The sequence below is a fragment of the Phyllostomus discolor genome, chromosome 2 (assembly GCF_004126475.2).
Source record: "Phyllostomus discolor isolate MPI-MPIP mPhyDis1 chromosome 2, mPhyDis1.pri.v3, whole genome shotgun sequence".
NCBI lineage: Eukaryota > Metazoa > Chordata > Mammalia > Chiroptera > Phyllostomidae > Phyllostomus > Phyllostomus discolor.
The window spans coordinates 128,585,625-128,657,713 of NC_040904.2; the positions used below are offsets into that span (position 1 = coordinate 128,585,625).

The 72,089-nt window shown below is 39.3% G+C and overlaps 2 protein-coding genes across 3 annotated transcripts; one reads left to right on the forward strand and one right to left on the reverse strand.

Annotated features, from left to right (window-relative positions):
• Positions 1–3,680: 3,680 nt before the first annotated feature.
• Positions 3,681–39,836, forward strand: UBE2N (ubiquitin conjugating enzyme E2 N). The gene is made up of 4 exons (XM_028531815.1): positions 3,681–3,897; positions 36,850–37,096; positions 37,284–37,424; positions 38,110–39,836. Exons 1-4 carry the CDS (start codon positions 3,868–3,870, stop codon positions 38,148–38,150), a joined length of 459 nt encoding a protein of 152 aa, XP_028387616.1. The 5' UTR covers positions 3,681–3,867; the 3' UTR covers positions 38,151–39,836.
• A 6,018-nt stretch (positions 39,837–45,854) lies between these two features.
• Positions 45,855–62,936, reverse strand: NUDT4 (nudix hydrolase 4). 2 transcript variants are annotated; one of them, XM_028532550.2, is made up of 5 exons: positions 62,445–62,936; positions 52,853–52,963; positions 51,606–51,650; positions 48,949–49,036; positions 45,855–48,668 (listed from the first exon to the last, which is right to left on the reverse strand). In XM_028532550.2, the coding sequence occupies exons 1-5, from the start codon at positions 62,541–62,543 to the stop codon at positions 48,466–48,468; spliced, it is 546 nt and encodes a 181-aa protein (XP_028388351.1). In that variant the 5' UTR covers positions 62,544–62,936; the 3' UTR covers positions 45,855–48,465. The 2 variants fall into 2 exon arrangements, with proteins under 2 accessions (XP_028388351.1, XP_028388352.1); XM_028532551.2 differs by having other exon boundaries at positions 48,949–49,033; positions 62,445–62,902.
• Positions 62,937–72,089: the final 9,153 nt, after the last annotated feature.

Consider the following 72,089-nt stretch of genomic DNA (forward strand, 5'->3'; position numbering starts at 1 on the left):
ATGGGGAAGCAACAGAAGGCAGTGAAACAATATTCTATGAGTAAGTAATTTGCATAGCACAAGATTCCTCTAATTCTTCCAGCATAGCATTCTTCCTTTCTCTTTCCCTATATTATAATTAAAAGGCATTAGTAGTTTGAATCTGGGAAGGAACAGAAACCAGAAAAAAAGAAAGCATGGATGAGAGTGAGGCCTGATGAAGAGCTGAAGATTAATTAACTAAGGGTTCTGCATAGTACTGTTCATCTCAGTGAAGCTACAGGTCACTATAACTTACTCAATACCATGGGGCCAGCATCATTTTTCTGTTTTGAGTGTATAATCATTCTTGATCAATGTTGAAAAAACTCTGAATATCTTAGACTGCTGAAATTAGTTAATTGAATTCCTATTTTATATTTTGGACAGGTATCCACACAGTTCAAAATCTAAAAGTCACAAGAGTATAAAGTGAAAAGTCTCTCTTTTACCTCTGTTCTCCTGTGGCCCAATACCTCCCCCCTGAAGAAAATGATTCAATTAGTTTTGTGAATATCCTTGTTTTACCCACATTTTGTGGCTACAGTGAGTAGGATTCTAAAACAGCTCTCTAGATTGAGAATAAACCTCATCTTGGCCCTGTGGCAACCTGTCCTTCTGGAATACACCTTGTTCTACAAAACTTTCATGAATCAGAAGTTCAGATTTTATTTTACTGATGAGTATAGTATGAGCTGTTCTTAAGGAGAAAAAGAGTGGGAAAAACAACTAGAATACACATGAACATATGTCTTTTTTTAAAGTGTTAATACTGTAACAGAATTTCGTGCCATCAAACTAATCTCTGGCAAACAAGGTTATACTGTTGAGTCTTAAAAATCCCTAAGGAATCCCTTGGTTCTATCAAGATTATAAAATCATAGCCTTACTAAGTGCTCTGTGATCTCCCATATATATATATATATATATATATATATATACAATTGAAACTTCACAACAATTACAATAAAGTAAGTACATTTTACCAATGAGGAAAACAAAGAACAGGCAAATTTTCAAAGTTGGGCTGGGGCTCCAAACCCCTCACTCTTAACCTGCATGATACTCACTACCCATTCTGATAAAGAATAGCCAAAAGGAAGCATGTGACAATATTTTTTGTTTGTATAACTCTTGTTTATTCAAAACTTTTTAGTCTCAAACTGTAGGATCCATCAAAATTACCCATGATATTTAAATGCAGACACCCAACCCTCAGCACTGACCTAAAGAATTAGAATCTTAGGGCTTCAGGAGCACTTATTTAAACCAGCACTTAGAATCACAGGCTGATGATTCTTAAGCAGGTGTTTTGTAAGCATACTCTGACAAATGTCATACCCGTGACTGCTTTCCAAAGTTAGCCACAACCATATCTCCCATCACACATACTCTGCTATTTTCTAGAATCTTGCCACTCCACTTTCACAAGGTGGAGTCCATGCCTCCTACCTTTGAAACTGGGTGGGCTTTTGAAACTGTTGACTGGTAGATTTTGGAGGGAGTGATGCTATGTGACTTACAAGGCTAGGCCCAAAAGATGATTCAGCTTCTGTTTCTGGTTTTTCTAACTAGAACACTCACTCTTGGAACTCAGCCACCATGAAGTGAGGAAGCCCAAGCTGCTCCAGGGAGAGGCCCACTTGGAGAGGAACTAACAGCCAGCACCAACTTGCCAGCTATGTGAGCCACGTTGGAAGTGGATCTGCCCCCAGTCAAGCTGCCCAAAATGACACAGCATGGAGCAGAGATGTGCCTTCCCTGCCAAGTCCTGCCCAAATTGCAGATTCAAGAGCTAAATCAATGATTGTTGTCATTTTATGCACTAAGTTTGTTAGGGAATAATATACTTCTTCCTCTTTTTTTTTTACCCTCATCAAAGAACATGCTTATTGATTTGAGAGATGAAGGGATGGAGAAAAAAAGGGAGAGGAACATTAATGTGAGAGAGAAACGATTGGTTGCCTTTCCTAGATGCTCCAATTGTGGACCCAACCACAATCGAGGCATGGGGCCTGACCTAGAATCAAACCCACAACGTTTGGGTTTGCAGAACAATGCCCAACTGAGACACATGGGCCAGGGCACAATAATACACTTCTAACCCAGTAGTCACTCTACCTTTCTTCCTATCAGGGTAAATTCTCCTGGGCCCTCTCTAAATATTCTGAAAATATCCTTGTGCAATGTCATTTACTTTCCCCGATTTCTCTAATCACAGAACCACACAGTTCAGACTTTTGGTTATTTGAAGTTCTCATTGTTACCTTTGAGGTTTGGTTTCTCACCTAAAAAGCACTGATAATGAGAAAGCCTACCTTGAATACTTTATAATTGAGATAATCCATGTAATCATTTAGTATTGTGCCCAGGACAAAATGTTTTCTCCTATTATTCTTACTAGGTTTCTTGCATTCATATTCCTCATTTTTTAAATGTACTTTTTTTTCCCTTATAGCTTAATGCCATCTCACAGACTACTTTCTATGACTCTTACCTCATCCTTTAGGACTCCACTTCTCCGTTGGGAAGCCTTCTCTGACTTCTCAAGCAATTAATGCCTCTCTGTCCTCAAATAGCACCTTGGAAGAACCTCTATTATAGCCCTTAACACACTGGATTGTAATTAATTGTTTACTTATCTCTCTTCTCCTCTGGAGTCTTAAGTTTCCGGAAGGCAGAGTCAGAGTCTTTATATTTTCATCCTCTAACATTGCATCAGACACATCTTCATTCATTCACTGTGTCTGTACTATTGTGCTAGGAAACACTGTGTTAAGGGTCCACGTTTTGGCAGGCCTGCCTGAGGACAAAACAGCTCCACTTTCTGCTGCATAACTTTGGATAATGTTATTGTCTCCAAGTCTCATTTGTGAGGTAAAGACCACGTCTTCTTAATACTGCTGTGAAGACGAAGTAAAATATCTGCAAAAAGCCCATCACATAGCAATCAATCATCTGGATATCAAGGAATGACTCCCCAACAACCCCATATTCGGGCATCGTCACTCTAATCCTTTTAGGGCCCCTGCAAACTATCGGTAATCCCTCGAAGGAATTACTCTGAGCTCTCTAATCCTCTGATTGGTCTTTCCTCTAGCTAGCAACTCTGCGTCTCAACCACTAGGTCCAAGCGTTTAGAAGACATTCTTCTTCCCCGCTTCCAACTCTCTCCAAACCCTTCTGTTTTAGCCTTTTCCAGTCTAAGAGGTGTGTTAAACAGTCCCGATTTAAGCAAACTCTGAACATCAAAACTCTCTGGCTAGGGTTTTCCTGGGTAACTTGCGAGACCCAATTAAAAACTTGGCTACCAAGCTTTGGTCTTCTCCTTCTGGTAAGGAAGGAGCTAGCGTTTCAACTTGACCGGCAGTCTTTCGTTGCCTGAAGCACCAGCCCTTGCAGCTAGCAATGCACGAACGTTGAATGAACGAACGTACAAACCGACGAAAGGGCTACCTCGGCGGCCCGCCATCTGTAACCTCCCCTCTGGCGAGGGTGTGGCAGCAGATTGGAGGCCGGTGGGGCGCTGGCGCCCCACCAGCGCACGCCCGGCTCAGTCACCAGCGCCAAGGCTCCGCCCCGCCTTCCCTAAATTACAGCCCAGTCGCGTTACGTCACTTCCGCCACCCCTGGCCGGAGCTGGGCGGGGACCACTGGGGAGGGGGTGAAGTCTGAGGGAAACCCTCCCGCGTCAGCTCCGGAACAGGGACTACATTTCCCGAGGGGCCTCAGCGGCAGTGGCGGCGGGCGCGGCAACGTTCCCCGGAAGTGGAGCCTGGGACTTCCACTCGTGCGTGAGCTGAGCGGAGCCGGAGACTACACCGGAGGCCGAACTTGGGATCTGACAAGATGGCCGGGCTGCCCCGCAGGATTATCAAGGTAACCGCCCAGGCCGGCCTCCGGCTTCCTTCTCTGCTCTTTCCCGCTTGGCAGATCGGGCGGCCCAGCCTCTCGCTTCCGCCGCCCCGCGCTAGGAGGCCGGAGGCAGCACGGAGAGGGTCTGGCCACGGCGGCTGGGGAAGTCTGGCGCTGGGGAGGGGGCGCGTGGATACTTCCGGCCGCGGTGGGGCAGCCAGGCGGCGGAGACCCTGGGCTTCCAGGGGCCCCCTGAGAGCGGGGAAGGTCTGGTCCCCGCTTTGGTGGAGGGTGGGGTTGCGGGGTTTTGGTCTTGGGCGCGGGCCTCCGCGGCGTTTCAGACCACCCACGGATGGAGACTGCGGGCGCGCGGGAATCACGGCGGGGTTCGGACTCTGAGCGGGGGTTGTGGCCCGACACGGTCTCTCGGTCTCGGATCCCCCTCTCGGTCCGGGTGGGAGTGCAGGGATGCGACAACCCCAGCTTCAGAATGAATGAACCGGGAGGGTTGAGGCCGGGCCAGGCCCTGTGCCCCGGGAGGGCCGCGCGTCCTGCCGCCGTCCGCACATGCTTACCCTTGGTCTCTGGGGTCCGAGGACCGGGGGGCCCTGCGCCGGACTGCTCTAGCTTCCGCGATCTTTTTAAAATCTATTTCCGCCCGTTATCTCCGCGAAGTGATTTTACTCTGGTTTGCAACTCAGAGCTTTCTGTTCAGAGGAAGTAGTTTAATACAGGACTGGGGGGCGCAGGAATGGGGGACCTTGTGAAATCTTTTGGCTTTCGATTTTGCGTGCTTTAATTATTGAACCGTTCTTCGGTTCTTTATTAATACTGTACTTTGAAAAGTACATATGGAACCATGAAAAATTCAGGATCTTGGATTTGTAAATTCTTTATCTTCAGTATCGTCAAGTCTTCGGATGTGAAATGCTGCTTGCAACTCTCAGAAACAAAATCTTAAATTTTTTGGTCAGTTTTAACGAAGAAAATGAGCTGAATTTGTGTGTTAAATACAGGGTGGGGCAAAAGTAGGTTACAGTTGTGACTACGCAAAACAGTTTATTATATTAATTATTAAGTATTGTATTTTCCATACGAACAGCTGTAAATCTACTTTTGCCCACCCTGTTTGTGCGTTAAGGTGATTAAATTGTAGCATCACTTTGCATGATACAACCTCAACGTGTATTTATTGTAGTTTGTTTCAGAGTTTGGGGGAGATGCATACTAAGTGAAAGACCTGTTGAAGGATGATTGTATTCGGTAGTTCTTCGTGTAATTGTAGTTAAATATATCTGAGATTGGGCGGGGGCGGGGGGGGGGCGTATCTCTGACCTAAAGGTGCTTGATTAGAGAAATAGGACAGTTTATGAGGTAGAAATTCTGAGTCTAATCATGTAAACCTTCATAGTGTTAAATTTGTTGTACTGTATTACAGATTGGTCGCTGACTTTGTCCAAGGAAGTATACATGGGCAGGGCTTTGCAGTGTGGTGTTAGTTGTAAATGCAGTCACATGGCTCCAATGGTTGTTTATTGAGGTCCCAGTTGAAAATTAGGGGTAGAGGAGAAAGCTGTACAGTAAATAGACTCAAATAATTATTTATTATTCAGGTTATCAACTAAGTACATAATATGACATTCAAGATATTCTCCAAAATACATTATGAATTAAAGACTTGACTTAAAGTTTTCCATTTTTGCTTGAATCTGGAGATATTCTGCCGCAACATGAAGGCCTTGGATGGAAAAGTAAATTATGTGTAACCTTGTTTAAGGTGATAATGATTTAAGGTAATAGGTTGAAGTGTTCATTTGATTCATTTCATGCACAATAATTTAGTTTAGGCTAGGCATTTACATTTTACTACGTATATCAAGTCAGCGATAATTTGTATAATTTTAATTTTGCAGTATTTTGTTGATAGTATCTTTTTAACGAAGGGTGCTGTGATTTGGGTTTTATTTTGTAAAATGTAAGTGGTTCTACTTTAATGCCATTTATATTGTATCCTAAGAGAGCTGCTTTCTCCAATCCTTAGGAAGGATTAAAAGATTTATTTATTTATTTATTTATTTATTTATTTTTTTGGTGCCCATGCTTGTATTTTGTATTATGTAGACACTGAAAATGAAAATGCCTATTTTTAAGTATCAGGATTAAAAAAAAATAAGTTGCCTATTCTCTGACAACCACAATACAAGTTTCTTTGTGAAATATAATGGTTGTGGTGGTGGGAGTAATAACTCGACTGTCCTGAATGATAGGAACATACTGCCTTTCATTGGACAACTATGATATATTGCTGTCCACCTCAAAATTGCCATTATTTACATTTGCAGAATTCTTCAACCATTTGATACTTGCAGGAATCTTGTGAAGTAGACAATACGTTTTATAGTCTAGAAACCCACTGAAATGACTTTTCTAGGGTCTTAAAACTGGCAAGAGGAAGAATTTGAATCTTGACTCAGCATGATCTTCCTCAGTTTCTTGTTATTGTGAAATGAAATAATATATGTAAAAGTACTTCGAGACCTCTAAGTATACAAATATAAGAGTTAACTATTCACCTAGTTGGATTCCCATGTCCAATCCAGGAGCAAATTCTGTAGGCTTTACTTTCAAAATATATCCTGAATCAGACCAATTTCCCCATCTCTGAAACCATTGTTCAGTTCTATTATTTGTTGCTTTGGCCTACTATATCTAAAAATATGGACATGTCATTCATTCCCCTGCCCAGAACTTTGCAAAGGTTCTCCATCACATTTAGAATAAAGTTTTGACGCCCCCCCCCCCACCCTTTTCCCATCCCCATCTACAAGGTCCTCCATGCAGCTGGGATCTGCCTACCTCTGGGATTATATCGTGCATGTCTCTCCTTGGGTTGCTCCAGTCACAGGGCTTTCCCTCTGGTTATTGCATTGATTTCTCATATTGTTCAGTTTTTGGCTCACACGTCATGTCCTCTGAAAGGTTTGCCATAAGTTTCCTCAAACACAGTTTCCCCCTCCTCCCTCACCCTAGTTTATTTTCATCATTATATTCCCCTCTCTGTGGTCTAGTATTTATTGTTACTCCAAGTTACATTATTTACTTTTTATCTTTACTCCTACTAAAGCCCTATTAAGGCCAGGACTCTTAAATGATTTGGGCATCCCTCTAATACCTAGAACATGTAGTAGGCACTGGTATATTGGTCAAATGAAAGGATATGCTTCAATTTCTTTGCAAGAAAGTTTTAGGAAATTTATTCTATATTATAATTTGACATTGTTACTGCTTAGTAGATTCCATCTGAACTGATCACTGAGCTAAAAGTCAGCCTCTAATTCCACCCATAAATTCATTAATAAACTAGTCAGTCTTTTATTTTGTCGCTTAGGAATACATAGACTACAACATTTGAAAGGTTCTAAAGGTATATAGAGGAAAATGTAACAGTCTCATCTGTCCAGCATTCCAGCTCTCCTCCTGAGACAACCATTACTGTGTATCCTCCAGAAAGACCAGAGAGACTTAGTAGAACCTTGTGGTTAGACCTTAATATAATTAATTGCTTATTGATAATTTTTAGATTGTTCCCAAAATTTTGCCACACAAACAATGCTGAAATGAATAGTCTAATATATAGTGGTATCTTGCACATGTGTGAATTAATACTGAATTTTGGCAGTTCTGTGTTCAGCTGGAAGTTTTAGAATTTTATTTTTTCTCTTTTTCCCTCCAGGGCCAAAGCTCATTTGGTCCCTAAAAGTGACTGAGCAATTAAAGCTTAAAGTTCTGTAGGTTAAAAGTTACCTAAAATAAGAGATCCTCCCTAATCCCTCTGTTACAAAGAAGAACCAGAGTTATTTTGGGAACAAATAAATGAGATCGGTAGTTGTGGCCTTGGTCAAAACCAAATTTATTTCAGCTTTCCATGTTGCGTTGACAGTGACATTGCTTTGTCTTCTCAAAATTAATAATGAAAACAATGAAATATAACCTTATGAAACCATAGTTAGCTTACTGAAGGAGTCGACTTGCTTGATTAAAACCCAGTAAACTGAGATTAGAATTTCATCATTTTTCCTTAAATTTTTCTGTTGTGAGGTTTAGTATCAAATTCTTTAAAATGTGATAGGATCTGATTTTGCTTTGAGACTTGAGTTCTATTTATTTTTTTACTTCAATAATTTTGATTTTAAAAATACAGGTAGTATTCTTTTTTCCATTCACTATTTAAAAGTTATTCATTTAATATGCATTCTAGTACATAAGGTAGCTTTTAGTAAGAAAAGTGATTTAGAAAACTACCTTTTTTAAGCCCTAAAAATCTTTGGCCGATAATGTCCCGCTATCCATTTTAAAAAGGCATGAAAAACTTATCATGATGAAGATGGACTTTTTATAAATTGTGGTTGAAACATCTTTAGGAAACAGGTAAACTCATAGTAAAAATTTTACTGGGAACAGTGTGGTTTTTAGCTCTTTTGGTTGTCCCAATTGAGTTTTGTGACCTTCCTAGGACAATAAACAATATTTTTTGGCATATAACTTCTGGCGATTCAGGTTCTTGACTAGCTTATTTGTGAATTCCCTCTGTCTCCATGGATTCCAGATTAAGAATCCCTAGACTACTTTTGGTAGTGATTAAATTTTCAGGCTGTAAGGATATTGTTTAATATACTACCTAAGGGCTGATTATGAAATGTGGGCATAATTGAAAGTAAGCTAAAAATAGTAGTCAGTTGAGTGTCAGGCACTTTCTTTAGTTCAGATTGATCAACTCGTACAATAGAAACTGAGTTTTGTCATTATCAAGCACTTTCTGAGTATCCACCATGTTAAATGATGATGACATCAGAAATGTTATGTATTTATTTTAATGGAAGTTCTGAATTTTTTTCACACTTGTGACCATTTACAGCCATGACATTTTACCTAGGAAAGAACACCTTCCTTTTTTTTTCTCTGATGCGTCTGTAGGCCAAAGAAGTTGAATCACTGGAGTCCCAGCCTGCAAGTCAGTACCTTTGCTTTTTCCCTTACACCTAGTAGTTTGGTTTATTCCAGAATAAATTGGTTTAAGAAGAAAGTAATTTATGCTATAGTTTCAAGTAGTATGGATTCTGAACATACATTTAAATTGGTTGTTGTGAGTTATGGATGCATATGCCACCAGAAATGAGAAAATGAGGTTAGCATCCAGCTGGGGCTTTGGACATTACAGTTGTAGTCATCACAGTTGTGATGGGTTTTTAAATTTGAAGAGGAGATAGAGTGAAATTTACTTAGAAAGCAGATATATAAAAGCTGGAAGGAGAGAGAGAGAGAGAGAATTAATGAATATGTATGAGAATATATATAAATGCATAGCATATTCCAGAAGTCCTGTGTGTTGTGCATAGTGTATCATTATTAGGGTCTCATCAAGAACTACTACTAACTTAAGAGAGTTGGCATCAAGCACTGTTGGGCATAGTATTGTTTTTTGAATTGTTAAACTAATACTTAGTCTGTAAATCATATTTACCATAGTGTAGTGTGGCATCTCTTCTTGAAGGGAGATTGGTCATACAGTTCTTAATGTGTAAAATAGGCATCTTTTAGTGAATACTTACTGTGTACTAGGCACTGTTCTAAGTACATTACATACACTGATTTATTTAATTTTAACAGCAATCCGATGACACAGGTACGGTTTTAACTCTATATTACAGGTGTAGAAACCTGCATAGAGTGCTTAGTGGTTGGTAGAGCTGTGATATGAACCCAGACAGTCTGATTGTGTAGACTGTGGGTACTGTAGATGGAATGTGCCTGGACATAGCTGCCTGTGTGTAATAACTGGAAATGCGTCTATTTTTATATTTTATTATTTGGACACATGAAGTGAAAACATGTCCATGTGTAGAGTCTAAGTGATTATTTAGCTTTCTTCTTATTTTTGTTTTTAACCAGAAGTCTCCTTATTGTAGTTTGAATTTTGTGTTTTCTACTCAGGGAATGTGTACCTACTTAATTTCCCCACTACCATTTGGAGAGAATAAGGAAGAAGTACTTTTCCAGTATGACTCCCCCTGCACCTGCACATACAATTCTTGCTTTAGTTTTCATTTTACAGTTGGAGGCGTAGTGATTTACAGCTATAAAGCTTGAAGTTTCTTTAGATGTAAAAGAGCTCTTCCTATTTATGTATCTATTTTTTCAGATACAACACTCTGTCCACTCTGTCTTTATTGGTGTGATTCAGATAAGGGTTAAACCAAATGTGCTGGAAGCTCCATTCAGGTTCCATCCACCACTGACTGTGATTAGCGATCAGTGAATACTTGGCCAAACCTTAGGCCTATTTGAATACTACATTACTAGCATATTCTAGGACTTCTGGAATATGCTATGCATTTTTATATATTCTCATGCATATTCATTAATTCTCTCTCTCTCTCCTTCCAGCTTTTATTTATCTGCTTTTATATATCTGCTGTTGTGTGGGATGCTGAGGTATTAAGTGGTAGGAACTAGAAGATGTTTTGTATGAACACTTGTTTTTATTTTTATTTTCAAATTATAAGAGAAAATTTACTTAGAAAGTTACAGGTAAAAGTGAGTTGTAGAAGAAATGGACTCAGGAAACAAGTCACAGAGGCAAAAGAACAGGCCCTTTCTTTAGCTTAGGAAAAAGGTAAAGGTAGTGCACCTGGGGGAGAGAGAAGGGGGATAGGAAAGGTGCAGGAGGGTGCCTGTGAACAGTTTTTTAAAAATAATTTTTATTGATTTTTAGAGAGTGAGAAACATTGGTTTGTATGTGCCCTGACTGGGGATTGAACCTGCAACCTTGTTGCATCGGGAGGACACTCTAAACAACTGACATACTGTCAGTGCTGAACATTTATTTTTGATCTGAGTACTTAGTTCATGGTTATGTGTCAGAATTATCTGGGGCATGTATAAATTAAACAGTTGCTGGGGCTTTTGTTTTAAGATCTCCAGATGATTTTAGTGTGCACTTTGCAGAAATAGTGGCCTCGTGTGTACTTAATTTCGTTGCAAAGATAGGTAGAATGTGGGGGATATACATAAAATCATACAGCCAGTACCTTCTCAATATAGAAAACAAAGGCAACAGTGAAAACACCAAAGATGTGACAGTCTGGGTAGGGGAACCCTTATGATTAGTTCAGGGAAAGAGATTTTTAAAGGGGTGAGATTTGAGCTAAATTTTGAAAGAGAAATAGAAAAGTGGGATGGAGGAATAGTAAGTTATTCCACGTTAACATACCCAACTGTAGGAAGATATTTGAGCAGTACTAAAACTGTAACATGAGTCAGCATGTCTTTGTTTGGACCACACTTTAAATTTGATCTTTTAATTTGAAAAGGTTTTCTTCAGAAGTAGCTTATGACTTAATTGCTAAAAGTCCAATTAATATAAGTTATTTACTAAAAATAATCAAGTAGTATAGAAACGTTCCCTTCACTTTCTTTTGCTATTCCAGTCTTTACTTCATAGATAAATACTAAAATCTTACTGAATATGAAAGGAAAACCAAAATGCCTCATTTATTTTTTGATATATAATTCACTTACCATAAGATTTACCCCTTTAAAATGTACAGTTCATTGGTTTTAACATATTAACAAAATTGTGTAACCATCACCAGAACATTTTCATCACCCTCCTACCTCCAAAAGAAGCCCCATATCCATTAGTGTCACTCTCCACCTTAGTTCCTGGCAACGACTTACGTCCTTTTTGACTCTATGGATTCACCTCTTTTGGATATTTCATATAAATGAAATCATACCATCTTTTTGTGTCTAGCTTCTTTCACTTTGCATGCTTTCAAGGTTCATTCATATTGTAGCATGTATCTGAACTTCATGCCTTTAAAAATTTTTTAGCTGAGGTTTTCTAATACTTGTAAGAAATGACAATGCTATATGAAGCAAAGCAGAAGTTTCAGTAGGTAATATAATCTGTAGCGACTCATAAAACTAGTTACGTTTGAAACCCTCATTGCTTTAGAAATAGTCCTTCAGCCTTGTACGCTTCCCCCTCTTTTTTTTTTTTTTTTTTCTTCCTCCAGGAAAGGACTATGGCTATCATATGGAAGTAGGGATTTTAAAGGCTGATTTAACAGAACGTGGTTCTAAGAAAGCATTTTATATAAGAAAGGTGTTCCATCTAATATGCTGCATTTGCCCCCCCCCCCCCCCCCCCCTTTAAAAATTTGTCAGCGGTAGTATATCTTTATCTTTAGAGATTAGATTTGCTTGCTGGACCCTGAGAAGTTTGAGCAAATTCTGGTGGATAAAATTGACTTTTATTCTTATGTCGAGGATTAAGAAACTTTGCTGCCTTAGCTAAATCACTTTCCCTGGGCCTCAATTATTTCTAATTCCTATTTTAAACTTAGGCAAATGCTGAGTAATAGCAGTATTCTGAAGTAAATGTATAGCTTTCCAGTAGAAGGTCGGTATCCTGTCTGCTGTTACCTTTAAAGCCTTTAAATGTATGTGTTTTCTTGAGATTCAGACCTTGGACCTTTTCTCATTATGTATTCTCCTGAACATATTTTTCACTTACTTGGCTTCAGTATATTGATCATTGATTCTCATATCCAGCACTAAGTTTCAGTTTTCTCCAATTGTTTACTTTTACCACCACGTAGATGTCTTGCAAACATTTAAAACTCAACTTCATAATGCATCAGTACTTCTAGTGTTTATTACTTGGTAATAACAGCAATAATCCTGTTGCCTGAGATTTACACCTCTTCACTCTTCTCCCTTTCCCCTCTCTTCCATATGTAGTTTGTCATGAAGCCTGATTGATTCAACCTTGGGAATGCCTCTGCTTCTCCTAACCCATTTTTGTCTCCTGTTCTCCCAGTTATCTTTATGTGGGCTCTTATCCTCTCCCAGCTTTTTTTTTTTTACAGTAATTTTAGAACTCATCTCCATGTCTTCACTTAACAGTCTCTCCCTCTCTCTCCCCCCTCCCCCTACTTCCTTCCCCTTCTGCTCCCCAATTTTCCACACTGCCACATTATGCCCAAAATATATGTCATCATGTGGCTCTCTACTGTGTATAAGGTTGAGTTCAAACTTACTAACTTGGCATATAAAGTTTTTTCGAAACCTGGTCTTTTCATTGTAATTAGTTTTTTGACAGCTCCTCCTTTGTCTCCCCTCTCATACACAACCTTTGATACTGATACTGTTTACTAGTCAAAACGATGTGTTTGCTAACTCCTGAATTATGCCATGTCTGCAGGGGGAACATTCGTCATGTGAAATGTGACTGCCTAGTACTGTGTTGGTTGGGTTTGTTTCCTTTGCTCTTCTGGGAAAACCTTCATTGTAGTCATCTTGTTTATATGCTTAGTATTAGGTAAATTGTGGTTTAAGAACTAGAAATACTACAGTCTGTTATTTCTACATGTGCCATGAAAGGAAAATCAGGGATAAAATTTAAGTTACTTGCTTTCTTTTCTAGGATCTTAAGACACTCTGGGGAACAAATATTAGTCCTATTGTTGAGTCATTAATTGTAGTGAAAAAAATCTTTAAAAATTTTTTATTTATGACTAATAAAAATTGTACATATTTAAGGTGCACAAGGTGATGTTTTGATCTATGTATACATTGTGAAATAATTACCACAAAACATATCTATCACTTCCCATAATTACGTTTTTGTTGTCAGAACACTTGAGATCTACTCTCCTAGCAAATTTAAAGTATATACTACATTATTATTAACTGTAGTCACCATGCTGTACATTAGATCTCCAGAACTTAATCCTCTTATAACTGAAAGTTTGTATCCTTTGATCAATATCTTCCCTTTTCCCTAACCTCCCAACCATTGGTAACCACCATTTTCTGTTACTAAGAGTTGACTTCTTGTTTTTGCTTTGAAGATTCCACAGATAAGTGAGATTATGCATATTTGTCTTTCTGTGTATAGTTTATTTTGCTTAGCATAATTTCCTACAGGTTTATCCAAGTTGTCTAAATTGGCAGGATTTCCTTTTTTTAAGCTGATGAAAAATAATTTGCTCTTCATAACTATCAGAAAAACAAAATATTTGATACTTTCTGGGTCAAGGTTTTGAGCATCATATATACTTTAAAGAAAAACCCTGTAGACCATTTTGTTTTCAACTGCTTAATTGATAACTATGGATTAGTCATAACGGCATCATACGGGAGGGGGTTCATTGGAGAACTAGTGTCTTTCTCCCTTCATTGTAGGGCTTGCCCTAGCAGGTTTTCCTGTATTAGGATGCAGTAGGGCCCTACCAGCCAAGAACCCATTCCTAGTCTGTGAGCAGGCTTTAGCTTCCTTTTCCCCACAGGTGTGTGTTTATAAAATGTCAATGTTTAGGCTTACTATCAGTTAAAAAAGAAAGCAAAACTAGCATATGTTTCTTCTTATGAGTAATTAGTTACACCAATTTTTAATATTCTGAGAGTGTGCACATACTTCTTCATAATACTTCATTTCTCAAGTTGTATCATCAGGCCAACAGTGATTGTATACTATATATGTAAGTTATGACCAGTATATTTTAATCTTTTAAACATTACAAGTATTAGTAAGGGCATTGAATATTTACTGTGTTTCTCATAGTGATTGTAGACAGTTCCCCCTATGTTTATGGCAGACTGGAAAAAAATACTGAAGTTAATTTTGCTTGGTATAATATCAGCCACTTCATTTTACCATTAGCTGGCATATATAGTCAGAATGATTTAATTCAGGTGTTTGATTTTAGTTATGATGAAAGCAAATGTATGGTTGGAGCAAGAAGGGAGGGATATTGGGGACAGTCAGAAACTAGAGATACAGCCTCAGGTCTGTCTGGATACTCATATGCTGGTCAGAGGTCCTACACAGGGAATTTCCACGAAAGCCGGAGCATTTCATTTGCTGAAAGATTCAGGAAAGTATCTGGAGACTTATTTTCGTGTGTATCGAAGACAGCCATTGTGTCAGAACCATTTATTAAATCAGCAATTCTCTTCCATGGGTTGAAACCCAGCAGTTTTCACTGTTAAGTCTTCATACTCTCCAAGATCCACGTGAGGATTTTCAAATCTGTTCCCGTCTTCTTTCCTACTCCTTATGAATAAAATACTGATTTGATTTAAAATACTAATTTGATTTAAAAAATAGTAGCTGTTTTAAGTTATCCTTCTGTGTATTCTCTCTTTTATGTCATAGAGGTAATCGTAGAACTTATATTGGAAAATACAAATGTCTTGAAAAAATGATTAATTGCAAACAAATGTTGCTCATTTTGTTCAGTATTAAGTGTGATACTGTTATCACATATCAATTGAAAAAGGTTTATAATGGGTGTGAGAATGATTGAGAAGGGATATTTATATCCGTTGGCAGGAAGATCCTAGAGTTTATTTTCTTCCTTACTCTTAATTTTTGCAGCTCACCTTTTTCTTTAGATTCACATGACTCAAATATGTGAAGGTGTTACCTCAAAGCATTAGCTAAGCTGTGTGTATGATTGCTGGGTCCTCAATCTTTTATTGGGGGTACAGGAGAAATGTGATTGGGGAGAAGTTGGTAGTGTGGTGGTTGGGAGTCTCAAAAATCTCTCCAGATTATGAAATTCTGTTTAGGTCACTTGCACTTTTATGGCTTACCTTGACCATATTTTCAGATTCTCTGAAGAGCATCTAGCTAAGGTATGCTGCTTTGAAAGATGAGGAGGGGTGGATCTTAGTATAGGTTTGGTTCTGACTTCTATGAAACTCACATATTTATACCAGTAAACCACCTTTTGAATCCTAAGTTTCATTACAGTCAGGCCTTAGTTCTTGAATGTCTTGGTTCTCAAATAATTCAGTTCTTGACCAGGTTCATGGAAAAAAATCCCAGTTGTCTAAGAAAACTCTTTCATGCTGATAACTGTATGATCAGTCTCTCAGGCAACAAAGATTTGGTTTTGAACAAATCATTTCTCACACAGTTTCTTGGAACAAATTAAGTTTGAGAACTGAGGTTCCACTGTATTTTCTAGTTGTTGCATCGGGGCATTGTGGCTTCTGCTTATATCAAGTGGAAGGGCTCCCAGCCATCTGGGGACCTGAGGTCATTGCATAAGCACTCTCTGGGGTTGGCATTTCTATTCATTTTTTTTTTAATTTTTAAAAATTGTTGTTCAAGTACAGTGGTCTACATTCCTCCCCACCCCCAGCTATCGCACCCTAGATCCTACCCAACTTTGGTTTTGTCCATGTGCCATTTATACGTGTTCCTGAAAACTCTTCCCATTCTTTCCCCCATTATCCCCTCCCCCCTCCCCTCTATTACTGTCAGTTTGTTAATAAGGTCTTGGTGATGATGAACTCCTTTCACTTGACCTTATCTGGGAAGCACTTTATTGCGCTTCTATTCTAAATGATAGCTTTGCTAGATAGAGTCATCTTGGATGTAGGTCCTTGCCTTTCATGACTTGGAATACTTCTTTCCAGCCCCTTCTTGCCTGCAAGGTTTCTTTTGAGAAATCAGCTGATAGCCTTATGGGAACTCCTTTGTAGGTAAGTCTCCTTTACTCTTGCTGCTTTTAAGATTCTCTCCTTATCTTTAATCTTGGGAAATGTAATTCTGATGTGCCTTGGTGTGTGCTTCCTTGGGTCCAACCTCTTTGGGACTCTGAGCTTCTTGGACTTCCTGAAAGTCTTTTTCTTTGCCAGATTGGGGAAGTTTTCCTTCATTATTTGTTGAAAAAAGTTTTCATTTTCTTCTCTTCCTCTTCTCCTTCTGTCACCCCTGTGATTCAGATGTTGGGATGTGTAAAGTTATTCTGGAGGTTCCTAAGCCTCCCATCACTTTTTTTGAATTCTTGTTTCTACATTCTGTTCTGGTTGAATGTTTCTTTCTTCCTTCTGGTCCAAACCGTTGATTTGAGTCCTGGTTTCCTTCCCTTCATTGTTGGTTCCCTGTACATTTTCCGTTATTTCACTTTTCATAGCTTTCATTTTTTCCTCTATTTTACGATCATACTCAACCAGTTCTGTGAACATCCTGATTACCAGTGTTTTGAACTCTGCATCTGAGAGTTTGGCCATCTCTTTGTAGCTTAGTTGTATTTTTTTTGGAACTTTGATCTGTTCCTTTACTTGGGCCATTTTTTTTTTTTTTTAATCTCAGTTCACCTGTTAGTAGTAAGGGATGGAGGCTTAGGTATTTGCCAGTGTGGGACAACCCACTTGGCTTCGTATGTGGCACTGTATGTGGGGGAGGGGGTCCCAGAGGGAACAGTGCCACTTGCTCCACTCTGTGCCAGTTTTCAGTCACTTCCCATGCTACCCACAATCAAATTGGGCCCTTGAGCTAATTCTTTGGTGGGTGGGTTTGTGTATGTTCTAGGACCCTGTGGGTCTCTCCAGTGAACTTTTCTGTGAGGCTGGGGGTTTCTCCTTCTGCCTCAACCCCCGCATATTTTTTCAGCCATTGGTTTTTAGGTTTTATTTCCCTGTGCTGGAACCCTGGGTTGTGTGGTCTGTCTTCTTCCCCATTTGTTCCTCCGGGTTTATCTGCAGTCAAATGTGAGACTGCCCAGTCCGTCAGTTGCCACCTCTCCCAGTCCTCCACCTCACCCAGTCCGCCACCTCACCCAGTCCACCAACTGCCACCTTGCCTACCCCAGTCCTCCGGTTGCTGCCTTGCTGTGAGTCCTCTCCACTCCTCCTACCGGTCTCGATGAATGTTTCTTTAACTCCTTGGTTGTGGGGCTCCCATACAGTTTGATTTTCTCAGTTCTGGTTATTTTTTGTTTTTAAATTTGTTGTACTTTTGGTTGTGCAAGGAGATGCAATGTGTCTACCTATGCCTCTGTCTTGGCTGGAAGTCCTCTGGGGTTGGCATTTCTTTAGCTGGCATAACTGCCCTTCTTGGGTTGGCCAAAAAGTTCGCTTATTTTTTTTCTGTTTGATGGCTCTAGTAGCGCTTAGTTGTCTTCGACTTCATTCGAAACAGTTTTATTAGATTGTATTGTGACAGCTGCCATATCAGTGTGCATTTTAAAGAACACTTAATTCAAAACTAGTGAATTTTTGTGTGGCCATTTTAATATTGAAGATGGAAGAAAATATCCATCTTTTTCGGCATGTTATGCTTTATTAAGGAAGGTAAAAATGCAATTGAAATGCAAAAATAAATATTTGTGCAGCGTATGGAGAAGGTGTTGTGACTGATTGAGTCAAAAATGGTTTGTGAAGTTTTGTGCTGGAGATTTTTTGTACAATGCTCCATGGTGGGGTAGATGAGTTGAAGTTATAGTGATCAAATTGAGACCTTAATTGACACAATTATCATTATACTATTTAGAAGATAGCCAACATACTCAAAATATCCAAATAAAAAAGTTATTGGTGAAAATGAAAAATGTGTCTTTTATTTTATGGGGAAAACTAAATGGACTTTTGGCCAACCCAGTATTTCCAAGCTGTGTTTTGTATCCTTTTGTGAGTGGAAGGCAAGAGGGGTGGGGTAGTACTAATTTGTATGCAGGCCACTGGGCTAATTCTTGCTGTGGCAATTTTGTGAGCATATGGGAACTATCACATCCATAAAGTTGTTACTTAGGTTTCAGAAAGGGAGAAGGGAGAACTTCAAGGTGTTTTAGAGCTAGTAACTGTAGAAAGCATTTGCTATTCTGAAGTCTGAGGGAAAAAAACAAAGAGAAAAGTTGGAAATTTTTAAAATTTAGGAACTTGGGAGAAGTAGCCCCAGCTGGGATCTGAAGAGAGTCTGGTTCTCTAGGGAGTGGGGCAATGATTAAGCTGGTTCTCTCAGTGTGAGAAACTGCAATTTGGATGAATGTGCTATAGGAATGTTGGGTGATACAGGCACCTCTGGCTCAAGAAGCCTGGGAAAGGCAAGTCTCCTCTTGCAGCTTCCTTTTAACACCCCACCACTTCCACTCAACACACACCTGCAGAGTTTAACAGGGAGTCCATAGCAAAGCAGAAATGTGATTTACTGAGGCCCAGCCCCAGAACCACAAAGTATAGAAGGATAAGTGGAGAAAATTACATTAATTTACATCCGGCAGAGGTGCAAATTTCCCAGTGTAGAGTTTCTTAAAAATGTATTTTATTGATTTTGCTACTATTGTTGTCCCAATTTTCCCCCTTTGCCCAGTACCCCCATTCCCTCCAGCAGTCCCCTCCCTTAGTTCATGTCCATGGGTCATGCATGTAAGTTCTTTGTCTACTTCATTTCCTATACTGTTCTTAACAAACCCTTATTCTGTACCTACGAATTTGTACTTCTTATTCCCTGCACTTTTTCTGCCTTTTTCCTCCTACCGCCTCATTGCTGATAACCCTCCAAATGACCTCCATATCCATGATTCCGTTTCTGTTTTTGCTTGTTTGCTAACAAGTTTTTTAGATTCAGTTGTTGATAGTTGTGAATTTATTGGCATTTTAATATTCATAGTTTTGGTCTTTTTCTTACATAGTTCCCTGTAACATTTCATAATATAATGGCTTGGTAATGATGAACTCCTTTAGTTTTATCTTGTCTGGGAAGCACTTTATCTGCCCTTCCATTCTAAATGACAGCTTTGCTGGATAAGAGTAATCTAGGTTGTAAGTCCTGATCTTCATCATTTTGAATACTTCTTGCCAGTCCCTTCTTGCCTACAAGGTATCTTTTGAGAAATCAGCTGATAGTCTTATGGGAACACCTTTGTCTATATATATCTGCTTTTCTCCTGCTGTTTTTAAGATTCTCTCTTTATTTTTAACCTTTTGCCTTTTCATAATGATGTGTCTTCATGTGGTCCTCTTTGGGTCCAACTTGTTTTGTGCTTCCTGGACTCATGTCTATTTCCTTCACCAAATTAGGGGAAGTTTTCTTCCATTATTTTTTCAAATAAGTTTTCAATTTCTTGATTTTCCTTCTCTCCTGGCACCCATATGATTTGGATGTTGGTATGTTCGGATTTGTCCCAGAGGCTCCTTATTCTATCCTTGTTTTTTGAATTCTTTTTTCTTCTTGCCATTATTATTGAAAACTTATTTCTTCCTTATGTTCCAGATCATTGACTTGATTCTTGGCTTCATCCCCTCTGCTGTTGATTCCCTGTATATTTTTCTTTATTTCACTTTAAATACAACCTTCTTTTTGCTTGGGTCTTTTTTATGCTGTTGCAGTACCCAGTGAGTTCTTTGACCATCTTGATAACCAGTGTTTTGAACTCTGCATCGGATAGGCTGCATATCTCCATTTCACTTAGTTCTGTTTCTGAAGTTTTGGTCTGTTCTTTCATTTTCTTTCATTTGGGCCCTACTTTGTTTCCTCAATTTGGCAGCCTCCCTGTGTTTCTGTGTATTCTGTAGAGCTCTGTTGACTTCCTGTCTTAGTAGCCTGGCCTGTTGTAGAAAAGGCACCTGTAAATCATGTGGGGAGGAGCGTTAGATAATCGCCAGGGTGGGGCACCCCATTTCACTGCTTTGTGGCTCTGCAAGGGGACAGTGCTGTTGCCTGGCCTCTGGAGATTGCCTGGTAGGAAACTGTCTCCCAACTCTCATGCTGTTTGCAGTCATTTCATTTTCTCCCCTTCTCCTCATTTGCCACTTGTGCCTTTTTAGCTGTTGCTCTGAATCCCAGAGGGGGTGGGTCTGCATAAGTCCTGATAATTTTGCGAGCCTTTTAAGAGGAGTCTCCTGAGAAACCTGCAGTTTCTTCTGCTGCCCCAACCCCCACTTGTTTTTACAGACAGAAGTTATGGGGACTTAATCTTCCTGGTGTTGGAACCCTGGGCTGGGTGGTCTGGTCTGGGGCTAGGATCACTTGCTCTTGAGGTATCCTTTCCAGTTTTTATCCACCACACGTGAATGTGGGACAACCTATCTCTCCATGCCACTCTGAACCTCAGCTCCTCCCCACCTCTCTGTACTTCCACCCCTCCTACCTGTCTGGGTGAATGTGGCTTCTTTAAATCTTTGGTTGTTCGGACTTCCATGTGGCTTGATTTCCTGATGAATCTGAGTAATACTTGTTTTGTAGTCTCATTGTTATTTTTGCTGTAGTTCTGTGCAGATGTGAAGCTTATTTGCCCATACCTCCATTTTGACTGGAAGTCCCCAGTGTAGAGTTTTTGCCTGACCACTGGCCCAGCCCTTGAGAAGTGGCAGTACTTGGTTTGACCTCAGTCTTGCAGAATTAGAAATTTTATCAGGCGTAAAAAGAGATTTTATTTATGTATGTATGTATTATACAGAGGGGGGAAGGGAGAAAGAAAGAGGGGAGAGAAACATCCATTGATTGCCTCTTGTATGCACCCTGACTTGCAACTGAACCTACAACCCAGGCTTGTGGCCTGACTGAGAATCAAAGTTTTGCTTTGCAGAATGAAGCCCAACCAACTGAACCACACAGGCCAGGCTTTAGAAGACTTTAAAAAATACTCATTTTTTTATTTTGATTAAGTTTAGGGGAAGGACCCCTTCCCCACCTATTATCTGACCTGTTGGTTTTTTAAAATTAGGCATTAGTGTATACTATAAATACCTCTGTTCTAAATCAGTTGAATCTTTCCCCTCCTTTGTTGGGCCAACCCCAACTCTCAAGACAGAGAGTTGCATGCCTTCAAGCTAGGATATTGGAGAAGAAAAGGATTAGAGAGAGAAAAATGCCAAGAGATTCAGGCATGTGGTGTTTCAAGGGTTTACCCTTTCCCCTATCCTTGATGACTCCTGCATCAGCTCTAAGGGTACTTCTTACAATATCAGAACAAATTAAGAAAAATGTTCTATTTTTAGCTCTCATACACCTTTTTTGGTTATAACTGTTGGTCATTCACCCAATGCAGATACATAGGTGTAAAAGCACTGCTAGATGCTGAGGATTCCAAGTTGTAACTGTGAAGTGAGCTCTTGACTCTAAAATGGGCTTCTAGTCTGTGTTGTCACTTAATAAGTTCTGTGCACATTTCTACAGAGTTTTTTCAGAGGTGGTTCTGAGTATTAAACGAAACATGTATGTGAACATTCAAATCAGTTTTAAGGATTAATCCACGTGTCAGTCCTTACACTTCGGAGTTTTAACTAAATGTATCTATCTTTCCAATTGCTTAGCCTAGAAGGCCAGTGCCCTGCCCAGGGTTTGAACATTTATCAAGTAGCTTCAAGTATTGAGACTTCCTTTTGTCTGTGATTCTAGGGTTGTAAATGCTATTCACTCAGATACACAGCTCAGCCCTTTCATCAGTTTCCACAAAAGAATCTACTTTTTGCAAGTATTGTTTTTTTTATGGAAGAGTTAGGATTTAGCAACAAATGGCTGTAAGCCACCTTATTGGTATTTTTTCTTCTCTTTCTTCCCATTTCTTTTGCTCAAATTTCCAAATGCCTGGTCAAACAGTATAGCTCTGGCCCTCAAATCCCAACAAGTGTTCAGCTGAATAAAGAGCCAGCCCTGCCTCCCCAAATTAAGACCCAGTATCTACCCTCAGTAAGCTCAAGGTGTACATTACACATTTTTTTTCCTTTCAGGTCAACTTTATTAAGGTATAATTTACATATAATTAAATGTTCCCATTTTAATTGTACAATTTGAGTTTTGACAAATGTGTACAGCTGTGAACTCATTATCTCAGTAAGATTTAGAAATCTCCATTACCCCAGCACAACACTGATTAAAAAATTATACTGTTTGAAGTGTGCTTTCAGTTTATATAAAAGGAATATTTTTCTGTGGTATTACATATTACATTTACAGCATCTTTTCCCCATAGGCTTTGATGTGATCATTATTTTGGGAGGTGTACTTTTGAGCACATACCCAATTTTTTCAAATACATTCAAAGAGGTGGAACTGTTACAGGATAGGTGAGTTTGTAGTCCCAAGTGGCCATGCTTGTAGAATCAGTTTTCTCCACAACACTAAATAGCATTGCTTTTTATCTTTGTCTATTCTGAGTTTTAGGTATTGTTTTGATGATAATCAACCATTGTTGTTTTCAAAATAGAGTTACTCAAATACTTATATAATTTCCTTAGGTAGTTTTATTTAAAAACACTTTTTGTTGATTTTTTGGGTAAGTAGTTAATAAAATGCAACCAAAAAGTACTCATTAAGAAACTGTCTTGAGTCTCTGTTTACTTGCACAATTTAAATCGGTTGTTTTATGATTTTGTAACTTGTCACTTTTGTTCAGGTACAGTTTTGTATAATATCTTATTAACTCCCATTGCTAGCAAGCCTCCAAGGTCCAGCATTCATATTCTTTTAAGTGTATTGTTGCATGTTTCATAGAGTGGATGAATGTGACCCAATATATTATTGTACACAGATGTTCTTTCATATAATGTCTCCCTCAGTGTGCATATTTGTGTCTCTTTCAGTTGTACAGGCATACCTTGTTTTATTGTGTTTTGCTTTATTGCACTTACAAAACACAGATGTTGTGTTTCATAAATTGAAGGCAAGAAGAGATTACAACTTGCTTTTTTTTAAAGATTTTATTTATTCATTTTTAGAAGAGAGGAAGGGGAGGAGAAAGAGAGAAACAGCAATGTGTGGTTGCCTCTCACATGACCCCCACCGGGGACCTGGCCTGCAACCCAGGCATGTGCCCTGGACTGGGAATCAAACCGGTGGCTACTCGATTCGTAGATTGGCACTTAACCACTGAGCCACACTAGCCAGGGCACAACCTGCTTTTTTATGAGATTCAGTTGATTGCTGCCGTCTGGAACTGAAGCCCAGTATCTGCAAGGTTACCTGTCTTAACACTGAGTTGTCTGGGTCATTTCCTGCTCTGGCTCAGTAGCACAGGACAAAATAATAATCTGAAATTGTAGAAGTATAAAAAATATGCTGAGTTATATACTCCAGCTGGATCTCTTAAGATTATTTAACTTTCAAAACATATCAATATTCTATGAAATATTAAAATTTCTAATCTTGTGTTAATTTGGTTTCTTAAACCATATCATTTCAAATTTCTTCTAAAAACCTTGAAGTAAAGGACTGAATTTTAATGTGCTAACTACTCAGTATTGAGCAAATGATTATTATTAAAATTGAGCAAATGACTGTCATCATCAAAGCTGCTAATGGGCCAAAGAAACCTAAGCCTGCTATCTCAGATACTTAGTTTTTGGTCCATTTAGTGCACAACCTGTAGGGAAGGTATCAAAAGCAAGGCTTTTTAACAAAACTAAGAAATAGTTTGTGAAGATTGGGTTTGGAATATTAAAAAGTCCTATTTCCCTGCATACTGCCATTTATAGCCACCATCTGGCTCCTCAAGGCCTTGGACCTAACCTTTTTGGAAGTTCTTGGAGTTACATCTGTTCATTCAGCTGGTATGACATGTAAGACACTCTGTGGTGCTCAACATTGGGACTGCAAACATTATACGTGGACCTCGACGTATAGGAATTAGTATAGCTGGGGAGATGGTGGGGTAGCAAAGTGTGTAAGAGATCTACAGAAGGTATATCCTTACTTTCCAACAATGTTAATAGCATTTAGCCAGTCGCTTTTACCTAACAGTTGGCTTTCAAAATGGTAGAAATGCTGCTTTTTGGGTAAAATATTATTTTATGGCTTAAATGGCTTAGGTCTTCTAATTCTCAAGAGCAAAAGGATTTGGGGAGCACAGAATCTGGGGCTGGGTTCTCTAGGCTTCTAGCTCAGCCAAACACTACCTTGGACATCCTCACTTGACTTTCTTGCTTCTTTTTATCTGCTTAATATACTAATCTAGCTCTAAGGTGGCTGGGAGGTTTAGGGTGCAGAGAATAGGTTTTATCCTAATACTGAACCATATTTGGTATTTAATTTCACAAAGATGCTGCTTCACCATAATCTTAAAAAGAATTAATGTCTTTCCAGTATGTGAAAACTATTTGTTTATGTGCTATTCCCACAAAATACGTAACATTAAACAACCTTCTGAAGTGCATAGATTCTTAAAGCACAGTGAATGCCCGTTTATCAACTCTGGGTAGGAGAACAGGATGCTTGGGGTAAACATATATCGATTTTTTAAAGAATTATATATAATCAATTTTCCATGAGTTAGACGATAATAAAGTTGATTCTTATAGCTGCTAGACTGGTTTTATTCTGTAATCCAGAGTATTTAGGACTTTGCACTGCGTAGCTTTAGGGGGTGTGATTCATACAGACGGATGTGAATGGTCCTCTCTTGGTTGGAGCTGTCCAGTGTGGCAGACTTGTCAAAGGAAGCCTGTTTTGGAGGAGAGAGAAACCCTGATATCTGATTGCTTCCCAGTTACTCTTAGTATGCAGAATGTGAAAAAACGAATCCTTCCTTCCTGGTGGTTTGGGTTTTTGGACAAAATTATGTAATGGCACAATTAGTTTACAAATCAGGAACAACTGTAACTTGTTTTTATTTGCTTCATTGAAGATTTCAACTTAAGCATAGGCCTTTCCTATTTGTGAAGTCCTCAGGCATTTAGCACTTGACTTTGTTATGATTACCACATTTAAAACCTGAAATTATTAGTGACTAAGGAAAAGGACTGAGGAAGTAATACATGGTAACTGTAAAAGTGTAGCCACTAGCTTGTAGGCCAGGAAAAGTGCCTACTTATACTATATGACTTGCAAAGCATATTGATCCATTTACCTATAAAGCAACCAGGAGAGCAGAGTGCAGTGACAAAATAAGTGAAAAATATATAAACATGTTAAACTTTTTAAGGGCTTTTGTCTTTATCAGAACAAAACATAAACATACTAGAATGTTAACTAGATTTTGATTATTAGTAGTATTGCTCATTTTAAGTAGATTATATACTATAATCAGCAGGTGAGTAAAGAAAAACCTGGGAACAATGCAGGTACCATTAGCAAAAATTTCTTTCTTACTTAGATTGTGCCTTGGCATAGATGTTGGGGGTACAGTCTGTAATATTCTCTCTCTGCTCAAGAAGGAAGGTGAAATATTGAACAGTAATCAAGTTAAAAGAGTATAACAAAAGGGCACCTTCCAGTAGAAATAAACATAGCAGTAAGGTTTAACTCATTTCAGTGATAAAACCTTCAGTCACTTTTAGTGCTAGAGAGGACCTTTGAAATGTTCAAGGTCCTCTAAATTTTAGAGAGCTGGAGAGGTAAATCAATTTGTATTGTTGCATAACAAATTGGTACAACTAGAATAGGGGTTAAATTCAGACGTTCTAGCTCTGACTTTTTTCCCTAGTAGGTACACCCAGTTGAAGTTAGTTCTCTAAGGTAAAATTAGTCCCCTCTTTCAAGGCTTTTACTAGGTAGAAGTTCTTTGATAAAGAGGTTAGCTGGCTTCAGTGTTCTCCTTTGATCCCATTTAATCACGGAAGGATATTTAGCTTCTTAATCTCATCGTACACATACTATTAACTCTGTTTCTTCACTTCCATATCTGGTTTAGACTGTGTTTTTAGCAAGCAATGGAAGCCAACTTTGTGAGTAGAAATAATATTGAGTTTTTAGGTACCTCATACAATCTTGAGCACCAAAGAAAGAGGCAGCCAGGAATAAGGCTCAGAATCACATCATACTGAAGACTTACTGCTGGAATTGTGTGCAATGCACCCTGCAGTGTGATTACTGATGCCGAGTACAGGATGCTCCACTAGAACCTCTTCTGTTGCTGTCTAAGGTAACTACTGCTGTTCTCTCCAGCATGGATTCTTTTGTAGTTAGCTTCTGATGCGCAGGTTTTGCCTGAGCCTAGATCTCACAAACTTAGCTACAAGAGAGTTAGGATAAAAGACGAAAGCTTCTAGTGAGGGAGGTGGGAAACCATAAAGTTTGAAGGGAGGGATGTTACTCCCAAACAAGGGTGTTCTAGCTGTAGGTTGGTCAAAAGAAATGTTCTCTTTAAACTTCATTTTGCCTTATGCTCTCTGTGACCATAGATAAGTTCTTCTGTTTTCTGCAGCAGTTACTTCGAATTCTCACATTCTCTTAAGTTCCCAACTCCAATGTTATATTAAGGAGAGAGAGGGAAGATGATAAATGGGGGAATTTTTACCATTGCTTAACAGTGGACAGATTCATAAGACAGATGACTGAAATTACACATAGGGCCTTAAAATGTGTTATCAACTTTAAATAACCAGTTAAAATTTTTAAGAAAGAAAGAATCCCACAATCTAGATTATTTGTAATTTAAAAGCTGATTTTTTAAAAGTACAAATTCACTGGTTTTTGCAAATGCATCACTTATAATTTTAGTGTACACCACACAAAAAAGGGCATTTGAAAAACAACTCTAATTTTCAATCAGGATGAATACAGAAGACCTTTTTTCTCCCACCTGCTAAGTAACACACTTCCTCCCAGAATCTAACATATGCCAGTTCTTTAAAAATACTTTTTGGTGGGTTGTTAACAGTGCCATAACGCCCTTTACACGGGCAGCACTGTCAAAAGTGTTACTAAGCTAGGCCCCCTCTTCATTCAGAGTTCTAAGACATTCTTCAAATCACTAAAGGCTTATTTTTGGTTTTTTTTGAGCTGATATTAAGGAAAATCCAGGCTATGAAGGGTTATATCATCTATCAAATCAGAAACGAAGAGAAAATGGAGAAGCTTAGCTTCCATGAGTCTACCTGTTACAGCACTGGGTATTCAAAAGACATTCTTTACCAGGAATTTCATGAATGTGTTATGAAGGAGTAGTTGGCACTGTCTTTAACTGTGATTCCAATATTTAGAAATCTTTGAAAAAACAAGAACAAAAGATGGAGATGTAAAGTTCTTAACTTTCAAGAAAACTTTTAAAATATCTTTAGAAATAAAGAACACAATATACCATCAATTTAGTGTTATTCATATAGTGTGTCCTAAAAAAACCCTGTGCATCCCTAACTCATACCCTGTACCTCCTCTAAGACCTTGACATACTCATTCTAAATCATATCTTTCAAAAACTGACTTGTATGTATACTTTATACTCACAGTGAAGTAAGTTCCTGGGGCAGGGGATTCTGTTTCACTCTTCCTTTGACTTACGTAATACTGCAATGCCATATACAAAATAAATAATTAATAGATAATTCCAGGTCACAATGGTATATACCAATATTCAGTCAAAGGAGATTTTAAAAAAAATTTCACTTACCTTAATAAGACTGTACTTCTTCAGTTGCAGTCCCAAAAGAAAAGGGGGTGGGAGGAGTGACATTATGGCTTACATTAATTGACCTCTTTGGTGAAACACTTCATCATGTTTAATGTAGGACTGAAAATAGCTCTTTCTTAACTTCCATGCTGTTTACTGTCCTTCTAGACATTTAACATTTACTGTCTTTTTATTAATTGTCTCTTTATAGCCCATTGAGATTAAGAAAACAAGTTCTGAAGCCAGACTGAATAGAGTCCAATAGCCTGAATTTCAATCTTGGCTCTACAATTTTCGAGCTTTGGTTATACTCTTAAGTGGTTATTCCTACTTCATTTGTAAAATGGGTGTGAGGATTAAATGAGTTAATGATACATGCAGAGCACTTAACTCCGTATTTGGCATTGTTTTTATTGTTACTTGAGCTTCTCTTGATTTTCTGCATACCTGGGAATAGTGCTTTGATAACTGCATAGAGCCCCTGATTTAAAGGAATTTACAAACTAGGGGTGGGAGGGGGAAGGAAAAGACTACATATAATATAACCTGATGTGTTTAGTGGGGCAGAAGAATTGGGGACTGGTAGAAAAGGAAATCAAGGAATCCATCCTAACTTTTCCTTGTTAAAGGCACAGTTTGTTAGGATTTTCAGATTTTTGTCCACTGTCAGTGATTGAAATAATCTAAATGCCATTCCCGGGGTGGAAGTTAACCAACTAATAATACAGCAGGTATAGTGATCTTCACCAGCTCTGTGCAGTACCTAAGCATGCATGCATTTATTCATTAAACAAGCATTTATTTAGCACTCAGCACCACCATATGCTAGCTGGAGTTCTCATCTTTAAATTGTTTAGGGTCTGACAAGTAAACCAACAATTACTGTGCTAGTTATAGTAAGAGGAGTGGTGGTAATGCACAGTGTGGAAGTACAGGGGAGACTCTTCCAGACTAATTCAGATCTGAGAAACAACTTGGTTAGATATTCTTAGCCTTTCAGAAATCCCTCTCTGACTTCTAGGTTTCCATCCTCTTCACTGAATTTCACAGGAGTATTGATCTAGTCTTGGGGTGAGGGGAAGAATTAGAATTTAAGAGATTTCTAGCCCAAGACATTCTACCCCATCTCTCGGAATACAGAGTATTTTCCTGTTACTCATTGACTCGACTGGAAATAAAGCATTTCAACAAACAGATACCTTGATCTAAAATCTTTTAAGATTGAGACTTTGAAACAGGTTCCTCCCTTTTTTTCCCTCTGAACCTGCCTACCACTTAAAAAAAATCAGGTTTGAGTATGTGGGAGGGAGAAAAAAAGAAAAAAGAAAGTTTGCCTTGAGAAATATTATTCTTACCTGATTGTAGGATAAGCAGTTTTTTAAAAGTTAGTGAATTAGGGTAAAATAACATTAGCATCAGCTTTTCATTTACAAAGGAAATGGGGTTGAAATAAGATGATGACTTAACGTCCACTAGGGGGTAGTGTGGACTGTAAAAATTAAAATTATTCCTCAACGATTAAGCCTTATTTTATAATGCAGTTGCCTTATTTGAATTAATTTTTGTCCATACAGTTTTCTTGAATGCTACAAATCATTTTCAAATACAGTCTTATGACTATAATAAACAAAAACACTTACATACATCCATGTTACCGTGATTCAGGTGTTCTGACACGACTTTTTGAGTAGAATTTTTTTGAGGGGAAAAAAATGATACTAAAGTTTCTCTGCCAAATTTTACTCACTGTGTATGAAATAAGTTAAATTACTCTTAATGACCTGTAAGTAATATCATTGTAACAGGATTGTTTTGTGTTTTAACTGTCCTGTATAGTAACTAGCCCTATGTGACTCTTGAGCAGTTGAAATGTGGCTAGGTCCAATTGATAGGCTGTAAGTATAAATTACTGTATTTTGCCTTGTATAGTGTGCTCCTGTGTATAATGTGTACCCATATTTTTGTGCACATTGTACATGGGATTATTATACCCATGGTATGTAATCATTATACGTGGCAAAATATACACACTGAATTTTGAAGATTTAGTATGAAAAGGGATTGTAAAATACATAACTCATAATCTTTATATTGATTACATATTGAAATGATATTATCTTGAATTACCTGTTCTTTTTTACTTTTTAATGGGGCTTGCATTATATTTTGTGTTAGACAGCAGTGCTATAGGCTCTAGAGGAAAACATTTATTTAATTGACCATTTTTATCACAGTGTACCTAGGTGGCCTTACAATTTATAAGTAAGTAGCATATAGTTAGGAAATTGAGCACAACTTTGGCTCTGTTTTTAATCCCAACTAGAGTACATACAGTCAGTTCTATAATGAGGCATAATCTGTTCCTAAAATTAACTGTTAAGCAGAATCGTGTGATAAAAACCACAGGGCTAAAATGTTAGGGGCATGGCACTCAAAAACATTGGTAACATTTTTTAAATGCTCACTCACATACACAGGTTGAACTTTTAGATGCCCTTAAGTAGTTTACAGTTATGTATATAATGAAAAACTGACTTTTGTTTTATTTGTAAATCCTCCAAAGGATCCCCTGTCTGTTAATATTTTAAAATCAGTTAAAAGATGTAGCCACAGCCCTGGCCAGTGTGACTCATTTAGTTGGAGCTTCATCTCATAATCCAAAAGTTTGCAGGTTCAATTCCCAGGCATATGCCTAAGTTGGGGATTCTCTCCCTGGTTGGCCGGTAGGAGAGGTAACTGATCAATGCTTCTCTAACACGGATGTTTCTCACTCTTTGTCTCTTCCTCCCCCCTTTTGAAAATCAATAAGTATGTCCTCTGGTGAGGATAAAAAAAGTGTAGTGACAGAGGTTGGAGTAGACAGAGTGGGCATCATTGAAGCATCTCTCAATTACAGAAGACTTTTGTGATAACAAAATTAATAGTTATTGATTGAGTGTAGTAAATAGCTCTTGGGCGGATGAACTAAAAGATCTATAATTGGTATTATTAATCATACAATGCAGTTTTGTTCCTCAAAATATTCTAAATGGAGAAAAACCTAATTGCTCTACAGATGATGTGTTGGGTATAGATAGTTACAAACTGGACCAGCTTTTCCTATGCACAAATTACCACTCTTTTTCTAAGACTACTGCTTAATTTATTATCTAAAATTTTACTGTACAAATCAGTGGTTCCCCAACCTTTTTGGCACCAGGGACCAGTATTGTGGAAGATAATTTTACCACAGACTGGGGTAGGGGGGCATGGTTTGGGGATGACTCAAGCGCATGACATTCCAGCTCTCCTGTGTGTGCCCGGTTCCTAACAGGCCTGAACTGGTACTGCTCTCCAGCCTGGGAACCCTTGCTCATAATTCAGTTATTACTTTACAGAGTGTATGAGACTTCCAGTTACTTCATAGTTAACACAGATTGTGTGTGTGTGTGTGTGTGTGTGTGTGTTTAAATAAACAAAAAATTTATTTTGTTACAGGTCTGGTGGCTGGAAGTCTGAGATCTTGGTGCTGTCATGGTTGGATGAGGGCCCTCTTCTGGGTCACAGATTTTTCATTGTATCTTCTTGTGGCAGAAAGAGTCACAAATTGTTAATAAACTTAAAAATGGGAAAAGTCTTAGGGATGTACAGTGTTATAGGATATTGTGGTATAATAATTCTGGGATTTGCTGTTTGAGTCACAATAAATCTATTGATAATCATATTACTTTGATTACTTTGATGTTTTATTTCTTTTTAAAGTATTTGCAGCATGAACCGTCGTAACACACCTTTTGCAAGATGAGTTTCCTTGAAACTTAATCTTGTTGCAGCTTAAATCCGTACTCTATGTACTTCTTTTTTACTTCTTAGTGACTGATTTCCTTAACATAGTCTATGGTGCATTTTGTTCTGCATGGCTTACTCTCACTACTACCTGGGATTCGGTCCTAGGATTGCTTTTAAACAAGTAGGATCACAAAATGCACCTAAGGGTTATTCTGTTTTCATTAAAAACAAACACTGTTACTTAATAAATTTTGAGATTTGTTATTGTGCTTGGTTCTTAACCTGCATTCTTTTTTAGTTACTTGTATATGACTAGGGCTTTCTTGTGTGATCCGCTTGTCAAGTCCCTTTACAGTGTTATCTCATTTGCTCTCCGTAGCAACGCTGCGTGGAAAAGCTGAGGCTCAGCAATGTAAATGACTTGCTCAAAAATATAGTTAAGCAAAGCAATGCAATGGGAATTTGAATTCGTTACTTCTAGACTTGAAGAAATCACACTGTACTTCACTGCCTTTCTACCAAAGAGTAGTATAAAACTAGAAGGTGTTTGTTTCATAGTTAACCTCATGTGAATAGTAGCAGGAAGGATTTTATTTCCTATCTGGTTTTTGTCTTTTTACAGGAAAATCTACACCAACTTCTGTGAGTGAGACTTGTCCATTTGGTGTGGATTTTATTCATTTTTCCCCTCTAATAATTTATGCTTTGGGTTTGTTTGGAAAATCAGTGCCATGTAGTCAGATAATATGCACAGAATATTTTTGATACAATATTCATTGTATCAAAATCCATTAGAATTTGGGCCCTGGCTGGCGTAGCTCAGTGGATTGAACGCGGGCTGGGAACCAAAGTGTCCCTGGTTCGATTCCCAGCCAGGGTACATTCCTGGGTTGCAGGCCAGAACCCCCAGCAACTGCACATTGCTATCTCTCTCTCTCTCTCTCTCTCTCTCTCTCTCTCTCTCTCTCTCTCTCCCTCTCTCCCCCCTCCCTCCCTCCCTCCCTTCCCTCTCTCCCTCCCTTCCCTCTCTAAAAATAAATAAATAAAATCTTGAAAAAAAAATCCATTAGAATTTGAGAGCATATCCGACTATTTCAGAAAGTCTTGCACACTTTAAAGCTTATTCTAGAATGTGTTCTGATGAAATCTTATAGTGTGTTGGCCAAAAAGTTCATTTATTTTTTTCTATACCATGGCTCTAGTAGTGGTTAGTTGTCTTTAACTCAGTAGAAACAGTTTTGTTAGTGTGTCACAATTGTATTGTGACAGCTGTCATAATCATCTTGCATTTTAAAAAGTTATCAAAATTGGTGGATTTTTTGGCAGCCATTTTAATACTGAAGGTGGAAGAACCTATGCAACATTTTTGGTGTATTATGCTTTATTATTTCAGGAAAGGTAAAAATGCAGCTGAAACACAAAGATTTGTGCAGTGTATGGAGAAGGTGCTGTGACTGACTGAACGTGTCAAAAGTGGTTTGCAGAGTTTCTCGGTACTGTTGACAATTTGGCCAAATGATTCTTTGCTGTGGGGTTGGTTGTCTTAGGCATTAAAAGATGTTAAGCAGCACCTCTGGCTTCTACCCACTATAAGCCAATAGCAGGAGATAGCCAACATACTCAGAATATCCAAATCAATTAAGTTACTGGTGAAAATGAAAAAAATGTGGTCTTTATCTTATGGAAAAAACCATACAGACTTTTTGGCCAACCCAATAATTTGATCAGGCCACATGATATATTTAATATGTACATTTTTTAAGAGTGCGAACTGAAGATGAGGAAACTAATGCTGTATCTCTCTGACAATATACTGAGTGAGAGTGATTTTGAAACTATTTTGGGATATGATCTTGGAGGCCCTTCTGGCAGCTTTTTATAGCTTTGAGTATTACTGCGACTATTTTGTGTAATCAGGGAGTGGTGTTTTCGGGGCTCTTGGACCTCAGCTTTATCTTTTTTCCAGTTGTCTTCTTTATGGCTTTCTAAAAATATGGTGACCTGGAGCTAAACAAAAGGAGGATTGAGGTGGGGAGACCGCTTCAAAATTCAAGGAATTTTAGCATCCAGTTCTTTTATCATTCTTGTACTCCTGCTGTTCATCCTTAATATCTTTACTTTTTTCCTAAAAAATGAAGACCAGCTTCTTTTTTTCTAGTTATATATTGGAGAACATCCTGAAATGGGAGAGCTTCATTATTACTTTTTGAGATTTTTAATGCTCTAAAAATGTTTTACTTTGAACCTAAAGGACATTTTTGCTGAAAGTAGTTTACAGCGTTTTAGTTTTCATTTGCCCTTGCTTTGCCACAATTAAAATAAAATCTAGTCTTGAATTAAAGTGCTAAAGGCATTACTTTAAGTGGTTATGGATTTAACTCATTTTGAGGAAGGAGTTAGTTTTGTGTCTGTATCTTACGACTATTACAGTGTGTGACTGCTGACAGAATAATATGATGTAAGGTGCATAATTTTTTTAGGGGAAAGCGGTGTGAATACAGTATTCTCATTCATTGTTTTTCAAAGCTTAGTTATAGCAGTGATCAAAATGTTTTTGGAAACATTTACACTTTGCCTATTCAAAATGTTGGAAATGTGTTGCTAATATATACAACACAGATACCATTGTCAGTTTGCATATTAAATATTAACACTTTCAAGTAGAAATAATTAATAAGTAGAAGTTAGATTATTTGGTCCCACACCTGAAATGATTCTTTTGTTTTTTTTTTGCTATGAAGTGCACATCCTACTTTGAATAACACTGCTTTAATATTGAAGGTGAGATTCTGAGTTTATTCCTTTTTCTGTATATCATATATATTTATAATTCAGCAAGTATTATTGAACATCTATGATGCTGGGCACTCTTTCAAATACTGAGGATATAGCAATAAATAAAACAGACACAAATCTCTCCTTTTATGGTACTTCCATCCTGATATAAATGATATATGTAAAATATTCGCGTGCTGTGGAGAGGATAGGAAGGGTATGGGATAGGGTAATACAGGGTTTGCAGTTTTAATTACAGAGACTTCACGAGAAAACAGATTTGAATGAAGATCTTAGGAGCTGAGGAAGTGAGCCATATAGAAATTTTGAGAAGAACAGGTGGGAAAGCCCCTGGAAGAGGAGTGTGCCTAGCAGGTTGAAGGACTACAAAGAAGCTAGTCTGGCTGGAACAAAGCAGGTGGGGTGGGGAAAGCATAGCTGAAGATGGATGAGTAAGAGATGGGTGGAGTGAAAGAATCTTATAAAGCCTCTTTTGAGGGGGCAGTGGAATACAGACCAGAGAGGGAGCCAGGGAGCAAGGTCAGAATCAGGGAACAAGTTAGGAGGCTACAGCAGCATGCCAGGGGAGAGCTGGTGGTAGCTTGGATCAGATGTGTAGCAGTGGAATGGTAAGAAGCAGTCCAATCATGGGTAGATTTCAAAGTTAAACTAACAAAATTTGCTGACGAATTAGATGTGTGGGGTATGAAAGAAGATGTGGATCATTTGGAAGGATGGGTTTAAGGTTGACTGTCATGAGGAAGGCTTTTGGGCTTAGGAGCAGGCTTTGGGTAGACAGTCATGCCAAGTTTGGGATGTTTATTAGACATTCAAGAGGAGCTGTCATCAAGCAGGTGGTTATGGATGGAAGGGGCACAAAATGAGGGTAGGATCTGTGTAGGATATGATTTTGGAGAGACTTCAGCAGGTACAAGAGTGTATTCAGTATTTAAATTCATTGTGCTAGATGAGATCACTATGGAAATGTGTGGACAAAAGCCCCAAAACAGATCCTTGGCACACTTCAATGTTGGACTTAAGCTTTGGGGTATTGGGGAGATTAGGAAGGAACCAGCTAGGAGGTTGCTACCAGACAGAGCCTGGAGAGTGTGGCAACAAGAAAGAGGAGGGCAGACCAGCTGAGTAAGATGTGCATTTAGGTCAAGTAAGATGAAGATTAAACATTGGCCATTTGGTTTAACCATGTGGGAATCATTGGTGACCTGAACAAGCAGGCTAGTGGCTAAGCCTGATTGGAGAATTATATTCAAAATAGGAGAGGAGAGAGATCGGAGAGAAGTGTATATATATACAGATAACTTTCAAAGAGGAGCAAAGCCATGGGGCAGTAGCTGGTGGGGGGGTGGTCAGATCAAGGTCAGATTCTCCTCTTATTGGGAGAAATTACATCAAGTTTGTACAGTTTGGGGAAAGATCTAGTAAAGAGGGGAAAACTGATGATTCAGGAGAAGAAAGAGATGCTGGAGCAATATCCATGAGTAGGTGAGGAGGAGTTAAGATCTAGTGCTCAAGGGGAGAGTTTGGCTTAGCCCAGAGTGACAGCCATTTCATCCATAGTGACAGGAGGAAAGGCAGAGCACAGATGTGGGTAGGTGTACAAATGTTGCAGTGGGAACTTCAGGAAGTTGATTTTTTTGGTTTCTTATGAAATATTGAAAGCAGAATCATCTGCCAAAAGTGAGGAATGAAGGTGGAGATGTTGGGGGTTTGAAGAGAGAGGAGGAAGAATGTTAGGTTTTTAGAAGAGAAGGAGAAAAATGGAAAAGAGAACTAATGTGATAGTTGGGGAACAATAAGGGTCCCTTTATGTTTCATTGTCAGTCTCAGCAACTTTATTGGCATGGTTGTATGTATTTCTGTAGACCTGATTAGGAAGGGCCGTTTTCAATGGCTTTAAAACTAATTTTCCTTTTTTAACAGCTGGGGTTTGAGGTCAAGTTGCCTTAGCTGTGTGTAGTAATCCTAGTGCCCTGCCCTCCCCTCCCCTCTTTTCTTCCTTAGTATAAAATCAGTTTCTTTAGCCTAATTTATCATCAATGTATTTGTGGACGTCTTAGCTGGAATGTGTATGTCACCAGTATATGCTTGCAGTTGCATTAAGCCGACTGTGATCATTTAAATTGACTTTTCTTTGAACTTTGTGTTTCATAAGCTATATTAAACCCCCATCAAGGGATTGGAGAGGTTCAGTTGTGTTCAGTTTTAAAAAATGAACTTTCTAATTTTTATTTAGGTGTTCAGCGAAATGACATTTGTTTTACAGATGTGTTATGTTTTTCTGTTGTAGGAAACCCAACGTTTGCTGGCAGAACCAGTTCCCGGCATTAAAGCAGAACCAGATGAGAGTAACGCCCGTTATTTTCATGTGGTCATTGCTGGCCCCCAGGATTCCCCCTTTGAGGGAGGGACTTTTAAACTTGAACTATTTCTTCCAGAAGAATACCCGATGGCAGCACCTAAAGTACGTTTCATGACCAAAATTTATCATCCTAATGTAGACAAGTTGGGAAGAATATGTTTAGATATTTTGAAAGGTAAGTGTTACCTTTATCATTATGTGCTATTAAGATTTCTTCATTTACTCTTAAGCATTCCATATTGAGAATCTGTACATTGCAATCTTGCCTTATCGAAAGACCATAGAGGTCTGTGGGAGGGAAATGTAGCAGTTCTGCGGCAGTTTTTTCATGTTTGATCATTCTGGGCCTGTTGCCTTCATAGATAAGTGGTCTCCAGCACTGCAGATCCGCACAGTTCTGCTATCCATCCAGGCTTTGTTAAGTGCTCCCAATCCAGACGATCCGTTAGCAAATGATGTAGCGGAGCAGTGGAAGACCAATGAAGCCCAAGCCATAGAAACAGGTATTTAGTATTCATTCTCTCTTACACCACTTCCACTTCTCAAAACAAGTTTCTACTACCTCTTAAGAGACTTCTTTTAGAGTCTTAAACAAGGGAGGAAAAACTGTATTAAAAGGAATAAACAGATCCTAGTTATAATATGTAAATGAATCTCTCTTAAACAAAAGATCTTCACACCCTGTTTTCTGACCTCCTCAGAACCCTCAAATTTAAGTAAACGTATAATTGGTAGATCTTGGACTTCTGTGTAACCACACCCAATGTTACAAATACTGTGTGTCGACCATTCATCTAGCAAATACATAAAGATAATGGAAAACTACCCGATTTTCAGTCCATTCGATTAAATTATACCAGTATATACAGCTGTGTAGAGTTTGAAATTAATAGGCTGCTTCTACAGATTATAACAGAATTAGTGGGGGGGCATTATGTCATTATATCTAGAAATGAAGGTGACAAAAAGAGACAGTTCTTTTCCTTCTGTTGAATGTTGTAGAATTCCTGGTAATTAGACATATAAACAGTCTTTGCCCTGATCCAGATTGTGGAAAATGGCATGAATTTAAGAGATTACAGCATGACATTTTCCTAATTAACTTTATACTGTTCACCTCCTTTTTATAGAGCTTGGAAAGTAATGAACTAAGTAAAATAATAATTGCATGTTTGTTTTTGTCCGCAGCTAGAGCATGGACTAGGCTATATGCCATGAATAATATTTAAATCGATCTGATCATCAAGTGTGCATCACTTCTCCTGTTCTGCCAAGACTTCTTCCTTTTTTGTTTGCATTTAATGGACACAGTCTTAGAAACATTACAGAATAAAAGCCCAACATCTTCAGTCCTTTGGTGATTAAATGCACATTAGCAAATCTATGTCTTGTCCTGATTCACTGTTACAAAGCATGAGCAGAGGCTAGAAGTATCATCTGGATTGTTGCGAAACGTTTAAAAGCAGTGGCCCCTCTGCTTTTATTCATTTCCCCCATCATGATTTAAGTATAAAGCACTGTGAATGAAGGTAGTAGTCAGGGTTAGCTGCAGGGGAATGGGTATTTTTCTTTATTTTATTTTTTTCATGGGGGGGGGTAGTTTTAATTTTATGGGCTCCTTTCCCCCTTTTTATGGTGATTTAATTGCATTGGTTAAAAGCAGCTAACCAGTTCTTTAGAATACGCTCTCTAGCCAAGTCTAACTTTATTTAGACGCTGTAGATGGACAAGCTTGATTGTTTGAACCAAAATGGGAACATTAAATAAATATTGCGGCCCTCACTAATAACATTGTGACTTTGCTGTCAAATGTAGAATTCTCTCTTCAAGAAAAAGCTTGTGACCATTTTGTATGGCTTGTCTGGAAACTTCTGTAAATGCTATGTTTTAGTAAAATATTTTTTTGTTATTCTACTTCGCCTTTGTACAGTTTATTTTACTGTGTTTATTTCATTTTTCCAATGTGACAATCGTATTTAAAAATTAAAACCGATGGGACATTCTGTTTTGGTCTACACCATCTGACAAGTCGAATGGCAAGAGATGGATTGTGCCAGTTTATTTTCACTGATGCAAATTTGTATTAAGATATCACTGAATGGAGTATTTTTAAGCTGGCCCTGAGCGTGCTTAAAGCATCCATATCTAACATTTTATTTTACCTCCTAGAAATTTGAAATAAATGTTTGTGTTGTCTGATTAGCTAGATGATCGTTGGTGTCTTGCCACAATGTTTGAAAATTACTGTACGTGAGAGTCCCAGCAAAGCCACGGTGTGGCTGACTTTGTGCAGGACTGTCACATATTGTGCCACATATGTGACCGGCATTTGAGTTATGACCCTTTTCTTCATTCTTGTCTGAAAACTTCATGTGACCACTGATGCGTGTTATTAGGAAACACCAATCTGATAATCACCTGGGGTTTGCTGAGCCATTTTTGAGTCTTCCTCATAGACCCCATGAACAAATCTCAAACTACAGCTTGTGTAAGTGTCATCAGAAAGGCTTCTTCATTTGAGAGCATCAGATCCTCAATTACTTATTCTCTTTTTCATCCCTCTAGTATTTGCTGTGGGAGCTCCTTTGATTCTTTATTTTGATATTCAGTAACTTTTTTCTGTGTTGACAGTCCCCACCCCCACCCCCAAAACTGTTCTTTCCCCCTCTCCATATCTGATTCCTGATTGTTGTTATTTTTAAGTCATCAATGTAGCCAGTCTTAAGTATGTAAATGTTAACCTATGGGTTGGAACCCTTGTCTCTTGCAGTTTCAAGGTAATGGATATTGTAGCCCATACCTGAATTTCCCCCACTCTTAATCTCGTAACTTTTGGAGTTTCTTCAGAATGTGGTGTATTTTATTGTGCTCCTATGTAAGATGAAGAATTATCTATTAAAATTACATTTTCAACATACAAAAGTTTTTGATGACTGGTAACTGGTATCCTACCAAATCAATACATTGCTTGGAAACAAATATAAGTTTAATTCAGAATAAAATTGTTCATAACTGTAATATTGTAAATTAAAAAACTACTAACAGCAGTTGTCATTTATAACTATTCCTAAGCTTTTTAGAGGGTGTCCTACAACTAAGGAAACAATCTGATTCTGGGGTCAAATGGATCACCTTTGTTTATTGTAGGTGACACTGCTCATGAACAGGTTCACAGCGATTTATAGTTACAGTATTACACATTTAAATCTATTGCACTATAAAAGCTGTCTAAAATAGGACTGATATCTACTAAGTTTGAGATAGACGTACTGAAATGGAATAATTCAGTTTTCATTTCAAATCCATGAATTCTTAACTTCATGGCATCATGTTTTTTTTTTCTTTGTAATATTGGTGAGTCCACATTGTTTGGTAAAACCTGCTTTCGGTAGCAGTGGGTTGAAACAGGAGTCAGAGTACTCACTGAGCTTTCGTAGGGCGTAAGTGGCTCTGGGAGAGGCCAAGGCAGAGCTCAAAGCTGTGTCTGGCTTTGGGGCCTATTTTTATTGGCCCATACAGTGTGGTTGGTTAAATATTTTGAATTCAGTGCCAACATTTTTAAAAATTAGATTTACATGAAAATCCAGAATTTTGATAATATCTGAATATCTGGCAACATAGGGCACGTGACTTGCCTTGGTGCATGGCGTCTCCTGGGAGGGGCTGAGTGGTAGTCCTCCATCCTTTTCTTATCCAGTGACTTTCTGCCCTTTCCCCCAGCCCACCTGCTCCTTTATGTAGTTCTGTTCCCTTGTAAGCCTTTGAGTTTGTAATTCCTAAGCTTGAGGAAACTTAATTTATTTGACAAATAAAAGTATTTCATATGTGCTCAAGATCATACTGCTTGTTGGGGATGCTTAGGTGAATGAGACTGGCATAAGGCTTTCTTTCCCTCATGGACTTCCTAATCTAATGAAAGAGGGGGCATGGACCAAGACAGCAGTAGTGACTCTGTCTTGGAGAAGGGGAGAAAGTACTTGGGAGGGGCTGGTCTTCTGGATTCCAGCCAGATGAATACCTCCGGGCAGGGAGAATAGCAAGAGCAAAACTCTGTGAGCCAGGAAAAGAATCTGCATATATTAATAAGTGGCTTCTTGAGAATCAACTCTGCCCATTCATGACTTTTTCTGAGATCCTGAGGTGTTGACAGGGACTTTGTGTTACTTGATTTTTAAATTTTGTTGTAGTCTACTTTGGTGATTTGCTTCCACAGTAGTTCTCTCGGAGGCAGCACAGCAAGGTCTTGATCTGAAGGATGTAGAACTTCAGTCTTGCTCTAGATCAACAGCATACTTGAGTACAAAAATTTAGACGGATTTAAAAATAAGATCAAATACAAATCAGTACAGAAACCACAGGTGCTGGTTTAGCACTGTTTAAAAGCTGGAACCTTGTAGTCTACAAGATACGGTAAACACAGTTTTAGTTAAATGAAACTAAGTGGTGTCATGGAAACTATAGGGATTAGCTTAATTTTTCTATTTGATGGTCCAGGAATCTTTTGGCTACTCTAGCCACATTTGTTGGGGTAGCAAAGTTTAAAAAGGCAGCCTTATGTAAAGAAGCTGCTCCCCCAGCCCCTGCCCAAAAGAATGCCATGATTTATAGAGCAGCTAATTCATTGGTATATTTAGGAAAAATGTAATACTTCATTGAAATGATGTATTTTGGGGTCTGGGGCAACACTTCATTTAGCTATTTAGCATGCTGCTTAGTATAAGGAATTATTTTTTCAATGACTTGATTACAAAAGCAAAACATGTTGAATGTAATGATTTGAACTACAAAGAATAAATAATCTACCACCAAGACTGGTGATACTTTGTTTTTTTATCTATACCCGTGCACTAATTTCCATTTCATCATTGAGATTGTAATTTGGGGGGATTGGTTCCAAGAGTTGGCTTTGCTGTTGCTGTTAAACATTGGGCAAGTTCCCATTGGCTGCAAAACTGGGAGTTGGACTCAAGTTTTTCCTGTTGAGTGTAGAACTCAACATGTTTGGGTCCTCCCTCTGGCCCCCAGTTTTACATCGCCGCTCTTCAACTGATCTCATTTCATATGTGCCTGTGGCACTTCGAAGTGTGTGAATGTAGACTTACTGCCCATCAGAGTCTCTATTGACTTGATGTAATTTTTCAGTTACTGGTTATAGAAGCATATAGTAATTGCCTGAATATTTAGACCTTGCTCATTGTCTCCAGTTGGAGCAACAACTGAAATACCATTATCTCTTTTTTTAAGGTTTTACTTATTTTTTAGAGGGGGGTGGAGAGGGAGAGATATCAGTACATCTGTGTGAGAGAGAAACCACTGGGGACCTGGCTGGAAGCCCAGGCACATGCCCTGACTGAGAATCGAACCGGAGACCCATGGGTTTGCAGGCTGGCACTCAGCCTGCTGAGCCACGCCAGCCAGAGCTGAAGTCCCATTATCTTGTAAAAGTACCTTTTATGGTGTTTATTAGGAGCTTTTAAATTTTTTTCTGTTAATCACATCCATGGGGCAAAATATTTTAGAAATTGTAAGATTGCTAACCTCATGTTCCTACCATGTAGAATAAGTAGTGTATTTACTTTTACACACTATTGATCCATTCTCACCCAACACACGACTCCTTTTGAAATTGTTCCATTATCTAGATTAGTAAATCCCAATAATTTAAATTTCATTATAACCCAACCTAGCAAGTTCACAAAGTATTCTGGTTTATGTTCAACAGTAGACTACTTAAGACCAGTCCAAAGTGGCTTAGACAAGTTAGGTTGATGGCAATAGATCTGAACTTGGTGCTGTTTTCCTTCAGTTTACAAGAAAATCAGGATTGGGTAACCAAGGGCAGTTGAATGTAAGCTGATTACATTCTTGCAATACGTTTTTTCCATCTAAAACGAAGTATTTTGGTCTTTGCAGGCCATGGATCTGTCTCCAGTAAGTTTCTCAAGTCTGCCACTGTAATGAGAAAGCATCCAGACAATTTTAAATGAATAAGACTTCTGTGCTCTGAGACTTGAATTTTCACATGTGACTTGAAACTTATTTAATCACTGAATGTGAAAAAAAAAAAACCCATTCTAAGCTTTTGGGCTGTATGGGCTAGGTTTGGTCTGTAGGTCCAGCTTCCTTTCTGCTTGGCAGTGATTGATGGATAACTCACTGCTGTTGTGTTACAAGCAAATGTGTATTTCCCCTTTTAAAAAGCTATTCCAGTAACAATTAGTGGAAACATTTGTATGGGTTTCTTTTCCCTTTGATGTTGATATATATTTTGATAAAAGTTATGAACAAATGGAGCTTATGTACAGATTGAGCATTCATGGAGCCCCTTGTGTTCGTGTAAGGTTACTTGCACGTTCCCACATTGTGAGTTTCTCAGAAGGTTTCATTTTAAAATCAGATTTTAAAGGAAAACCTGATTTCCTTTAAAAGGAGACATATAGGCTCCTTTTTGAAATGTGAGCTTTAATAGGTAACACGAAGTAGTTCTGTTTTAAGTCGCTATTAAAGGACCTCCACCTGTGGCAGCACAATTCTTGGTAGTGATATCTATTGACAAAATGACCGTAGTTTAATCCGTTCATTGTAGTTCAGATTGATGTTTTATAAATCCTGCAGTACACACCTTTGACCATACTTTGTGCAACTCGAAGTGTCTCCCAGAAATGGAGTTGTTTAGTGACAGGGTTGTATTTTATGTCTATGATAGTCCATTATGTGAACCTGTTACTAGTTAACCATTATCCCTTTAGTCCAGGGCATTTTATTTCACACCTTACCATTTTAGTTGCCTTATCTCAGTACATAAATCTTTGTTCACATTCCTGGTTCAATTTCTTCATCAAAAGATATGTTTAAGTTTGATTCATATTGATAGCCAAATATTTTTATTTCACTTATTTAAGGAGTGAATTTGAATAAAAGTTGAGAAAATCAGTAAGATTTACAATACTTTTATACATACTTCTGGCTCTGGCATTTAATGAGAATTAGGAAGTGTGATGTCCAGAGGGTAATTTTCCACATATTGGGAAGAGTAACTTTGGGATCGTAATTGGTGGAAATCACATCAAACGGAGGAATTTGATTAGTTTCTGCCAAGGAGACAGAGCCTTTGAGTAAATTTGGGCCTTTGCTATAATACAGTCCTAAGATAGGCATTAGGGCCTTCTCATTTTACTCCTAGAATTTAGCAACTGGCCACTAGTCAGGAAGGTAATGAAAATAAATTTAGCACCAGGATGAGATCAGTTTTTAAGCTGGTATTTGGTCTACAGCTCCATATAAAATGATAAAATGTTAAGTATTTGGTGGTGGATCATATTTTTAAATAAAATTTTGCTTCAGATGGTGAGTGTTAAGTGTAAAAACTTGAAAGACATTACCTTGTGGGTGGGATTTAAAAGTGTCAAATATCACACACCCATATGAAATGTGTTACAACCAAATGGCTTAATAGTTACAGCTTAACGTTAGTCATGTACAAACACGCAGCTAGTCATGACCTTGAACTTGTGTGCCCCGTACATGTAACAGTATTTAAGTTTGTTCTCTCTCAGATCAGCTGCCTTCTCCACAGGGTTCAGTACCTTCTGATGTGTAAACAAACACCTAGCTAAATCTCACTCCACTAACTTTCCTTGAGGGTGGAAACTTGTGCTGTGCTATAAGCATCAATGCAACACAGGCATGAAGCAGATGTTAAGAATTGGACACACTGTTGGTTGGAAACAAAATCAGCTACACAGAAATATTCCAGGTATAACCAATTTATTAAGAGCATTGTGCTAAGTGAAATAAGCTAGGTGGTGAAAGATAAATACCATATGATCTCACCTATAAGTGGAAACTAATCAACAAAACAAGCGAGCAAAATAGAACCAGAGACATGGGAATAAAGAACACACTGACAGTAACCAGAGGGAAGGGGAGATGGGAAACAGGAAGGGGAAGGGTAGTCAAGGAACAGGTGTAACCCACTCATGGATAAAGACAAACCTGGGAGAGGGGCAGATTGAATGTGGGAGGTGGGGGTAGGTGGGGTTGGGGAGAGTAATGGGAGGAAAATGGGGACCACTGTAATTGAACAATGAAAGGGAAACATATTTTAAGCCCTGGCTGGGTGGCTCAGTTGGCTGGAACGTTTTCCTCTGCATTGAAAGGTTGTAGGTTCAATTCCTGGTCAGGGAACACATCTAGGCTGTGGTTTGATAGCCAGATGGGGCACATAACAGGAGTCCACCAGTGTTTCTCTTCCCATTCTCTCTGAAAATTCCTGTATTCTTGGGTGAGGATTTTTTTTTTAATTTTATTTTAAACTCAACAAGTCACTTTGTCCACAAAAATTCTGCTTAAAGAGACCTGTAGAGAATTCTTGTTTTGTCATGTGAAAGCAATACTGGAAAATGTCAAGCTGTCTCTCTTCCTACAATTTAAATGAGATGTGAATAGAACTTTCACATAAGGATCATCAAGTTGGTCTTTGGTAAACAATGTTTTAGGTAAATATAATGGCAGACAGGGTACCTGTAGCCAGTTACCCTTTCAAATGAACAATTAAAGCATTGGTAGTGTAGAAAGCATATATAACACCTCACAGCAAAATACAGAATAAGTTGAGAGCTCTGGAAAATTACTGAATTTAATTTAAACAAAACTCCATCTGGGAGGGGGAACAGTGCTACATAAGACAACCACAGCGGTACACCATCAGACTACTGTCTAATACAGAAAGTAGCCACTGGGAGAGTAATGGCAACATATTATTGGTGACCCAGTTAATTCCACTAGCAATGACCATAAGTGGGAAAGTGTATAAATGTGCAATTACTGCGATAACATATGTGGCCATCAATGGGAGAATAATGATACTGTGGAATGCTAGGCAAGTTTTTACTTGGGAATGGTCTTATGTTTAAGAAAAAGAAAGAAAAAGATCATTTATTTCCATTTTTATTTGATGTTTCCAAATATAAAAAAAGTCAAGATTCTTACACCAATAATCTCGTATGAGACCATGCAAAGCAACTTAAGTGTATACAACAATCACCAGCCCCTTCAGTTTTGCTGCTTTATACAACTGTCGAATCAACACCGAAAAACTCAATGACATGTCTGGTTGGAAAATGTGTTTACAAAAAACAAAAACCCCAACAACATACAGAACAGCTGCTACTTGGTGTCTACAAGTCAATTTACAAACTTGTTATTTTACTTAGGAGGCACATGGGACTGCAATTTTATCTGTCCAACTTTACCCAACTACCCCACAGAGAGCACAAATGACGGTCCCAACACTAATCTTCCGGAGGGCTGAGATAGACACTTTTTGTTATCTGTAGTAGATTCAACTGTTCAGCCTGAACATGTAGGCTTATTCTCTGAACAGAAATCAATCCTTACAGCCCTTCCTCTAATTTTGCTAGAATGGGTTTCAGAAGAATAGTGAAGAACACCCTGTTTGAAATTTAAAATGTAACTGTAAATATCCTGTTGCATTACACAAATTTCTGCTAGTTGCATAGACTGAGGACAGTTGGTTTGCTAACTGGCACTGAAGAAATCCTGACTTGAGTGGCACTACTTCATCCAAATGTTTCTGACCAAAGAAAATTATACAACAATATTTATAGGCTCACTTTTAAGAGATGGCTGACATTAATACTGTACATATTTTACAGGTCAAATACATAGTCTAAGAGTTTATAAAACAGGTTCATGCATTGTTAACTCTAAGAATATCATGTACAAGATACCCCCTCCCCCCAAGTACTTGTGACAGCATTTCAGGTGGACACAGTCCTATATACAGAAACAATCCAGTTTCTCTGCTTTGTTAAGTATGTAATTTAAAGAAAATTCAGAGATCACTGAGACCAAAAACTTTAGTCCATTGAAGATTGATAGAAAGTGTCAATCTGTGGGATTTAAAATGTTTTTTAAAAAAACACCCTGAATACATAACCTCTGTACAAAGAAAAATATAAAAATCCTGGATGATCATGTTTGATCACACCACATAATTTAGAACGAAATGTCACTGGTTAAATTACTCATTCCTTTGACAGCATTAATTTGTGAACTAACGTTTATATCTAGTTCAGCTGCACTTATGACACAAGATCTTTTTTGAAAGTGGCACCAAATTTCCTTAAGTGTAACAGCACTCTATTTTTAGCAGCAATTATATTAAGGTTAACAATTTATAGAACGAATGTATAACTATGCTTACTTTCTACTTTATGTTCACCAGTCACAATATTTACAAAAGGTTAATGTCTACATACAGAATGATCTTGCCCTTCTCCCTGACCCCACACCTTACTCAAAGGTTTTTCTGCTTATCTCATTTCTGGTCTGTCTGGGCGAGGACGGGAGTTTCAGACAAGGTACCTATGTATTTTAGATAGGATTCTTGATTTTAATATGTATAAAGACAAGAAAAAATAATTCTTAGTTCAGGTATATTCCAGTGCCCAAGTTACTTATATGATAAATAGTACCCACCGACAACCTGTAAGAGATGACACATTTTAAAGGTGCCCTAACAATCTAAGTCTGTACCAGCTGAACAGCAGGAAGGCCATTTTAATTGTGATGCAGTCCTCACTGACTGGCATTCTGAGGTCACAGGCTCCAAACCTAGGTGTGGTCATTGGTAACCAACAAGGTTAACTGATGAGGTGTCTGTCACTAAATTCAAAAATTGAAAATATATTTCCAAAAAGCAATTTACATTTGAGGAAAATTTGGTTCTCAGGTATTCCGTGTAGAGAGAAATTATGGATGAAGGGAATTGGTAACAGGGTGTGCTAATGGAAATTCCATGAGACCAGATTTCATGAGATGCTGTATTTGCTACGTGCATTTTACTTATAATACCTCCCTAAAAATTGCCAACTCGACAGTTAAAATTTTGTGTCAAAGAGCTACTGAGCAACAGGGGAGTTATGCTAGTGAAATAACATCAGTTGTGAAAACTGAGACAAATGAGGAACAAATTCTTGAAAATAGCAAATTAGGCCCTTTGTCAAAAGAGTTACTGGACAATACAGAAATAGTCCAGATACACAGTTTGTGAAATAAAATTGTGATCCTATGAAACAAGTTCAGATGGACAGATTTCTTTAATACTGAGAATGATTTTTGTAAATCCGCACAACAGAAAGATTTGTTGACTACATTAATGCTGGGAATGAGAAAAGAATTTGGTGGTAGGCAAAAAAGTACGGTGACCTCACAGAAACCACAGACCGACACCAAATGGATGAAAAATTGAAAAAAATGACGAACAAAATAATGGGAAGGTGAGGTGGGGTCAGGGGCACAGTTAAGGCATCTAAAAAAAATTCTGCATGGCTTTGGCTTATTAAAATATTTTACACTATTAAAAAAAGATTGAACGCATCTGAAAAACATGCAAATTGTTTGAAAACCTTGCATGGCAAATTCAGACAGTTTGCAAGCGTCATTCAGATGTTTGCCAAGAAAATAAAGAAGCCTCTCCCCGTTACACTGCACTTGGTGGGAGAGGACCTTTCCTTCTCTCTATCTGACACTAGATGGCAAGCCAGAGGTCTGTGCAGCAGTTACAAACAGGGTGTTGTTATCTGGAAGAGAGGGGACTGCAGAATTTCCATTGGACGGAGAACAGCCCAGCTTCAGTTTCTCCAGATACTCGGCATGCACAGGCTTATGACACTGGAGAACTTTGATGGCATCTTCTACTTTGAACCATTCTCTCTTCCTTCCTAGAAAATAGGAATGACATTGGTCACTATACAATAAAATCAAGAATAAAAAGTAAGCCATACCCTCACACTCCTCTCTCACAAATAATGACCATTCTTTTGGAATGGCTTAGACAACAATAATGTTGAAGAATTTTAAAATAATTCAAATGTGGAGATATATCTTGACCTTCCCTTCTCTAAAAGGAGGGTAAACAAAAATAATTTAAGACGAAAATTGGTTACAAGTATGCACTGCATGAATTAAGAGATTCAGACAGCAAAAGAAAAGGAAACTTACCTATATTAACAGAATCTTCCCAATCTTCTAATATTTCAGTGACAGTAAGAACATAAACATATGTTCTGTGCTTTCGGTCTTGGTTCTGCTTGAATACAAAAAAGAAAGCATTTTAATCTACAGGAGCTAGTTGTGCACACGTTTTTGAGGGAAAACTCAGTTGTGACATGCCGCTAGCTAGCATGGTCTATTTGCCAACACAGGCAATATACTCAGTTGTATAATCCAGCAGAAAAATGAGTTTATATAAGACAAAATATTTAAAATGGTAAAAGCTCCCAACACTAAACTTTTAGCACTCGAATTTTTGTCCATAAGTAACTGTCATAAAGAAAGTCTTAAGATTGGAATGGAATCTATATTAAAAGAAGGGCATTCCTGTCACTTCCGAAGTCCTGTTCCCTGGGGCTAATCCTGACAGCCTTTCAACACTACGGAAAACTGCTCTGCTTTCCTCAGGACCTGCAGGGCAGCTCCCAGTTACTTCAGAACACTCCCCTCACGGGTGCACAGACGCACACAGCAGAGCCTCTTCTCCACCTTGGCCATCCACTGTATCACCCAGGGCGAATGGTCTTTTGAGACACCAGTTCAGTTATTGTCTAACTATCTGAAAGCTTTCAGATGAATTACATACAGCCAAAGTTGAGAGTACCTGGGTTAATCCAATCATGGAACATTATTTTTAAGTCTTGTAGTCAAACTTGACTTTACCCATATTGAAACTGCAACCTAGTCTTGCCCCCAGGTTCAAAATTATACACAAATTGGTCTTAAGACAAACGGGCTCACCTCCATCTTAACTAGAGTTAGCCTTCTGTGCTGTGTCTGTGGCCTAAGACTGTAGACAACTCCCCTAATGTTTTCCACCACAAATGACCCGAGTAATCCACTCATTTCAGCAGTGTATTATGTCTTTGGGAAGGAGTAAGACAAGCAATGCAGTAGAGGTGTCTCTCACATTATTGTTCCTTATTTTTAAGAATTTGTTATCTCTATGCTTGGCCAAGCAATATCTTTATTATGCTATGTTCACAAATGCACTAAAATCAGCAGGGTGAACAAGTAGGACAATTCTAATTTTCCCTTACAGGGTCAAAGAATAAAGTTACACTGATTACCATTTTCTCTTCAAATTCTATTGTTAAATAAAATTTCCTCTATAAATATTAAACGGTAAAAGATTTAATACTAGTACCTTCTCATGTTATATAACCTTTACTTATAATGTGTGAAGTTTTCTTCAAAAACCTCGTCAGCATACTGATAAACATGCTAGTTGTACCACTGGCTACTCAGAATTACAGAACACTCTCTGTTGCGGGCCGCCCTGCCTGGTCTCAGGAAGCTGTAACCCCCCGTGACTTAGGCTGAGTAAGAGGCCTCCGAACCAGAAGCCACTAAGGAGACAAAACATTTCCCTGGCATGAACGCTGACTGTTCTGTGCCTAGCCTCCTAGGCTTGATCAGTTAGCCAATGACAGGTAAGATTTCCCACAGAGGGAATCGCCTAAGGCAGGCATGATCACAAGGAGGCCTCAGGTAAGAGACTTGGGGCTGTGGAAATGAAGGAGTGATTGACATCGACCCCTGCCCCCTTGGCTTTGCCAAAGCCTGAGTCCTTGTTCTTAGATGTGAGAAACCCAAGTCTCCTGGCTGCCTTTGTCTCCTCTGTCGACTCAGGCCTGTGGAAATAGCAGGGGTGGTGCAGTCCAGACCAGAGTCAGTGGACCCCCGGGATAATCGGGCCCGGGACATAGAATATGCAAGATCCTGTGAGATCTGCCTGTTGGAGGATGCCCTGTAATTAGAATATGAAGGCACGGGCAGGAAACGAGACTAGCCTTTTAGCTCCTGTAGTCTTTTTAAGTGATAAAACACAAACTTTCAGCACCTTTGAAAATTACCTACTTGTTTGATCTTCCTTGCCAGATTGGAATCCACAAACTGTGTCTGCATTCTCAATAAAAGCCTATTCAGGCGGGGGCTCGAGGCACTCTCCACTAGAGAGAGTGGCCGTTTCGTCCCTATTTCCCCACAGGACTCGCTTGTCCCTGTGTATGTTTTTCTCATGTTTTGATGAGCATACGCAGCAGGGATGGATACTGCTGGCCAGTATCCTCCACACTCTCAATGTTTTTTAGCTTAACCAGGAGATGGTGCTATTTACCTAGGTAAAGCAAGTGCTGAATTTTGGGAAAGTATGAACAGTATCTTAAGAATTTTACTAAAAAAAAAAAAACAAAAAAGAAACTTTTAACAATTATTGTATTCTGAGAATCAATTCTACCAAATAGTATACAATCAGAACTACTTTTAAATCCCTGTAAAAATGCTTAAAAATAAAAAAATTGCCTCCCCACAAATTCTATTCTGCATTCAGTAATAAGGGACTTTACAGTCAAGAATTCTATGCTTTTAGTATCTATTCTATGTATCTGAGCTTAGTGTCCTCACACAACCCTATGAAAACTGGTGGCCTTTTGCTTTGAAGGACAATACTCAACCAGGACTCTCCCCCTCCTGATTCTTAAGACTTGCCTATGAATAGTTTTACAGGAATGTCTAGTTTAAGGATGCTGCCAAATCATCTGGCTGGTTAGGAAGGAATAATTAATTTTCTTATCAGCAAACCAAGGATTACTTTTGTAACTCACCTCAAATATGCCCAGGAGTCTGCCTAATTTTCCTTTGACTCCAGCCTATTGAAAAAAGATAAAATGCAAACATTTTACCTTTCTATAACAAAACTAATATGAAAATTACTTTCCAACTACTTTCAACTTTTGAATCTAAAGGCAATAGGCCCTCCCATCCTAAGCCTGCCTTCTGAGACTTTTGGGCAGGGTGAGGGCTGTGCTAAGATTCACCACACCTGTGGCTTGCTACAAACTATGAATTCATTCGCTCTGCATACAATTTCTTGTTGATCAGATTTACTGTCATTTATTTTATAAGAAATGGCGAGAATTGACCAAAAATTAAATTTCTACATATTAGGGACAAATTTCATGAATGAAAACAGACTTTTCTAATGATAAAGTCTGCTATATTTTCCTTTACCCACACGCCTCAGGAGGTACAATGCTTTCTACATGGTACCGTTCTACTGCAGTCCTCATTATGATTACCTAGTAAAAGAATTATCAGAACTTCAGGGTGCCCCCCATTCAAATCCACAATGTGAACTAAACAGACTGGTACATGCTTGTTTTCTCTATTTAAATGTGTTCTGCCCTCATGAAGCTACTCATCTTTCAAGATCCATCTCTATAAAACCTCCCTGACCACACATCAAGACCCCATAACAGCTTTAACATTCATTTCCCATTCACACCTAATTGCTGTTCAGGAGCTGTTTAGGGTACTTAAACTATTCAGTTTTGCCTGTGAGCACAAGCAAGTTGTGCATCATCACGTGTAAGGAGATAAGCAGCCCATGTGTGCTTCTGTGCACCTGTGTGCACACCACACTTTATTGAAATTTCTGAAAAAACAAAATAAAAGCGATGTTGCTTATCCACTTGAAAAAGAACAGCAGCACATGATTAATGTCTCTATGTTCTTGCTCAGTATGGTATTAACCATGTGTTGGGCAAGGCAATTATTTTACGGATTGATCGATCACTGATCAGACTTATTGTCTCTTATGCGATTCCAATTCTGGGGAACTTCCACCTTGATTTTAGCTCTATTTTACCAGGTAGAAAAAAAATCTGCTTAGCTAAATGCTAGTTATAGTCATGTGCTTAAAATGGTAAATTAGGCAACAAAAGTCACCCATGTGACTTGCTTTCTTGCCTTCTCCTCAGTGTATGTAACAAATGCCTTGTTTGTGCGTCCTGTAAAATGCCAAAATACAGTCTGTGTGAAAAGAGAAAATACAAACTACTGTTCACCTCACCTCTTCATACACCTCCCTCACAGCAGCACCGCCAGGCTCCTCCTCAGGCTCCATTCCTCCTCCTGGGACAATCCACTGGTCTGGGTACCGACTGCTGCTCACCAACAGCACCTGCAAGACCCACTGTGTAAACATGCACTGCCGGCTTCAGATGCACCATCCATGTGAACGACATTCTCAATCCTTCACAAGATGGCAAATCTCTTCTACATTAACCCACCTTTAAATTTCATTATTATTGGGGGTACACATTATACCACAAAAAAGGGCAGCTGACAGCCTTTGTTAACATTGTCTCTGTGAATTAAGAATTCAACAACAGCATCTCATCACTAAATAATTTTCACCTAATTAAATCCCTTGAACTACCAGATTCAATTAGTAAAACTCTCTAATTCTTAGATATTAACAAAGAATAAACGCAGAGACTTGGCTTATTAGCCCCAAAGCTGTATGCACTAATGTTTTTGCTCAGATCCATTGCTCCTTAGTTATAGGATCATATCATTCTTCCAAATTTAAGGATATGTAACCATAGGCAGGTCACCCTGTTCTTCCATCTATAAAATGTAAGAACACTTAGAAGATAGATGCTGTGAGAAAGGAATAGGAAAATTCATGTAAAGCCAATGCTGTGTGCATAGAGAAATCCTGTTATCTTCACACTTAAGATTAGACAGAAAAAGGCACCCTTCATTTCCCAAACCTATGTAAATTAGCAAAAGTTGCTCCATATTGATACCAGGCAACTTTAATTTATGATCTTGCAAAAGGTTGCCAAGCTATGGCTTACTGCCTGTTTTTGTAGTCTGTGAGTTCTAAATGGTTCTTATTATTTTAAAATTGTATGAAATTAAAATTTCAGTGTTCATAAATAAAATTTTATGTGAGTCTAGTCACATTCATTTTTTACAATTGTCTGGGAATGTTTTTGTGCTACAACTAGAGCCGAATTGTAGTGACAGAGACTGTATGGCCCACAAAGCCTAAAATATTATCTGGCTATTTATAGGAAAAGTCTGAAGACACCAATCAAGAAACACATTAAGCTCAAAATGTGCAAACACTTAAAAAAAAAAAAAGGCCAACCTGTTATCACAGAGAATCCTAGAGGCTCACCATTTTAACAGTAATTAAGACAATTTATTACATATCCATCTTATATATAAAAATATGTGGAAGCCCTGGCTGGTGTAGCTCAGTGGATTGAGCACAGGCTGTGAACCAAAGTGTCGCAGGTTCGATCCCCAGTCAGGCCACATACCTGGGTTGCAGGCCACAGCCCCCAGCAACCGCACACTGATGTTTCTCTCTCTCTCTCCCTTACTTCCCTCTCTAAAAATAAATAAATAAAATCTTTTAAAAAAATTTAGAGCTTTCCTTTCAAAAAAAAATGTGGGCTAGGTTTGGTTGAAATTCACCCAAGTTTAAAAAAAAGTCTATAATAACCAAATGACATTTATGAAGATAACAGGTGTCTTAACCAACATGAACAAAAATGTTTGTAAAATTACCTTAGTATATTGCCTTCAACTAAATGTAAAGAGTTTGCACCAGAGAAACCCATCAATTTAAAGCAAAGTCTAATGCCCAGAGTGGGTCCTGACTTTCTGACATGCAGGCTAGCAGGTCCTTCTGCCCAGCTCCCTGCCTACTGCCAGAGGGACTGCTAGCCTGAGGAGCTCACAGACAGCACAGGATCCACCTTCTACCTGAGTAAGCTGCCACGAACCCAACCTTCCCCTCTTGGAAAGTTCCAGGCTGATAGTAGCTCGGCAATTCCCAGCTTTTCCCAAAACCTCTCAAGTGTTGAAGTGTAAGATATGTTAGTACCTACTCAGGCACATAACATCAACTTGAAAAAAAAGCAGACACCTTTGCCTATGGACACACCAGAGCACAGCAGAGCAATGCTCAAGGTATTTCATTATTTCTTGAACATTATTTTTCTCATTCTTGATCTGGACAGGACTCTATTGCTCCCACCAGCATCATTCCCCTTCAATAACTGGTAGAACAGTGGTAAATCCAGAAGAAAGAACCATAAATTAACACAATGGTAACAAAGCCTTAGCTAAAGTACTAGTGGCTAATGTTGAGGATACTGCCAAGTCCAAATACAGCAATTTTGGTGAAATAGAATGTAAGGTCCTAAACTTAAGCTTTAAGTATTTGCAAACAGGGCTTATATATTAAAATTGGAAACTAAAGAGCCAGAATAAGCAAATCTAGCCAAGAATCTATGGCATTCAAAGGCTTCAGTCCTACATCAAGGCTGGCAAATACATGAAAGTTTTTTAAGTTAAAGATGTTTAAGATACATGAGCAACAAGAGAAAAGTTAAGTGGTAACTACTGGTTCTGACTGCCGAGTTGGAGGCCTCTTTTCCTGGTCACTAGGTGTGGGTTAGGGATAACCTGGTTTCTACTGCCTGGATGAAATGCCTGCTACACACTTCTGTGCTCTGTAAGCAACTTTCTTGATTGCCTTCACAATGGCTAGCCACTGGAAAGTACATCTTCACTTACTAAATAGGCAGTTTCAAAACCACAGATATTCCTAATGTTTGAATACTGAAAAAAATAAAACTCATGTATCTAGGTTGATGACTGTCATATTCTCATCTGTCCAAGGTAAGAGCTAAATTACGTAAGATTAACAATGTTAAAAAACCAACATTAATAATGTTGAGGTGCATGTATAGTCTGCACCTACTTTTCTAAACACTGTAGCTTCCAATTTAATAACAAATCTTTATCTAGGACTTCATTAACCTCTTCCAAAGTCAGAGACATGGAACCCCCACATGGTTCAACATCTCCCTTCATAAATTATTATTTAGAAAGCCCAAGAAAACAGATCTTTATAAGTTATGGACAAATGATTTAGCTGAAACCAAGAACTTACTGTGCAGTGACATTCCAAAATGATTAAATTGGATCAAACCATTAACTTGAAATGCATCTTTCAAAAAAAAAATGATCAATTTAAATGAGTAATTAATACCTGTGTACAGAAATGACCAATATCTGAACTACCAGCTTAAGAGATATGATATGGTACCAATTTGAAAACCAGAATGCTTCATTAAGTACTTGTCTACTCATCTTCAGTACTTAATTTGGAGTTCAAATGAGGTCATGGCTCCATTTGTGTGTGAGGTGGAGGGCAAGGGTAGGGTGGTACTGAAAGAGGAAGACCCAAGGGATATACTTCATAGATTAGACAGAACTATGGCATGAGTCTGCCAGGGCAGAAGAAATGAATATGAGTAGCATAAGCAGAGAAAAGAACAATTAAAACCCCTCCAACACACTGGAAGAACCTAAAGCTACAGAATCACATTCCAAAGCATTATTATTCAATAGTCCCTCCCGTAAAACCATCTAAACATTTCTAGGACATCCCAAATCTACTAGGATCTATAATATAGCTTTAGCATGCTAACCAATGCTTTGAAATGGCATTACCGAAGGAACAAAGGCTATAGAAGTTTATTCAATAAAGATACACCAACTGCTAACAGAAACTACACATGGTCTTTCATAAGCTTTAAATTCCTTTTCAACTACCTTTCCGAATATATTAGATTTTGTACAAGGTCTGTCCAGAAGTATCCAGCCACGTAATAGGAAAAAATAAAGATATTTGTTGAAGAAGATACAAGAAACATTGTACATAGGACATTAACGCCTCAGTCCCCTTCAAAGTGAGTGCCTTGGGACCTCACACAGTTCTCCTAATTGCCATCATCTGCCCCGTCGTAGTTTTCCTGAATCTTATTGCCGATCTGAAGTCTCTTCCCTTTCTAAGGGGATTTTAGTTTGGCAAAAGTCAGAAGTCACAGGGCACAAAATCTGGGCTATAGGGGGGCTGAGTCACCTGGGTGATTTGATGTTTTGCCAAAAAAACTCTTCACGAGACACGACGCAGGAGCGGGTGCATTGTCATGATGAAACTGCCAATAGCTTTACCAGGTGCCCAGAGCTGCAGACTTCTGAATCATCTAAATCATTTCAGCGGAGCAATGTTCAAGCTTAACACAGAATTTAATGCAGATTCATTGCTCTACTTGTTCAAGTCATTTTGTATGTGATGGCCACACAGTACACATGCTCACTCAATGATATCTACCTCCCACAATGACTAGTGAAGTCATTACTGTTCAAGCATGTGCATTCCCATCTGTTCTCCTTGGCTGCCAGGTTACATCGATGTCGCACAGACTATTCTTGTTATATTAACAATGTCCAGACTTTTTCCAGACAGACCTCCTACATCCAAGATGATAGTCTGTCACCTTAGTGACAAGACGACAGAGATGGAATTAGGCATTCAATGTTCCGGATAAGCCAGAGCTGAGACCAAAGAAAAGATTTGTATAAAGGAGGCTAGTAACCAACCAGACTGCAGAATTAGACTTGAACCGCACTGAAAACCCAAAGCCAATGCTGTTGAGAGTGGTGAAAAGTGAAGACACTTCTCTGATCCAACCTGACCACCTTCATATAAGCAGTCCTCTTATTATACTATCAGACCTTACCTCTCTTCACATGTAGTGAATGATTACCAGAATAAAACATCATTTACCTGGCATTGTTGAAAAGTCATTTCTCACATTTGTCTTTTTCTTAGACACTAATGTGTTAAAGATTTGGAACAGAAGTATTTCTCATTTTAAATAGTGATAGTGGTCAACCTGGAAATAGAGCCTTGAGTCTGTGAATTGAAATGATCTATATATTAGAGATTCTATCTATACTCTACATGGCCCAAGAAATCCTTCTCACTGGGGAGATATAAGATCAGGTAAACTAAAAATGCTGTTCAGATTCTATGCAATTCAGTTATGCCTTCAGAGACTGGAGGTACATGGGGATAGTTAGTCCCCTATAGCAAGTGGCCCCAAATTGCCCTTTGTGTTTTACTTTTTACCCTTAAAATTCCCTTGGCCAAGGTTTGCCACTGGGAACAACTAACTACTACCGATTAACACTGCTTTCCCAGGAAAAACAAAGCTCTCTAGCAAACTTTTGAAGTGATCTCTAAATCTAAGGACGAAGAGTTTTATTTTATGAATTGTAGCTATTTTGAAGCTCTTTTGGCATGTGCTTGTTCTTTCATCCCCCATTATCATGAACTAGGATTACATGAATGGTTCAATACCTCTGCCACAGGTTAGCTATTTCGTATGCATTTAGCCAAAATTAGGCCAGCTGTGTATCAGAAACACCCACTATGCATACGGAACATCTTAAAAGATCACAGGTCACAACAATGGTTATTATATCTACTAACCAGCCACCTACTGTTATTAAGCCTTGGTGATACACCAATATCCTAAGAAAAAAAGCAGATGCAAATTCTACACAAGTGCCTTCCCTTGAAGGAAGTGCCTACTTGAGAGGTTTGGGAGGTATACAGGCACAATCATAGAGGTTGGTGACATCTCCCTGTGTTTAGAAAAGCCTACCTTTGGATATTTACTTCATTTTGATGAAAGTGGTCTCCATTTGAGGCAAGTATCTTCAAGGACTTAGATCTCTGAAGAAATACAAGCCCCAGAATACATTTCTAAAAAAAGGTCGACCACCTGATTATGCATAAAAATGCTAGTAGAGATTTAACTGCACTAATATTTGTTAGACTTGTTTTTGTTTATTAGAACTCCGGTTTTAGAGTTCTGTAAGTTTTTAGATTCTACTTTTCCCACCAAACGTTTGCTTCAATGCATGAATTTGCAGAACTCAGACACTTCGTGGATATAGATTGGGGATCCTGTAGAATATGGCCCCTGGTTCAGGGAGTTTAAAAGCTATTTAGAGCAGTAAGTCAAAATGGAAGTCAGCCCTGGGCGCAAGATGAACCTCCTTCCCCTTCTGTGTGTCACCCGCCACAGCCATGGCCTAGGGAAGCATACTATATGCTCCTCTGTACAATAAGCTACTTTCTCTTTAAAAAAAAAAAAAAAGTCAGTTTTTAAGACTGTTTTGTCAATGTTTCTCGCTCCAACTGTGCCTGGATCTCACCCAGGATCAAGTCATTTGTTTCTCCCTTTAGCACTCTATACTATTTTGCTGTTAGATCATTCTCAAACTTGAATATATCTAAAATCTAAATGTTACCTGTTTAAAACTGTAAGTTCCTTTCTTGCCTAGCAATTCTTCAGACTCACAAGTAAGGTGCTCTGTTTTCAACTATTATTTGTCCCATGATGTCCTAGGCTGCAGCCCAGCCAGACCACAGCAACAATCAAATCCTCCTCTGTGATGTTTGCTCCTTCCTTTCCCACTCACTGAAAACCAACTCCAAATGACTCACTGACTCTTACCACTGGAGCACCTGATGGCACTTTCACCTCACTTTTATCCCTTTTTATCAGTCATTTATGTAACCTCCTGCTACAGAATATATTGTTTAGGAGCTGCTGACACTTTTAAATCTCTGCATCCCTGTTAAAACGATAAAACATGCAAATCTACTCAAAGGAATCTATTTTTGGTTACACTTTGTGAATGCATGCCCTCTTTCATTGCACAAGCACAGTATCCCAGCTGCTCTGCGGAGCATGTATTTGTGTGCTTGTCTGGAACCCCCAGTGTCAAAATCTAGGGTGGTTCCCACACAGAAGTAAGTAGCTGAAGAGAAGATGATCAAATGAATGTAGATTTAGAATAATTACTTCTGCTGCCCAATTTCTTACTATAAAAGTGGTAATGTTTATTACTTAGCTCACAGGGCAGAAAAAAGATAAAATGGGAAAATACATAAAAACCATCCCAAAAGAATAGACTTCTTGTTGGAACGACCCGTAAGTGCTACTGCGAACTCCTTCAGTATACGAATAGTCAGATCGCTGCACTGCAGAGCATTTGGGGGCCAAACAGTAATTACTATTTCATTTTAATTTATATTCCATAAACATTTCATCCTAAAATAAAGCATACAGCCCTGGCTGGTGTGGCTCAGTAGATTAAACACCAGCCTCTGAACCAAAGGGTTACAAGTTCAATTCCCAGCCAGGGCACAAGCCTGGGCTGCAGGCCAGGTCCCCAGTAGGGGGAGCATAAGAGGCAACCACACACTGATGTTTTTCCCTCCCTCCCTGCCCTCTCTCTAGTATTAAATAAATAAAATAAAGCATATGTTTCAATCTCCCAACCAGGACCTAGGCATTCTTAACCCAGTACAGGGGGGAATGAAATCTCACCTATTAGGTAAAGAGAGGTAGTAGGTTCAGGCTGGTTTGTATCCTATCCTTAGAAAGTTGGTAATGTAATTTCAACAGAATGGGAAAAATTCATAGCAAAAAACCAAGATGTCCAGGAAAGCTAACTAATAGGGTTCATTCTTTAATTATCATGAAACAGAAGGAGCCCCCAACTATACACAACTACATAAATTAAGATGATCCTGAAGTACTAAAGCAGACATTAACTGGCTATACATTGCAGAGAATTCAGAGTCTTCCCTTAGGGCATATTCTCTAACAGTTACTGAGTTTTCAACCCAGAGGCTATCAGATTTACCATACGATAAATGGATTTATCGAACAAGTTCTTCAAATCTTGCTCCTTACTTCCTCTAATGGCACTAGACTCTTGACTCAACTAGAGGCTAGTAATTTAGCATTTATTACAGTAGAAATAACTTGCCAGCACAAGAACTCATTTATCTGCTTAGGCAACTTCTGAAATTCTCAGACTTTGCTTTACCATTCACACAATACAGATCATTTCAATTTCCTCCCATTTCCCATATTTTTCCCTTGGGACCTTGTGTTTTACAAAGCCTGAATTCCAAGTTCACATTATGGCAAGACTTCAAAGTCACTACTTTCAGAAAGGCCTCCAAGCTCAGCCTCACAAAATCTCCCTCATTCAGCAAATAGTGTGCACCCAAATTGCTATGGGCTGGGCCCTTTGCCAAGAGCCCAGCCTCAGGCGCAGGGACCAGATATCCGACTCTACCACTTATTAATTAAGTCATTATATTAGTACTTTTGCTCTGCAACTGTTTCCTCACCTGTAAACCAGCACTAAGAGGATTAAATAGAACAAACTTAAACGTCTTTAGGCAGTAGGGCACTGCCAAGAATATGATTACATAATAGTGAGCATTCAGACAAGATCCTTGATCGCTTTTGGCTATTTTATATATATATATTTCTACATTCAAAGATTGCTTTACTCTCATGTCCTTCTCTCAAGGACCTTCTAATCTTCTTTTTTAATACAATGCACTTAATGCTTGTTGACTTTGTTACTTTGTAAATGTTAAAAACAGGCCCACCTCCTCTACACAGACCAATATCTTCTGAAAACTCCTTCAAAATGAAAAGCCCCAACTAAGCACTGATCATCACGAAAAAGCTTGGTTTCTTATCAAAAAATAAAGACAAAACATGAGTTGGAAGAACACCATTTTGAAGCCCTTTGAGTTTTGTTAGCATGCTAAGAACAACTGAGTGTACAATGTCACACTCATCCTAACTACAGGGCCTAGCAATAAGGAAGCCATTAAAGTCCTTTATTGTACACAGTTGGTTATGGAAGTAGAACTCTTAATTTTTTTTTTTGCGAATCATTTTAAGAGTGGCAATGCTAAAATATCTTCTTTGGCTACCAATTGTCTGTTATGGCCCTAGGCAACCTTAAAGCAGTGAGAGCTGTTTTCAAATTAAGTAAATGTAACTAAAATATGTAAAAACTGCTCTCCAGGGAAATCTCGAGGGAAATCTCACTATCAACCTAATGCATACAGACAAATTACAGGTTGACTGCTTGCTCTTAGAACAAGAAAGCTCCTCTTTAGATGTCTAACCAAACACAGCAAAGCTTTCATAAATATTTTAAGAGCTAGAGATTGTTGTCTGAAAATGGCAACTTTGTCCACCTCTACTCCATCACCCTTCTGGCGTTTTTCCACTTTTCACTGCTCATTTTTCAGCAATCAGAAAACTTTAAACAGAAGCCCCCCCCCCCCGCACCCTTCAAAAACAACAACAAAAAGTATAATTATGACAAGTGCTTGTGAGATAAACGAGCTTCTTAAAAGTGGGACTAAGAGAACTAGACCGAATGGGTTTTTATTTTAAAGCAGGGGGGCTGTTTGACTATTCCACAAATCAGCCTAGATTTAATACGAAACCGCGAACTGTTGTAATACAGAAGGAAAATATAAGAGGCAGAAAGACTAGAACTGCAACACTCACGCCATTTCCACTCCCTCCATTAGCACTCAAGATTTATCTGGCTTACGCTCAGGTCTCACGTTAAGATGGTGAATGGCTAGCAGCGACCTACAGGGCACTGGGCCTTCCCGGGGGCTAGAGGCGGTTCGGCCTCCGGGACTCCAGACGTCCCAGTAGGAGAACGTTAGGCTGAGCGAGCCCCTTTGTCTCTTCTAAGAGAAAGACAGGAGGGAGGCAGAAAGGGAAGACGGAAGGGAGGGGAGGGGGCTAATCCATCCCAGCTCTGCAACCAGATGGAGGGTCGGGCGGGGAAAGAGACAAGCTAGGGCAAGTACCCTTACCGCCCCGGCCCGCTCCGGGGAACCCGCGGAGGGCACAATGAGCGCTGGCCTCCCTCACCTCGTCCTCCTGCTCGCTCCGGAAGCACAGGCACGCCGCCCGCTTCTTGAAGCCCTCGCGGTCATAGGTCCGCGTCTGGTTGGGCTTGAACTTCATCATAGAGGCGGGCTCTTGCCGCTGCTGCTCTAGACGCCGCTGCGGTGGCCCGGCGGCCGCCACTCCGCCGGGGAGTGGGGACGGGGCGAGTCGGGCGCAAGTGTGTCGGGAAGCGAGGCGGCAGCGCAGAGAGGAGCCGGTCAATCCCGGAGCCGACTGCCGCTCCGACGCGAGGCAGGGCGCGAGCGCGGGTCACTGGAGCCCGTGTGTCGCGGAGGAAGCGCCGCCTCTGCCCGGGCGTCCGCCGCACTCCATGGAGCCCGCCGCCCACTCGCCTTGGTTCCCTCCTGTCTTCGTCGCCGCCGCCGCCGCCGCCGCCACCACCACCACCACCACGGGAAGTGCAAGGCTCGAGGACCGCGTCCCGAACGTTCAGTTGCAGAGACAGGCACCGTCTGGATAGCAACACCGCCCCCTCCACCCCTATTTAAGTAAGTCCGCACACGCTCCGCCCTCGCGCTTACGACACTGCGCGCGCCAACGCGCCTGCGTGTCGGAACCGTTGAGGCGGGCGGAGGGGCGGGGTCTGGGCCTGGGCCGCGGCTTGGCTCGAGTCGCACCGTACTGCAGCCAATCGCGAGATGGCTTTGCCCGCTAAAAATGCCAGTGAACGGAAAAAAGCAAAGACCTGTTTCTCCCAGTTTATGAATCCTCGACTTTCACCGTGAGGACCTTAAATACCATCTACGTGAGAGAGGTTCCAAGGACATGCATTATCAACAAAGTTGCACGCTAGCCAGGAAATGCCAGGAGGAATAGCAGTGATTGCAGTCTCCGCAGGGACTAGACACGTCCAGAATTCGCCTGGGAAGTGAGGGGAGATTAGAGAGTGAAGGCCTAGAAAGGTGAAGACTTTGGTTAAGAGGTTTTATTATTTTTGTTTGTTTTCCAGAAGGGAGAAGGAAAATTACCCCCCCTCACCCCCGCCCCCATTTAAAAACAACTGTGGTTGAGGAGTCTGTATTCTTTCAAGAGTCAGCTCAAGCTTGAACATTTCTTCAAATAACCTCTCCCCCTTTGTCCCACCCTCCAGAATGTATTCCTTAATGCTGGCAATGGCTAACATTTACTAAGTGGTGTGTGTGTGTGTGTGTGTGTGTGTGTTTTATCCTAAGTAAAAGGCACAGCTAGGTGCTGGGGCCACAACACTAAATATAGTGTGGTGTCTGCTCTTTGAGAGCTTAAGTCTCCCAGGGGCTTAGGACAAACAACCTTTAGATTTCAGAGTGTCACACAAGGGCTAAGATAGGAGCCAAGAGGCCTGGTATTAATGAGGCAAGTCCACTCCATTCTGTCCTTTCCTCAGAGATCCAGGCTGCTTAGGTCTAGGCATCCAGGCACATCTGAATGTTCAATTTTCATTCCTGGAAGGCCTATTGAGTGCCAGAGACTGATGTCTAAAACCAGCCCCAACCCTCCTAGGATCTTAGGCACCTGAGAGCAGAGAGTCAAATATTAAACAAACATGTAAGTGCACATAAAAATACAAATGTGATAAGGCTGAGAGTGGTAGAGGGGTTCATATGGGTATGTGACCAGATCTGCATGTCAGAAAAGGCTTCCTGAGGCAGCCTGGTGGTAGGTGATGGGCTGAAGGAGAAGGAGGAGCTAAGTAGATGAAGAGCCTGGTACATTTGCAAGGCTAAGGGAATTGGGACTTAATTCAATGTCCATTGGAGGAAAGAGCAAGGGGAGTTTGTAAAAATGAAAGAAAAAGTCAGCAGGTGGTGGGGAGAGCTGAGATCCATCTCTGGCCCAAATGGGTGTGAGGCCTGATCATTTAGAACCTGGAGTCTTTGGGCTATCTCAGAGCAGTGCATTGGTCTCTATTCCTGTTCTAGGCTCGACCTTCTCTAAGTTCAGGACTACTGCACTAACTCAGTCACTTAACCCCAGAGCCTACTGAAGTATATTTCTAGGCTTACAAATAGGGACAGAACACATCTAGCTAGGGACTCCAGCATGGCTAATAGGCACATATTCTTTTTAGATAATTGGTTCCAATCTCACCATAGCCTTTTTAAGTGACAAGATTTTCTCCTTAAAACTCTTCAAAGTCTGGCTTCTAGTTGACGTTCAATAAATAGTAGGTGACTGAATGTTGGTTCACTCAATTCTTTCCCATTTAGTAATTATATGAGGTGGGGCATGAATCAGAATTAACCAAGGAGGAAAGAGGAAGACGCCTGGACCAGCTTGGGACGAGGGAAGGAAGAGCAGCAGCACAGTGCCAGTGAGCGTGAACACCAGGTCAGTTGCTTCCAGTTCCAGAGCATTGAATGTGGCCGAAAAGATCCTGAGTTCAGGTTCCACAGGTACCAATTTACTACATGTAGCTTTTCTTACCTTTCAAATAGTTGTATAATTTATACTTTCTCATACAAGAGCACAGTGGGTCTGGAAGTACTTTACGAGGATAAAACATTTAAAGGAATATAAGATGTTATTAACAAGAAAATTTTCATTAGAGCCCTTACTGAATAGCTCTAATTGGCTGGAGTGTCATCCCTGATATGCCAAGGTTATGGGTTCGATCCCAAATCAGGGCACATACTAGAAGCAACCAATCAATGCATACATAAGTGGACCAATAAATTGTTGTCTCTGTCTCTCTCTCTCTCCTTATCTCTATTTCTCTCTCTCTTCCTTTCTCGATCTAAAAAGTCAATAAATACAAAAAAAAATTTAAGGAATATTTAATTGGAGAACTCTCCTTTTTCCTCAAGGAGTAATGAGAGGAGTAATAGGATCAGGTGCTTGGGGAGGGTTATAAATTTTCACACTGTGAGGAAGGAAGTCTTAATTTTAAAGGGATTCTGTAACAAATGATTTAAACTGAAGAATGTTCTGATACTATGAAGAACCACTTTTCCCCTTCCACTTTTTTGTTAATTAACTAATTTGTTAGATTTTTGCATTTATTTGAGAGGGACCCAACAGAGAAGGAAACTTGTGTGACCAAAATGAGAGAATAGAGAAAGGCTGGATTATAAAAGCTAGGTCTTCATTTTCGTGTGTCAGTTCCCCAGTATTAGGGTATACACCCAACCCAAAGCTCCTACTTAGTATTGTCAAGCACGTATTATGCATCAGAAATGCGCTCAGGCACCATTCAAAGCTTAGATAATATCCAGCCAGATCACAGTTGAGATAGACATAGATGCAAGCTTGTTTTTTCTCTGCAGGGCTGGTAAGGACTGGGTTACACCGGCCTGTTCCCTTGGGGATCAGAGTCCAATTTCAGGTTAATCTCAGTTTAGTTCACTTACCACAGTATTGTCTTACGTAGAACTTAATATACACAGAGTCATTTCTTGTACTATTCTCAAATATTTGGAACCTCAGGGAGGAAAGCAGTCTAACATTGCCCATGCAGGGTACCTCTTTTCTTAGGGTCCTTTTAACAATGTAACAGTATGTAGGAGGTGGTGGGATGGGCACAGGCCCAGGGAGTTTGCTGCCTTCTTTTGTGACTGACTCACAATGTTACCATAAAGTAAATTCCTTCTCTCATGGTAAAACTAGTAATGACAAATGATCTCTTCTTATGTCATTCTAATAGTAGAAACAGCTAGGCTTTACTGTTAGCAAGTGCTGGGTGCTTTTCATGATCTCAGTTGAATGATCCCACAGCAGGCCTAGGAGACAGCTACTATTAATTGTCAGGCAAAGAAACAGGACAGTGTTTCTTCTCTATTTGCAACCCACATTCTTAACTCCTGCACTGTTACTGTGAGCTCCTTCTACTTCTTCTGTTACATGACAATTAGTATTGTATGTATGTATATGCATTATTGTTTGTATTGTGTCATATTCTAACACCAGGGTTTCTTTCCATTTTGAAGTGAAAAAGGAATTTTGTTTAAGGTGGCATCCTTAAGAGACATTCCTTATGGGGAGAGTCTTAATTAATTTACTATCACCCCAAATGATTTATTTTTGTTTTACCACAAGCACAGACTAGAATGGAATGAGCAAAGTTTGAAAAATTTTATAGCCTTAAAGGCTTAATATTGAAAATCTTCAACAGGATTCATTTGCAAAACTTTAAAAGCAGACTGTTTGATTCAGCCATTTATAAACTTCTCTTTCATTGAATAAATAAATAATTTTCCGATTCACAGCTCATTTTCCATCTCCTCAGTTCCTATTTGCTGCAGAGCACTGTGTTTCACAAGCACCGTGTTTGTGCGCAGTCCTCTGGCGCTAAGGGAACTGTTTACCAGGAAGCCCAGTTCCGCCTTTCCTTCTTTATCATTTGGAGAAAGGTGTGTGTGAGGTGGTTATCTCCTTGGCAAAGGCAATGACTTGACATTTCACTGACTTCTTCAGGACAGCGTTTTGCACTCTCGCTTCATCCAGAGAAGGTTGCTTTTGCTATATAACATTTCTGCATTCTGCATTTTTTTTGTTTGAGAATAAAAACTAAGGGGGAAAAAAGAATGTTTGTCCATAAGACATGTTAATTCATTGCAATGTGTGGACCTTGTTTTGATCTAGATTCAAACAAATAAAAGGGCACTAATAGGGCAACTAGGGAAAGTGAACACTGACTGAATATTTCATGATAATAAGCAATTGTTGTTACTTCTTTTGGGGGCAGAGAAAATGTGTATAAAGGGGAGTCCTTATGTCTTAGAGATAACTACTAAAATATTCAGAGCTGAAGTGATATGTTGTCTGAATTACCTTCAAAATAACCTGGGTTGTTGGAACAGGGAAGATGGTGGGAGTGTGGCAGAAACTAGACAGCTATGAGGTGGTTGTTGTTGAAGTTGTAAGCGATTAGGAAAATTGAAGAGAAAAAGGAGAAATGTTTCATGTTTTACACGGGCATGGAAATGAATCTCCTAACTGTTGGAACAGAAGTTGAACACACTCACGATACAAGTATTTGAGTATAGAGTGGTTGGAATAATAAAACTGCAGTCTGCAAATTATAGTGTTTTTATAAAATATAAAAATATGACACACACATAAAAATCACTCACCTTGTCCTAAAGTTTTAACCAATATTATTACATTTTTTAACAGCCATTTCTATGTGGAAATTTAATGGTGATTGATTTGGTTAACAGCATTCACTCTTGCCTGGTGAAACAAAATTCATTCTTGTAACTAGACTACAAGCCCCAGGAGGGCAGAGAGCTGGGTGATCCAGCGACACTTTCTGTTGCCACTGAGTTCTGGGCTGTGAAGCAGCCCATAGATACTTGTTGCTGATTTCTTCTCCTGACATAGTAACTACAGTACATCATATATCATGCTCCTCCTCTAGAGCATGTGCATATATAACCTCCCCCCCCCCCACTCTCTCACTATTTTTTCCTGGTTTTTAAATCTCCTTGATTTTTGCTGCTTATTTTTTTTGGCTTGGGGATTTCAGGTGCTAAGGATTGAGTTGATTGTATTTCTTAGGGTAAACATATGTATTTTTTGTTCTTATATATTGTTGCAAGCTATATATGTTTTGTGAGGATGTATTTTTAACTTATGCAAATGATAATTACATATCTTAGTTTCATCACTCAGTGAGGAAAATGAGTTTAGTTATTTCCTGTGGATTGTTTCCTAGTTAATTAAATTGGCTTTCCCTTTCCTCAGTGAAAGATTCACAAATAGGAGGGAAAAAGCAATACGTAGTCAAGTGAAGAGGGAACACTACTTAACTGTTCCCAAGTGCTTAAGTCCCCATTAAAATATTACAAATATCCCAGCTTCTTTGCAAGAGCAGTAAAAACATTACTCAAAGCACTATTTGTTAGAGCTAGAAAAATAACTTGCATCAACTTTTTTTTTTCCAGATGTAGCTTAGGAAGATTTTTGCTTCTGTGTTCAGAAGTGAAACAGGCCTTTATACAGAGGTCAGAGAGGTAGGTGCTTACTGCTGAGGCCTAGACCACAGAAGCAACCAGTTAGAAACACACAAGGAAATATGAATTTTTTTTAAAGCAACATGGATAAATCTTAAAAACAGAATTCTTTTGAGAAACCCAAGAAGGAATATAAGATATATAATTATCAATTGCATGAGTTAAAAATACATTTACATAAAACAATACATGCCCTGGCTGGTATGGCTCAGTTGGTTGGAGCATTGTCCCATACACCAAAAGGTTGAGGGTTCAATTGCTGGTCATGGCACATGCCTGGGTTGATGGTTTCATCCCTGGTCAGGGTGTATACAAGAGGCAAATGATTGATGTTTCTCTCCCTCTCTCTCTCCCTCCCTTCCCCCTCTCCCTCCCTTCCCCTTTCTCTAAAAGAAATAAGCATGTTTTTGGGTGAGGATACGGAAAGAAGGAAGGGAGGGAGGGAGGGAGGAAGAAAGGAAGGGAAGGAAGGAAGGAAGGAAGGAAACTTTAAAAATCAACTCTTAAAAAATAAACTTTCTAACACACACAATACATAATTTGCAATAATATATAAATCATACACTTTACCCAAAAGAATGGCTGCAATTGGGGCAGACCAGTTGTGAGTGGGTTATGAGTTCAAAGGGGCATAAATAAATGGGGCCTCTCAAGGACCAATAAGAATGTACCTGTCTTAGTCTGTTTAGGCTGCTACAATACAATATCTTAAACTAGGTGGCTTATAAACAATAGACATGTATTTCTCACAGTTCCAGAGATTGGAAGATCCAAGATCAAAGTGCCAGCAGACTCAGCATCTGATGAGAACTTACTTCCTGGTTCATAGATACTTCCTGATTCACTGTATGCTTATTTGGCAGAGGGGTAAGGGAGCTCACCTACTCTCTTATAAAAGCAACTAATTCCATTCATGAGGGCAGGCAGAGCCCTCATCACCTAATCAACCTCTATAAAGGCCCACCTCTTAAAACAATCACATTGAGGGGTAGGATTTAATTTTGGGCAGGGGTGGTGGGGTGGGTGGACACCAACATTCATTCAGTCTACAGCAGGTACCTACAGAAGGACTTTAGAGTTTCTCTTTAGGTAGGGCCTAGGGCTGATGATCTGGTTAGAAGAGGGGACTTTTAGAAGCAGAGGTTATTATAGCATTTGACATATATTGAGAAAACGTCAACTGTATAACAGAAGTGTGGCTGTTTTGGTAAGCATTAGTGGAAGTTTATGTAACCTCCCCAACTATCCCCTTTGCTACCTTTAGCTAAATCACGTTTGGCAGGCTTTTAGGCCAAGGGTGGATTTCACAAATCAGATAGACAAGCAGAGTCCTACAACTTTGGAACTAAGGGTATCTCAGAAATCACAGTCAAATCCACAGTCAAAATTCATGTTTTACAAATATAACTTCTCTCTCTGGTTCTTACCTTCTCTGGCTACCTCCTGAGTCAGAATTCAATTTAGAGGCCCTTCCCCTGGGAGGCACCACCTCACTCCAGGCAGAGTCTGATCACTGTCCCGCATCTGATCAAGTACAATGCACCTTCTCCAAGGTTGCACTTATCACTCAGCATTGTCAATGCTCTTCCATTTTATTTCATTTTGGTCTGTTGCTCCCAAGAGACTCCAAACTCATGAGGGAGAAGCCTCTGTTGTTTCCACATAGTCATTGTCAGAAAATATCAACTGAATAAAGAAATGCACTGGAAAAAAATCTGAGGCAGAATCATTTAAGAGTAGGGTGTACTTGCTGGGGTACAATGGACTAAGGATTTAACAAGGACTGTCAGTGACAACAGAACTAACAAAGCAGAAAACATCATGGGGAATGTTAGCAACAACATAGAAAGAATGATAAGGATAGGTAGTCTCTACTGAGTGTCTCTTAGGTGACCGTCTATGTTTTTCATACTTTTCAGGTATGAACTCACTTTCTCTCCATTGCCATGCTCACTTTAGAAATGAGAACACTGAAGCACAGAGAAGTTGAGTATATTGTCCAGTTCATAAAACTCAAGAGGTGGCAGTGGAGGCAGGAGTTGAACTCAGGAGGTCAGATTCCAGAAGTATAATTATCATCACAGTGACAAACTCTAATGGCAGAGCCAACAATGAGAAGACACGAGACACAATAGCAATCTCTAATGGATGTCTTGCCTTCAACTGGAGTCCAGGCTGTGTACAGATACAGAGGCTGGCAGGTGAAGTTACAGCCAGAGCTCAAAGGTGTGTGGGCCTGGGCCGAAGTCCTAGGCTATCCAGAATTAAGTCTTTGGTTGCACAATGAGGTTCTTTTATACAAGTGCAGGAGAACTTAAAGGAAAGAGCTTCTGGAAGCCTAACAACTATGAATGAAAAAAGACTGGAAATTTTCACTGAAATGTTGACAATGGGGAGTCTTTAGAGCTGGAAATGTGGGTGATTTAAAAATTCTTATGTATCGCTGGCCAGGTAGCTCAGTTTTTTAGAGCATCAACCCAATGTGCCAAGTTTGTGGCTCTGATTCCCGATCAGGGAACATACAAGAGACAACCAGTGAATGCATAAGTGAATGGAACAATAAATCAATGTTTTTCTCTTATGTATCTCTCTTCCTCTCTCTCTCTCTAAAAATCAATAGATAAAAAAGGTGGTCTCTGAAGGATCATGAACCTCCTGAAACTGAATGCAGATTTTTTGTGTTTGTGTGCACGTATACATTTTTGGAGGGGATGAGTTACTAACTTTCATACACTTTCAAGAAACCCTTCAAAAGAATTAAGAACCACTGCCTGGACTTCCAGGCAAGATGGAGGCGTAGGTAGCTACACTGTGCCTCCTCGCACAGCCAAAATAAGGACAACAACAATTTAGAAACACAATAACAGCCAGAACTGACAAAAAATTGAACTGTATGGAAGTCCGACAACCAAGGAGTTAAAACAGACATATTCATCCAGACCAGTAGGAGGGGTGGAGTCAGGACTTCGGCCGGGCGGAGAGAGGTTGCAGCAAAAAAGCAGCAGCTGATGGACCCTGGGTGCACAGGCAGTGGTTGGCAGACCCAGCAAGGAGGTGGATTGTGGAGGGGGTGCAGCATGCCAGGCGGCTGACTGGATGGTCTCACGTTTGTGCACAGATAAACCAGGAAAAACTGGGGAGCCAGACAGACCATGCAATCCAGAGTCCCAGCGCAGGGAAATAAAGCCTCAAAACACTGATTGAAAACACCTGTGAGGGTTGAGGTGCCAGGAGAGACTCCCAGCCTTACAGGAGAGTTCATTGGAGAGACCCACAGGGTCCTAGAATGCACATAAGCCCACCCACATGGGAATCAGCACCAGAAGGGCCCAGTTTGCTTGGGGGAAGTGGAGGGAGTGACTGAAATTTGGTAGAGAGCAGAGCAAGTGCCATTGTTCCCTCTCGGACCCCTCCCCCACATACAGCATCACAACCCATGGACTGGGTTGCCCCGCCCTGGTGAACACCTAAGGCTCCACCCACCCCTCATTATGTAACAGAAGCATTGAGTCAAAAAAAAAAAAATTGGCCCAAACGGAAGAACAGATCAAAGCTCCAGAACAAATACAACTAAGCGATGAAGAGATACCCAACCTATCAGGTGCACAGTTCAAAGCATTGAATTTGGACGCAAATTAGATGAAAAAATGAAGGCTATGCTAAGTGTAATGAAGGA

Bases quoted from the DNA above. Each gene is read 5' to 3' on its own strand.
- UBE2N (XM_028531815.1), top strand. From the start codon at position 3,868: ATGGCCGGGCTGCCCCGCAGGATTATCAAG. The intron at 37,097-37,283 runs GTAAGTGTTACC...TTGCCTTCATAG, and splicing joins ATGTTTAGATATTTTGAAAG to ATAAGTGGTCTCCAGCACTG. The intron at 37,425-38,109 runs GTATTTAGTATT...TTTTGTCCGCAG, and splicing joins AGCCCAAGCCATAGAAACAG to CTAGAGCATGGACTAGGCTA.
- NUDT4 (XM_028532550.2), bottom strand. From the start codon at position 62,543: ATGATGAAGTTCAAGCCCAACCAGACGCGGACCTATGACCGCGAGGGC. The intron at 51,651-52,852 runs GTGAGGTGAACA...TTTTTTCAATAG, and splicing joins TGAGGGAGGTGTATGAAGAG to GCTGGAGTCAAAGGAAAATT. The intron at 49,037-51,605 runs GTGAGTTACAAA...TTTGTATTCAAG, and splicing joins GACTCCTGGGCATATTTGAG to CAGAACCAAGACCGAAAGCA.